We start from the raw sequence: 72,089 nt of genomic DNA, 5'->3' as shown, positions 1-72,089 counted from the left end.
TGTTTGTTTGTTTGTTTGTTTTTAGCACTTAGGGTCTTTATTGTGAAAGACAACTCACTTCTCACCAGTTAAAACCAAAACCAAAAGGGAATTCACCCAATGTCAGCATGCCACCCAGCTTGACATCAGCAGGCTATGATTCCATGAGTGTCTCCATCTTCAGGCCTCCCGGAAGCTCCAGGATTTACCCATTGGCTACAACTGTTTCAAGCCTCATATCCATTCTGATAAATTCTAATTAGACAACATGTCATTATATATGAAACAGTTACTGTGGCCAGGGAAATATGATGGACTGAGTGAGTGGCTTCCACCAGTTGGTGTCCACCCCTGGAGATAAGAGTGAGGTCAACACCAATCAACCCTTAGGAGGGACATGAGGGAATGAATGCTAGAGTAGCAACCAGTAGATGGCCTTTGCAAATTCCATTATCCAACTCAGTAGCTCCTACCAATGGTCCTTTACCTTGTTCCCAATATCTTGTCATTATAAACAATGCCGTAACAAACATCCTTACACATACATCTTTTCAGGTACAAGAATATCTGTAAAATAATTTCCTAGAAGTGGAACTTTGAGTCAAAAGTGCCCGCCCATACTTGTACCTTTGATAGACATTACTATATTGCCTTTCAAAGAAGCTACACTAATTCATTCCCACAACATCTATGAGATTGCTTGCTTCTACACATCATTGGCTGTGTGTCGTCAACTTTCTTAGATCTGTACTTTCAAAGTTCAGTTTAACAATACTGTGGTTGATGGATAGGAAGGGGAATGAGAATGGAGGTAAGAAAAGTAGCCATGTAGTTACAATAATGAAAGAGATGATAAGAACCTGAACCAAGGTAGCTGCCATGTGTTGAAAAGTAGAGGCAGAGTCAAGACATGCGTGTTCTCAGCACAATGTGGCAATGGAAAAGATAGCTATTTTTCTGAAAATTTGCATTGAAAAAGCTTAATTTTGATTTTTTTTTTTAAATAAAAGGAAGATAAAGAAAAGATTCTGCTAAAAAGACTTTTCCAGTTGGAAATAGAAAATAAACATGCAAAGACCTTAACACAGATCCTACACAGAGAAATTGAGTTAAACATGCTCAGATCTCAAAAAGAACCCTAGAAATGGAATAATGCGTTATCAGAGCACACATTAAATGTGTTATTAGAAGCACACTTTGTAAATTATAAACAGTCCACAGTGTAGGAGAACGTGGCAATAATGGTCTTATTAAAGCAGAATCAAGCACCGGACCCAAGGACCACTGTTCAACTGGTGAAAAATCCTTCCTCTCTGGATTCTTCCCCTTGGATCCTATAGATCAGAGTATTCTCCGTTCTGACACCAACTTTGCCACGTACACTGTAGACATCGTAGCAAATCCTAGCTAAGATAGTGTAAGACCCATCTCTGGCACATTTCTCTCATTTCAAAATGATATTCCTGATGACTTATAAAATCTTCTGGTGAAGATTTCTACAGTATACCTTATAAGGTATGTATAGGATGCATCCTGCTACTGAGCTACCTAAATCCCTCCACATTGCTCATATTTCTCGGAATGGCTGTAAACTGTTTCTCCATTGGCTGTAATGACAAAGGGAAAAGAAGTATTTCTTCTTCCAAATCTCCTGACGTTGTTTTCTCATCTGCACCAACCATTCCAAGATCCTTCTTTCCTATAAATTCTTAAAGGAGACAACAAAAAGGAGAAAAATTTTAAAATAGCTACAAAAGAGAAAAAAATCAAATATATTAATATTTCTGGGAGGTTTAATGTCCCCGTGGGAAGAAGGTCAGATAAACAAGGTGGGTGGAGTAGGAGGTGAGGCCCAGAGTAGAACAGTCCAGGCCACGTTATGCCGCCTCTAGTGGAAGCCCTTGAAGGAGGCAGTAAGAGGGTTACAGACCTGGAAATAGGAGCTGGAGAGGTTTATCAGGCATCCCGAAGTCATCTGGGCACCAGCAGAACCCACACTTTCAGAACACTGCTGCATACTGAGCCCAGCCGATCGCAGCCCCGCCTGCACCACAACCACGCCTGCACCACAACCACCTGCCCTCTGCTCAGCACAGTTTTCCAGCAAAGGGTCTGGGCAGAAGGCTTTGCACTTGTGGTATGTGCAATGCTTATTTCTTCAACCAGAAAAGTCTTTCTGAGCTTTGTTGAGGGCATCACATCTCCCTCCGTTGCACTTATTTTTCAATATAAATGTATAAATGGTACTTCTGTAACAGGATGCCAAGAAGCCCAGAGTCCAGAGAGTCTCCTGGGCCCTCAAACCCAGACGGGCCCAGGCCCTTCAGTTTAGCCTTGAGTCCTGGGGCCAGTCGTGTGCACTGATTGACCAAGGGCCAGTAGTCCATGGTGAAAGAAGGATCTCAAGGCAGAGTTAAGCTCTCCCTCAGAGACCTTGCTACAGCCACACTCAAAACCAGCTCTAGACAGCTGTGCACCTGGAGATCCTCTCCCTGACCAGGCGCCGCATCCCATTCCATTTCTGTCCCGCCATTCTTCGAGGCCAGGGGAAGACTTGCCTCTCTGTGAAGCCTCTCTTGACCACCCCCACCGGAGGCTCTCACTTCTATCACCCTTCAGTCACTGCTGTGACTGTTACTGTGGACATTGTCTCCTCAGCAAGAGCGTGAGGCACTCAGCTCCTTGGTCTCTTCTCGCATGAAGCATGGTGCTGGCATGTGGGAGATACCAGGGCTGTTGAATCAAGAGAGACTGTGCTGTTCCACCCTCCCCTAGACACCACAGTCCAATTCCAGAAAGAACTCAATGTTTCCCATAGCTGATCGCAGGTAGCTGAGTGCCCAGAGGATGGTAAAATAATTTCTAATAAGTAGGGACTTCCAGTAAGGATGGATTTACTGCAGTCCATATGGGGTCAAACTCTGAATATCAGCAAGTCCTGCCTCCTTAGTCTCCCCCGCTACTTTCACCCTCAGCCTTGTTCGTGCCTACCTACCTTATCACCAGCATCACCAAGACCTCACAGCCATGAGGTCCCTGAAGCCTGCCCTTTGTTCTGGGAAAGGGGCATATTTTTTTTTTTTGAGACGAAGTCTTGTCCTGTCACCCAAGCTGGAGTGCAGTGGTGTGATGTCAGCTCACTGCAATCTCAGCCTCCAGGGTTCAAGTAATTCTTCTGCCTCATCCTCCTGAGCTGAGATTACAGGCGCTCTCCATCATGCCCGGCTAATTTTTGTATTTTTAGTAGAAACGTGGGTTTTACCATGTTGGCCAGGCTGGTCTCGAACTCCTGATCTCAGGCAATCCACCCGCCTCGGCCTCCCAAAGTGTCGGGACTACAGGTGTGAGCCACCGCGCCAAGTCAATTCTTTTTTCCAAGTAAAGCCCTCATTAGAAAAACAAACATCTCGCCTGCTCATATTATAACCTTTCACAGCATAATTCAATGTATTTTTATGCTTTAAAAACCTCTTCCCACCACAGATAAAGAAGAGGTGGAGCAAAGGGAGTGAAGAGATGGATATTTCTGTTACAAACAGGCAAGTCAATCCCTCTCAGAAACCACTGAAGGGGCCTGAAAGGCCTGGAAGAGTGAATGGACCTCCCTAAAGGTACCAGGCCGCCCAGAAGGCAGTGGCCATAGGCCAGCCACTCACAAGGGCCTGGCACTATACAACTGGCCCTGAGCCCATGAGGGCAAGAACTGGAGGGATCCTCTTCCCCTTGGTATCAAGGTAGTAGCCAATTTGTAGGCAGCCACTTGGGCTCCGTTGGGCCACTGAGTACCTTGTCTCACTCATATGTTTTCCCTTTCCTTCCAAAGCTGTTTCCTCAGAGGGTTCAGTGAGGAAACCCCTGAATAAACAGAGAGCATGCAGTTGGCCCGAGGTTTTCTGAGGTACACCCCAGGGACGCAACCCTGGGCTGAGCCCACTTCCTGGACTCTTGCCAGCCCTCCTGCCAGTCACAACTGTTGTTTCCATGAAGTAGTTTCTTTCAACTCCACTTACTCCAGCCTCTGAAGGAAAAGCTTATGTCTCCAAACAGCAAGGCAGAGGAAATCTCTGAGGCAGATGTCTACCGAAGGCGCTGCAGCCCTCTGCCCTCTCTTCCAGAATGCCCTCACCAGCGACTGAACAATGGCTCCAATCATGCCAGCGAGCTCCGCAGACTCCAGGTTGGCTTCTTTTCAGTGTCTGTTTAGTTCAGGGGCCTCGTCTTGTGTGAGGGGTTTGGGGTAAGCTAGAGGCCATAGAGGCACAGACATGACGGTTATCTCTATCTTATAGATGGTAAAGCTAAGGCTCAGAGGCCATATAGCTGAGAATGGACAGAACCAGAAGTCCAGCCTAAGTTTGTCTGATTTGAAATCCCGGATTTTCACCGTGACCCTCTATCCACGGTGGACCGTTTGGATACATGAGGCCAGTGCCACAAACCAGGTCCACCATGTGGACAGGAAGGGCCCTGCCAAACTCAAGGACTGGCTCAAGAAATAAATGGGCTGCACCTCAGGAGGGGGACCAGGGAAAGTGGGTTTTGGCGGCAGCAGATGACCCCATTCTTTGCCAATATTATCATTGCTGTTTTGCTCTTGAGTTTCAGAAACGCAATAAATAGTAGACGATCTCCACCACTTGCTGGTGCAATCTTGAGCAATTTACCTACTCTCTGCATGCCTCATTTTTCCTCATCTGTAAAATGGAAATATTAAGAGCCCCTATCTTATAAGGTAGTTGTGAGGATCAAGTCAATTAATATGTGCAAACACCCAGAACAGTGCCTGGCACCTGGAAGCACTGTATATTGCTGAGGAGATCATCACCATCCCCATCTTTATCCACATTACCATCACCTTGGTCTAACACCTCCCTCACATCTCTCCAGGCATTATCAAGCCCTCTTGCTTATTGCTCCCAGAGCCGTTAATGACACCTTTAATAGAGTCCTCATCACTTTGTATCGACGCCCTGAATATGAGAAGGATCCTGATTTTCCATCTCTGTATCTCCAGTGCCTTCTATGGTGCCTAGCATATGGTGCCTAGGTATGCAATAAATGTGTTCAGTGCATGCAACTTGGTGCTTAATTCTAAAAATATGGCTTTCAGACAAGTCACAAAGCCTATCTGATTTTTTTTTTCTTTTTGGGATAGGGTCTCACTCTGTCGCACAGGCTAGAGTATGGTGGCGTGGTCACAGCTCGCTGCAGCCTCAAACTCCTGGGCTCAATCTATCATCTCGCCTCAGCCTCCTGAGCAGCTGGGACTATAGGAGCATACCACCACACCCAGCTTTTCCTTTTTCTTTTTTTTAAATAGAGATGAGTTCTCACTATGGTGCCCAGGCTGGTCTTGAACTCCTGGGCTCAAGCTTCAGCCTCCCAAAATTGTGAGCCACCACATTTTGCCAAGGTCATCTGACTTTTATAAGATTTAAAAATATGTCTCCCCAGATTATGCCATAGAGATCAAAAGTACACATGACAATATGTGACAATAAAATTGAAAGGTTTTTAAATTGTCAAGTAGGCCAGGCATGGTGGTTCATACCTGTAATCCCGGCACTTGGGAGGCCAAAGCAGATCACTTGAGCCCAGGAGTTTGAAATTAGCGTGGGAAACACAGTGAGACCCTGTATCTACAAAAAATTTAAAAATTAGCAGGGCATGGTGGTATGTACCTGTAGTCTCAGATACTTGGGAGGTTGAGGTGGAAGGATCTGTTTGAGCCCAGGAGTTCAAGGCTGCAGTATGCCAGGATCAGGCCACTGCACTCTAGCTAGGGCCACAGAGCAAGACTCTATCTCAAAAATAAATAGACAAATAAATAAGTAAAAATAAATAAATAATAAATTGTGAAGTGTTGAAGATATAAGAAATTTCCATTGTGATAATCATTATATCAAATAATACTAACAAACCCCATCTGAGGTCCTGAGTGTCCTGATGACCTAGAGATCCCCTCCCACTTCAGCATTTAAAGATTCAGAAGTAGATAATTCCTGAGAAATAGCCCCATGAATGTTGCCCTAAATAAAAAACTTTTCCAGGCTAGAGGCAGTGGCTCATGCCTATAATCCCAGCACTTTGGAAGGCCAAGGCAGGCGGATTGCTTGAGCTCAGGAGTTTGAGACCAGCCTGGGAAACATGGCAAAACCCTGTCTCTACAAAAAATGTAAAAATTAGCCAGGCATGGTAGGAGGATACTTGAGCCCAGGAAGGTAAGGCTGCCATGAACTATGATTGCGCCACTGCACTCCAGCTTAGGCAACAGAGCGACACCCTGTCTCAAAAGAAAAGGGAAAACAGGCAGGCACAGTGGCTCACGCCTGTAATCCCAGCATTTTGGGAGGCCGAGGCAGGTGGATCACGAGGTCAGGAGATTGAGATCATCCTGGCTAACACGGTGAAACCCTGTCTCTACTAAAAATCCCAAAAATTAGCTGGGTGTAGTGGTGGGCGCCTGTAGTCCCAACTACTCGGGAGGCTGAGGCAGGAGAATGGCTTGAACCCAGGAGGTGGAGGTTGCAGTGAGCCGAGATCGCACCACTGCACTCCAGCCTGGGTGTCAGAGCAAGGCTCTGTCTCAAACAAAAAAAAAAAAAAAAAAAAAAAAAAAGGAAAGCAACTCTTCTAAGGAATCACTATCATTTGGAATGTTTTAAAATGAGCTTTTGAAAGACAGACTCCACAAATCTATTGATGAACTATTAATTGAGCACCTATGTGTGTCTGGCACTGGATCTACAGATATGAGTTAACACCAGGTGCCTACCTCTAAGGACTCTGCTCTCTAGGAGGGGAAACAGACACCTGATCTGATCATTCTCATACAATATGGAGAGTGATAAAGACACACCCACTGTGTTCAGGCCGTGGAGGAGGGACCCAATTTGGAGGTCTGTGGATTTTGAAATGGAAGTAGAGATTGGCCTAGGACAAAGGGTGCATGTTGAAGTTCTTTTCTGGGCAGCTGTGGTTCAGAGACACCCAGGATTCCTAAGCACACTGCTGCACATTCTAAGAAGGCACAACTATTGCTATGGCAAGCCATGTTTAAGATGCCAGCAAGAGGAAGCCTTCCTCCCGGGCCTGCGCTGGAGCTGCTGGCCTGGGGCGGGTACTCCATCCCAATACCCAGCACATAGGCATCTTTGCTCAAACAAAGCCCATGCTGTCCCCGACTGCCACAGGATTCCCAGCAGCCCCAAAGCCCTCGCCACTGGGTCTATAAATAATAACTGAATGTTGTCCACCTCACCTTGAAAATGCTCACCACCACCCATGCCCTGAGGGAGGAGCATTATCCTGTTGCTTCTGATGATTTCCTTCCTTCAAGCCCAGGCTGGTGCACCCGCTGGTCATTATGGATGTGTGTCTGGTTTTCAAGAGGATGGCTATTCTTTGTACTTAGATCATTATTTTTAAATAAATGAGGTGCTGTGGCAAGTGAAACAATAGTGACTGTTCTGAATGATAACCCTTGGTTCACCTTGTGCAGCTGGGTATTCCACACTAGGAAGAAATGCGAGGGGGTCCATAAAGGGAACCCTAAGGTTTTGAGCCAAGAATCACTTCCCTTTTAAGGAAAGACTCTTTCAGTTCACAGGGCTGTAGGGATACGTTTTCCTCTCAGGGCTAGCTGCGGATTCCTATGCAGGTGGGACTTTTTGGAGGTAGCTCCTGTGATAAACTCTCTTCAGGAATTAATGCATTGTCCCAAATCAGGCTCCTCTGTTTTCAGCTAATCCCCTCAAGTAACCTTCACCTTCTGCCTTGGAGGCCTGAGGGACTTGAAAGGCCACTCCCTCATCTCCCCCAGCACCTGGCACTGCAGGTCGCAGGAAGGAACTCCAGGAAGAGGCTGGACTGGGGAGGAGGAGGAGAAGGAAGGCTTGGCAGATCTCTCTGGCGCTGGGCCAAACACACTAGATGCAGAGAGTAATAAGCCTCTTTTGTAAATGACATAGAGCCCAGAAAGAAATTCCGCAGCCTCGAGGTGCTTGAAGTGGAACAGGCAGAGGAAGGAAGTACCAGGAGGCAGTAGCTGATAAAATATAGCTCTGTGGAAGAGTCACCAGATTTGTCAAATGGAAAAAGTGAGAACTTCCAAAAAAAAAAAAAAAGAATTGCAGCTGGGTGTGATGGCTCACGCCTGTAATCCCAGCACTTTGGGAGGATTGCTTGAGGCCAGGCATTCAATACCAGCCTGGGCAACATAGTGAGATCCTGTCTGTAAAAAATTAAAATTAAAAAATTAGCAGGGTGTAGTGGTGTACACCTATAGTCCCAGGTACTCGGGAGGCCAAGACAGAAGGATCACTTGAGCCCAGGAGTCAGAGGCTGCAGTGAGTTCTGATCACATCGTTGCACTCCAGCCTGTGTGACAGTGCAAGACTCTCTCTTAAAAAAAAAAAAAAAAAATTGTTCTACAATTTTGAACATTTGGTCAGCATAGGTATTAGTGATTTTTGAAAATAATGGAATTTTAAAATAATAAAAACATACTGATTTCGCTCTCATTATAACATATTTACCATAAAAGTTTCAAAACTGTAGAAAAGTATAATGAAAAAATCAAAATAATCAACAATCTAGCCATCCAAGAGCAACCACAGTTAACATTTGGTATATCACCTCCTCGTTCATCTGAATGAGGTTTTTGTACAAAAGTCTTAGACTATGGTTGATCATAGTCACATATCTTGTCCATCTATCTCACAATATTGATTGATGGCCTACCATGTGCTACAGATACAGCAATGAACAAAGTTCCTGTCCTCAGAGAGCTGCACTCCTCATGGGAAGATAGAGGACAAATGAATAAACACGAGTGTATGTCATGTGCCAGGCAGCAATAAAGGGTATCGATAAAAATGAGGCAGGGTAAAAGGGCATGGAGCATGGGGTACAGCAGGTCAGGTGAGGCGAGGTTACTATCTTTATATGAACTAGTTAGGGACCATCTTGCTGATAAAGTGAGATGCAAACAGAGACTGAAGAAAGTGAAGGAGCAGCCATGCAGTATCTCAGGGCACTGTTTCGGACAGAGGGGACTAGCAAGAGCAAAGTCCCAGGGCTGCAAAGACTGGACATGTTGGAGAAACATTCAGGAGTCTAGGGTGGCTGGAGTGGAGTGAATAAGGGGCAATGTGGTCGGAAATGAGGTCAGAGTAGGGGGTTGGAGAGACTCAGCTCACAGAAGGCCTACAGGCCCCTGAATATTCTCCTTTGTTGCACTTATTATTATATTGTGAGCATTTCCCTACTTCAATACATTTTCTTCAACAGTGTACATTTTTAATGGTAGCATGAAATTCCACCATGTGGAATCGTAGCTAGTCATATACCTGGGAGGAAGAGAAGACCAGATTTGGTAGACAACTACCAATACTGGTTGTGCTGTGCCCCCCAAGTAAAAAATGTCATGAGAGCGCCAATTACTTAAAAAGGAATACGTCGAATCATACACTTACACGAGTTCCAAAACGCTGTTTCTCCTCCTTCAGGTCACTATTGCTCTTAAGGTCGTGATGCACCAGCATATGCGACTGACCATTTCCTTTACTCTTGGGAGGTGCTGGAAGATTCATAACGACCAAACCAAACTAACAAGAACAGCCACTGATCTTTGTATTTGAAGACAATGCTACTTTTGGTGCATTGCAGGCTGTGACTTTTTCCCAACACTGAAACAGGTATTCAAGTAAATCCTTTCTATCCAACCAGACTAGACCATCTGCCTCTCTGCCTACTTGGGTACATGCATCTGAACTACATTAGGTAAAATCAGCTTGTGGGGGAAATGGCAAGTTGTTCACAGATATTTATTCTCCCTTTCTGTGGAATAATCCATAACTTGGATCATTTAATTGGTACTGGCCATCCAGAACAAAAGTACACATCTCCCGTCTTCCTTTGCAGCGAGGCGTAGCCATATGACTAGGTTCTGGCTAACTGGGTGTGAGCAGAAGACATATGTGCACCTCCAAGGTGTGCCCTTAATACAAGGATCATGTCCTTCCCTTCCTCCTCTCCCCGTTCTTTTTGCCTAGAATGTGGATGTGATGGAGCAATTTGTGGGTAAGGCGACACCCCCCAGGATGGCAGAGTCACAGAGTACAAGGAGCCTAGGTCTCTGAAAACTCTAGCAAGCCAAGCTGCAGACTGCCTCAGACTTTGACATGAAAGAGAAATAAACCTCTATGTTGTATAGGCCAATTGTCTGTGACAGCACCTGGGTGTGGATCGGAATTAATGCCGAGTTTCAGAAACTCAGCCGGGGGCAGTGGCTCATGCCTGTAACCCCAGCACTTTGGGAGGCCGAGGCAGGCAAATCACCTGAGGTCAGGAGTTCAAGACCAGCCTGGCCAACATGGTGAAATCCCGTCTCTACTAAAAATACAAAAATTAGCTGGGCATGGTGGCGAGCACCTGTAATTCTAGCTACTCGAGAGGCTGAGGCAGGAGAATCGCTTGAACCCGTAAGGCAGAGGTTGCAGTAAGCCAAGATCACACCATTGCACTCCAGCCTGGGTAACAAAGTGAGACTCCATCTCAAATAAATAAATAAATAAATGAACAAATAAACAAAAGAGTTTCAGGAATTCTTTCCAGCCTCCTGCCACGTCAGCATCGGGCAGTCACGTGGGTACCCTGTCTTGCCTGTCCTGTGCACAGCTGCCCCACAGCAGTCACCACATGCAGCATTGAGGAATTCATTCCTTAGTCCCTCCTAACATCTGCTACTCATTCCCCAAATGTGTGTGAGCACCTGTCCTGTGCCCGGCAGGGGACACAGGCTTTGGGGGCCTAACAATGAAGAAGGCTTTTTCTGAAGAATACCAGTCAAGTTACAGAGTTTATAAGTACAAGATGGTGGAGAAATTCAGAGAGCTATGAAATTCTGCTGAAAGGAACTGATGGTAAGCTTGAGATGTAGCCATGTCTCTCAGGGTCTGTGAATGGACACACACAATGCCAGCTCCACAAGACGTGATGGTGGCTCTGGGAAAGGACTCCTAAGATGATAACGTCTTTTGCTACCTCCTGAATTGCTTTTCATATAAGGTTCTATAAAGTTCAAAAACCCTACCCAAATACAGTGATATAGACTTTTTACTAACATTGTAAAAGGTGATTGAAGCAAAAATGATTTTACTGACTCCCACACGTTTTTTACCTGCAATCCCTGTAACCTGAGGTGCCCACATACCTGGTCGCCATTACTGCTATTTCATAGAAATAGCTGGATGGTAGATGCAGCTGGGTCCAGTCCAGCTTCACCTCCCACAGCCCCTCACCCAACCTCGCTCCAATCAAACTCAACTCCTGCCTGTACCCTAAGCATGCCTTGTGCTTTCCAGCCTGTGTGCTTTTCTTTCTTTTTTCTTTTTCTTTTCTTTTCTTTTTTTCTTTTTTTTTTAGATGGAGTCTTGTTTTGTCACCCAGGCTGGAGTGCAGTGGTGTGATCTTGGCTCACTGTTACCTCCGCCTCCTGGGTTCAAGTGATTCTCCTGCCTCAGCCTCCCAAGTAGCTGGGACTACAGGCGGGTGCCACCACACCCAGCTAATTTTTATATTTTAGTAGAGACAGGGTTTCACCATGTTGGCCAGGCTGGTCTTGAACTCCTGACCTCAGGTGATCCACCCACCTTGGCCTCCCAAAGTACTGGGATTACATGTGTAATTACAGTGCCAGGAGTACTGCACCCAACCCAGCCTGTATGCTTTTGTTCAAACAGTTCCTTGCCCCAGGAAACTCTTCCCCCAGACTGCCTGATGGGCTCTCAAACATCACAAGAACTTTCTTCATCCCTTGAGCAGAACATGTCCTCACACACACATCCCAAACCCCATAGCTTCTTTTTCTCTCTCAAAGTCCGAAGTGCCTCTCCCTTACTCCTGACCAGATTCTAAGGTCCCTGGATCAGTGGCTGTGTCCCTGTGTTTTACTCACCTTGGCGTGCCTGCAGCACTTATCACAGAGCTTTGCATATGGGAGGTGCTTAATAAATACTTACTAGATTCGATTAGGTTTAATTATCTGTCCATGGCATGGTCACACAGTAAAAGGGCACAACAGGAGGAGCCACGGCATGGAGATGACTTGCTCACCTTGTCAGTATGGCATTGGTTTTCTTCTATGTAAAATGAAATACTAACGATAATTCCTGCTTTGTAAGGCTTTGGGGAAGAATATTATAAATGCCAGCTCTCCATACAACCTATAATTCACTAATCAGCTGTGTGATCTTGATAAAATGTCTTAACCTCTCTGGGCCTCATTCTTCTGGGGGAAAAAAAGAAAAATATTGGGTACTGGAACAGTTGGTAATCCGTTTTTTAAAAGTATAATTTTTGACCATAATGAGAATCAACTCCAGGCAGATTAAAGACCCAAATGTAAGAAGCAATACTTCAAATGCTTGGAAGAAAACAGAAAATATCTCTGTGACCTCAGTAGGCTAAGCTGCAATAACGGAGAGACCCCATAATCCATCAGCTGAAAAAACAAGGTTATGTCTCCGTCCCAGTTCAGCAAAAGCCTCCGGGCCAGCAGTTGCAGGTAGTGGCAGATCCAGGTGGCCAGGAGCTCTGAGCACCTCAGTGTGAGGTTTCCCAGGTTCTCTGGTTGCTGCCATTTCAGGCCACTGCAGGGAGAAAGAGTGGACATTTAGAAACAGATTTCCTCTGATACAAGTGAGGTAGACTTTGCACACATTACTTCCAGACATACTCCACAGCCACAGTCCACTTCACTTTACTATAAAAGAAAGAAGGGGTGAATTTGAGTGGACACCAGTAGTCTCTGCCATAGTAAACAACCCCTAAAGGAAAAGGCTGATATATGTAATTGCATCTCAACAAAGACAACAAAAAAGTAAAAAGGACAAGCATCAAACAGGAAAAAAATGTTGGCAACATACGTAACTGACAAAAAGTAGTGTCCAGGATCTATGAATAATTCTTTCAAAAGAATAAGAAAAAAATTGTAATAGAAAAATTTGCAAAATATATAAGCAAAAATTGCTCAGAAGAAGAAACCCGAATGGCCAAATGGGAGGAAAAAAATTGCTGAGTCTCATTAATAGTCAGGGAAAAGGAAATTAACACCATAAATAGATACCGTTTCATATCCATCAGCTTTGCATGAAATTTTTAGTTTAACATTACTAGAACGAAGAGCAATGGATTCCATCACTATTGGTAGTCGTACAAACGAGTGCAACCATTTTGGAAAACAAACTGACATGACTGAGTAAAACTGAAGCTGTGCATATCATATGATCCATCCATTCCATCTTTAGAACTATACCCTAGAAAAACTCTTGTACCAGGGTACAAGGAGAGTTTACAAGAACACTTGTAGTAATTATTGTGTGTAATTGCAAAAACAATTATATTCAACCTGAATGTCCATCAGCTGGAGAATGGATAAACAAATTATTATGTGTTCATACAATGAAATACTATATAGATGCTCCTCAACTTATGATGGGATTACATCTTAATAAACCCATGATTGGGTTGAAAATATTGTATATCTGGAGTGCATTTTCAACTTACAATATTCTCAATTTATGATGGGTTTGACTAGATGTAACTTCATTGTAAGTCGAGGAGCATAATGAATGTATATTGCCTTCATACCATCCTAAATTTAAAAATCCAAAGTCAAACCACTGTAAGTTGGGGACCAATTGTATAGTCATTAAAATAAATGAATTAGCTTGTAGTCCCAGCTACTTGGGAGGCTGAGGAAGAAGGATTGCTTGAGCTCAAGAGTTTGAGGTTGCATGAGCTATGATCACACTGCCGCACTCCAGCCTGGGTTACAGAATGAGACCTTGCCTTTGAAACATAAAAATGTAAATAAAAAAATACATTAGAGCTCTACAGATTAGCATAGATGGATATCACAGATATAGTTCTGAATAAAAAGAGAAGGTTGCAAAAGAATCATACAGGATGATGCCATACAGAAAGTTTCAAAATATGCCAAACACCACCACATATAAAGATACATAAACTTGTAGTGGAAGTATAAAAGAATGCATAGCAGCCTAAACTCAAAATTCAGAACATGGTTTCCTAAGGACAAAGGGATGGAGGAAGAGGGAGATGCAATCAGGGTAGGTATATGGGGGGGTCAACTGAATTGATACTCTTTTATTTCTTGAACTGGGTGGTGAGTATATATGTATCTATTTTATTTCTTTTACCCTTTTTATCTGTCTTAAAATATTATGTTCCATGATATACTTATGTTATGGAACATTATTCTGCCACAAAAAGAAGGAAATCCTATCATTTGTAACAACATGGATGAGCCTGGAAGGCATGATGCTAAATGAAATAAGTCAGAGAAAGACAAATACTGCATGATCTCATTTATATTTATAATCTAAAAGAGTCAAACTCATGGAGAACTCACAGACAGAAGGTACGGGGAATGGGGAGATGTTGGTCAAAAAGTACAAACTATCAGTTATAAGATGAATATGTTCTGCGGATCTCATGTACAGCACTGTGACTATAATTAATAATATTGTATTGTATACTTGAAATTTGCTAAGAGAGTTGCTCTTAAATGTTCTCAACACACACGCAAAAATAATAACTATGTGAATGATAGATGGGCTAAGTAACTTGACTATAGTAATCATTTCAAAATATATACACTTATCAAGTCATCACATTATATACCTTAGATAGACACAATTTTGTTTGTTAATTATATCTCAATAAAACTGGAAGAAAAAGAAAGAGAAGGGGTTGTGGTAGTCAGCCTCCAAGACAGTCCTGGTGATCCTGGCTTGGTGTTCGCACCCTGTGTAGTTCCCTCCCGCATCATACCAGGGCTGCCTCAACAACAGAAGGTTGCTTAAGTGATGGCATGTGACATCCAACACTGGGTCATAAAAGACATTGCAGCTTCTGGCTTGTTCTCTTGCATCACTTGCCCAAGGGAAAGCTGTCTGCCACACCAGAGGACACCCACAGCCCTATGAAGAGGCCCACATGGAGAGGAGCTGAAACTTCCCACCAACAGCCCATGCCAACTGGCCAGCTATATGAGTGAGCCACCTGGGAAATCAGAGCCCCCAGCCCCAGTCAAGCCTTCAGATGACTGCAGCCCAGCTAACACCTGACTGTAACCATATAAGAGACCTCGAGACAGGATTATCCAACCAAGTTGCTCTGAAATCCTGACCCAGAGAAACCAGGAGAGAAATAGTAAATGATTATTGTTGTTTTGAGCTACTGAAACTTGAAGTGATCTGTTATGCAGCTATGAATAACTAGTGCAGGGTTGTACTGGGTGACCACGAGGTTCCCTTTTAGTTCCAGCATTCTAGGCTTCTAGGCATCCTCTCACTCTTTATCCCATTCATTCATTCACTCAGTCATTCAACCATCATGCATGAGAAACTTCAAAAGCCTCACGATTACCTCTGACTTCCTTTAGGATATAAGTCCTTGGCTGGAAATGATCTAAATAGGCTAATAGTTCAGCAGTTTGGTACCTCTTAGTTTTAACTAGAAGAGATCCCTCTCACAAAAGAGATCTTCCACACTTAATTTCATACCACTGCAGAAAGTACCAGAACAGCCTCAAGAGGGAGAGAGAGCCTTGGGCCTTTTCGTGTATATTCCTAAGCACAGAATCTGGAATTTTATTTGATATGAAGCAGTAGAAAGCAAAGTCATATGTTTTAGCATATATGCTACCTAAAAAGATTTCTCCTACCTGCCAAAATTTTACCTGCTGCTAAATTTTTGATAACCACACCCACCAACCTCCCTCCCTCTCCATTTGAACTGTACCAGCTACTTCTGATTGTTTGCCAAATCAATAGAGTCAAGAAAACACAAAGACAGAGTTGTAGGTAAATATACTTAAGGATCAGCCTACCAGCAAACACACATCCTACGAAAGCATAACAAGAATAAAACTGAAAAGAGGCTTGGCCGGACCATGTCGGCTGTGGGCGAACTTGGGTACATGCCAACTCACACAACTGCCGTTAAACATGAATTACATTCCCAGGGATGAATCCTGACCTGATGCCATTGGGAAAGATGGTTGGCTTCTTTACAAAAAAAAAAAAAAAGCTTCATTGCTCAACTTCTCAGTTCTCTCTCTTTCCTTCCTTAAATTTCCCATGCAACTTTGCGTTTACCTAGTATCATGAACAGTCACTGACTTGGGATAAGAGGACCTGGGCTCAACACCTGGCAATTTGAAACTAAAGGGGTTTTATAATTTGGGTTTCTTTGGTAGACAGGAGCCCATACGAACTCAGGCAATTTTACTCGAAGGAAACTAAAATAACTCACAGAATGGAAGGAAGAGCTAAATAGCCAGGCTCTGGGCATTCTCTTTACACAACTCCAACATCTTTCTCCCCCAAGGCATCTCTTCATAAGATTCAAATCCCCAGCAAAAAGAATTCAGTGGCCTAGCCAGAACCATATGCCCAACGTTGGGGGTGGGGGAGGGAAGGGATCCGAGAGGTGGGACTGTCCTGTGACTGGCAGCCCCACCAGAACACAATGGGGGAAAAGTCAGGATCCAAAAGAAAGGGATACTGGGCTGGCAGAGTAAGAGGCGTTCATTCACTGTGCAGCCTCATCTGCTTGTCGTGAGGCTCAAATGAGATCATGCACCTACGATCCCATTTTAAATCCCTAGAAAGTGTAAAGTTTATTTTTACTTATTTGTTCACCTCTCTTTCTTGAATTAGGAGTTGAGCAAGAGCTTTTCCTTCTGACACTCCTATTCCCAAGAGGCCTGGAAAAAGCTCCTGTCAAGCTGCTTGTCGGCTGCTGCAAACTCACCTGCACCAGATCCTGAAGGTCCGGTGGGGGGAGTGGGGCGGCTGAGCTCCGGTCACAGCTGTCGGTCATGAAGAGAAACCAGCAAATCACTACTAGCACCCAGCTGTGTTGTTTGCACTAATGATCTTAGAACAAATGCATTATGCAACTGCTTGGCCCAAATGAGAGAAGTAGATCCAAAATGACCATTTGTGCCTCCCTGAGTGTTTTTGAGACCCCCTTTATGAAGCACCCATGCTATAATGCACAATGATGTAGCTCCCAGCCTCGGCTACAGTTCAGTAGCAGCTGTTTATGCTGCCAAGTCAAGTAAAATTAATCTGCTGCCAAGGCAATTACAAAGGAATCATAGCAAACCTAATATTGGGCCACAGAGTGCAGACCCTTCTTTTCCCTTTGTTTACCCCAAATGAGAGTTCCAGAACTTTGACAGACTGACTTCTCTCCCTTCTTCTCTCCCATTCTCCACCCTGCCTCTCCCACTCTCCTCTTTAAGGATTCTCAGTTTATAATGTCTTTGTCAGGTTCTCTCCCTCCTGTAGCATTTGGCTATTGGCTTCATTTCATCTAGATCACAAACAGAACTTCCGCAAATAGAGACGACAGGGAAACAGTGTGATGGAGACGAGTGGGCGAGTAGAAAATAGAAGGTTCTTTGGGAAGTCAAACATATGCTTCAGTAGCCTGTGAACCAGCTCTTGCTCCTTATCGTGGACATGATCCCTGGAAATTGTAAACAATATAAAGAAAACTGACCCGATGCGGACACAGCCCCACCTGGAAGTTCACAGGTGTATTCCCATGGTAATCTTCAACAGTTTCTGTTCAGCTACCCGCATCTCGTCCTCTGTGTCCTGGAACGGGATTTTTCTTTGTTCCCTGTTCTTGAAATGGTAATGAAGATTTTCCTTGTCATCTCTGAAACTTGCGATGTTGTCATGGGAGACAAATGCATCAGTGTTAGTAATCCTTAGATAAAAGGTGCTTTACAGTTATGAAAGAATTATCTTTAATTTTGTCTCTGGGGTATATGGTGAGGATTAATTAGTTAATCTCAGTAAAGTGCTATAATTGGTGGGAGGAATTATCAAAACCCTGGGGAAGGAGTAGCTTTGAGTGTAGTCACTTAGAAGTGTTCTGATGTTAATGACAGCTGAGGTAGCCATCCTTGTCTCTCAGATGTCACAGACCGGCTGGGTTTCCAGCAACATCCCAGACCATACACCACTCAACCAGGGTGAAAAGGATGAAAATAGCTCCAGGTAAGCAGAGAGGGAGGAGGGATGTCAATGTTCAAACGGGACCTGAATCAACCGCAGATTCTGTTGTCATTGGCCTCACCTGGGGACCCAAGGACATTTGTGTGAGATGGAGAGGGAGGGAAAGAATTCCCACACAGCTGCTGGGTGGGTGCTGACTAAGCACAGAGCTGCCCTGGGAGAACACGGGGTGCTGGCAAGGAAGGATCCCCGCCAGGCCAGGCAGCAGACAGACTTTACCTCTCCATCTCCATGTCCTCATGTGCAAAATAAAAAGAGGGAGCCAGACGTTTAGGTATTGTAGGAAGATGTAGTAACAGCAAATGCTTACATAGTGTTTACAACAGGGCAGCCACCATCTGGCTGAGTTTTTATTCACTCAATTATCATGACAGCCCTAGAGACGGTAGGTTATTTTCCCCACCTTGCGGAGTTGATAAAAGTAGTGTTTAAACCCAGATGGTCAGATCCTATAGCCCATGCTTTTAACCATTACATCCTGCTGCCTGCCTAAGTATAAAACCTCTACATGAGCCTCTCAGTTCATGAACAATCTGGGGTGGGGGAAGTATTTTTAAAGTGTCAAATGAAATTCTTGGAGGCTCTCCACAACTTAAGCCTGGGCTCATAGAAATAAATAGCTCTGTTGTTCTTTCAGGTGTCTGAAATCCATGATAGGATACAAAAATAACAAGATCGAGAGTACAACAGCTCTCTCCTCTGAGCTTTTAACAATCTTAAAGTGAGTCACATGTTGGCTTTTAAATCTAGATTGTATCCTTAAACTAAAAGAGTTGTTTAGACAATGGGGCTTTTGGCAGTCTCCTAGTGAAACCGGCCAATTACGTGAACCCCAAATGCCAAGCTTATCTGGTTTGCAAAAGCCATTTGGAGACTTAAGTGCACTGATTTGGGTAATTTTACAAGGGAATCTTTTTTTTTTTTTTTGAGACAGAGTCTTGCTCTGTCGCCCAGGCTGGAGTGCAGTGGTGCGATCTCAGCTCACTGCAAGCTCCGCCTCCTGGGTTTACACCATTCTCCTGCCTCAGCCTCCCGAGTAGCTGGGACTACAGGTGCCCGCCACCTCACCCGGCTAGTTTTTTTGTATTTTTTAGTAGAGACAGGGTTTCACCGTGTTAGCCAGGATGGTCTCGATCTCCTGACCTCGTGATCCGCCCGTCTCGGCCTCCCAAAGTGCTGGGATTACAGGCTTGAGCCACCGCGCCCGGCCTACAAGGGAATCTTAAGATGAATTGTAAGCATGAGAATTTCTATCCACTCTCGTCTGGTTCCCCATCCTAATATATCAATCAGTCAATGAACTGCTGACATTTGCATAATACACTGGATAGATCATGAGGACCAAGACTGTACCATAAACAGCAGTTTTTAAATTTCAGTACCTAATTTTTACTTGCTCTCTTTTTCCCAATTCAGTTTCTTCTAAAACAAACAATGAATTTAATACGCATACTCTTAGGTGAATTTTTTTAGTTCATAATGACTCAGAAATTCAACTGCTTAGATTTTCTGGGTCAGTGTTTTGCAAGCCTGTGATGTATATAAGAATTACCTGGGCACCCTTGTTAAACTGCAGATTCTGGTTCAGTAAGTCCAGGAGGAGGTGGGAGGCAGGGAGCCCAGTGTAGGGTGCTGAGATCCTACATTCCTAGTAACTCCCAGGTAATGCAGATGCTGCCAGTCCCCTAACACATTCTGCATGTCTAGCTCTTAGACCACACTGAATAGACAGGAAGAGACAGGGAGGCAGTGGCTTTAGTGACAAACCAACCTGACTAGGAGTCCTTTGTAATGTGATTTTAAGGGCTTAATTTGGGAAGCATCCCCAACTTACAAAAACGAACCCTGCCACCTAAAATTTTAGTCAGAAAAATTATCCCTTCATCTTCTCAAATAAGAACACCTCAAGAAGAGAGGCAACAATTGATTCCAGGATTTGGCCAGGACCAGAATTGAGAGCACTCCGCAGTGTTTGGGAACATCGTGGAGGGAACTGAGGGATGTGGAATAGGGGAGGGACCAAGAACATCTGGAATGAGGACTGAGCCTGGGGGCCAGAGGAGACTCACAGGTGTACTGAACCTTCCACAGGTGACAGGAGGACCCTGGCTGAAGGGCAGTCACACTGTGGGCTCACAGTCCTGCCCAATTTTCCTGCCTTTTGGAGGTTGTTGAACATGAAGCCTCAATCAGGCTTTCCTGATACAGAGGGAGAACTAAATTTAGAGCCAGGGAGACTGCATGAAGCTTCTGATAAGAAGGGAAAAGCAGCAGCAAGAGAATGAACGCCAGGGAGGACAAATGGCACAGCACGTAAGAGCACAGGCTCTGGATGCAAGCTGCCCAGGGCCATATCTGCCTCAGCCACCAGCAAGCACAGCACACATCTCTAAAAGGCTGGTTGTCAGCAAGTGGATAAAGAAAATATGGTACACATACACCAAGGAATACTACTCAGCCTTAAAACAGAACCAAATAATGGCATTTGCAGCAACCCGGATGGAGCTGGAGACTATTATTCTAAGTGAAGTAACTTAGGAATGGAAAACCAAACATCGTATGTTCTCACTTCTAAGTGGGAGCTAAGCTATGAGGATGTAAAGGCAAAAGAATGATAGAATGGACTTTGGGGACTCAGGGTGCGGGAGGGGAGTGAGGGATAAAGACTACATATTGGGTACTGTGTACACTGCTTGGGTGACGGGTGCACCAAAATCTCAGAAATCACCACTAAAGAATTTATCCATGTTACCCAAAACCACTTGTTCCCCAAAAGCTGTTGAAATAAAAAATAAATGAAAGTAAAGGGCTAGTTGTTTAGCCACTGTGTACCCTGCCTCCTCAGTGGTCAAAGGTAATGTGAAGAAAGAAACTGGTGGTATCTACTCTAATATCTACTCTCATTTTTTTGTCTTATGACAGAACTCAAATATTTGCCTGTGCTACATTGTGACTGGGAAACAATAAGACTGCATTTCCCAGCCTCTCTTTGCAGCTAGATATGAATATGTAACATGTGAGTTCTGACCAATGAAATGTAAGCAGAAGTATTGGGATTTCTAGGAATAAAAGAAGATGGCCCTTTTACCCTCCCTTCCTGCTTTCTGCTACCTGAAACAGAGATGTGATGACTGCAGCTACTGCTGCTCTCTTGGACCAAGAAGTAACCTTGAAGTTACGTGCCAAGGATGGTGAAGGAGAAAGGTGACGTCTTGATGACACTGTGGAGCCATTGAAACAACAGTGGCCTGGCCCACCTCCAGACGTTTTGTTTTTCAAATAGGAGAAAAACTCTATTTTTTTTTCTTTTTAAATAAAAAATCTGGGGGGGGGGGGGGGGGGAAGAAACCCTTAGTCTTATCTAAGCCACTATTGTTCAGAGCATTCTGTGTAAGCAGCTGCACCAAATACTACCTGATACATGGGTATAATGTGAAGTAACTGCTTCTTTTTTTTTTTTTAAATAAGAACTAAGTGAAAGAATGTATGTAAAACTCCCAGTGCCCTTCCTTCCAAACACACAGTAAGTCTCAGTATTGTTCATCCTTACTTTTAAGTGATGGAGAGGGTCAGAGCTTAGAATGACAACTTTGAGAGCTGAAAGGGAACTTCGTTGCCAGCAATTCTCACCCCTCAATTTTAAAAACGAGATGCCTGAGTGCTGGAGAGGCCAGGGGCTTGCACAGGGCACCCCGCCTGGTAGAGGCAGTTCAGGTCTCCTCATGTCTGTTCCAGGCCCTTTCTCAAAGCAGAGAGTATGGAGCGGCTGACACGAGAGGGAATCGATGAAGTCAAGAGGCAACCCCTAAATAATAGGACATCTCCCACACAAAAGCCCTGAGGGAGAGCAAATGTTTAATTCTGAGGTTCCTCATTCAAACAAAATCCATCTGAATTTGATTATTTACTAAACTATCAGGAAGCAGGGAGTCGGAAGGAGGCAAGGCATAAAGAGATCAGGCTTGGCTTTACAACCAGTTTTGCAGTATTTGTGTCTGGAAGCCTGCTGGGTAAGTCAGCCATTGCACTGCTGTGGATGGAGGCCTGGGGAACTGGGAACAGAGAAAACAGCCTTTGCCGATGGTATTTCCTTGGTTGGCCCCTGCTCAGGACTCAGGAATAAATGCTTTCTGGACCCTCTGAAAAGTCCCCTTAGGGGCTGACTCCAGAGGCCTGTGGTTGTTCGCATGCCTTCCCAACCATGGCCCAAGAGAATCGCTTCCCTGCCTTAGAACTAAACAAGAAGTCATCCTGTGTCCGATGGAGGCCTCTCAGGGGAAAGGGCTTAGAGCAGACTCCTTGGGTTTGTAACAAGACCACAGATGGGGGAGTTATCTTGAGGACTTGAGGGAGAGCTGCTTCTAATCTGCTCAGCAGAGCAGTCTCCGTCCCAATTTTCACACGTGCAATAAAATGTTGGCTCCAGTAGCTCAAGAAAGCTCCATGATAAGTCACCCGAGAAGCCTCTCAGGCAGGGGTGGCAAATGGGTTTCATTTCATGTGCCACCTGCTCAGCACTGGTGGCCTGGAACACTGTGTTGAGAAGGATCCTGTAGCTTAGTAGGAAGGAGTTCTGCAGCATATTAGCAATGTCTGCAAGGAGCCAGGCAAGAGATAGATCATGGGTCCACACATTGACCATCTTTAGCCTGGGTAAGGCAGATGTACAAGAGCCATGTTAGATCATCAGCTTCAAACTAGACCAAAATCGATCTGTCTTACGTGCACTTTTCAAAGACCATACTGTGGCTTGTGAATACATCCCTACTCCCTTCTCACAGATGTTGCTTATGGAAAGAATACATTTTAAATTGAATTCATTTTTACTATTTTTGCACTTGGAACCATTTAATCTGCAGAATCTGCTGAATGGGACATTATCAGGTATTTACTCTGAACAATTCAAGATTAAATAAAATATAAAATGCACACACTATTACACTTTGGTTCAAGAGCCAGCACTGCAGTGTGGTAGGTCCCTCTCCTATGTCCTACAGATACAACTCCTCTCCTCTGGGAATCCTCACTCTCCACTATCAAGGGTGGGCCCCTAGCAGGTGCTCACACAAGATCCAGGCCCCTGGGTTTGTTGCTTGGTGCTGAAATGGATAGATATCTGCCTCAAGCTGAGTCAATCTGATTCATCATCCTGGGAAGGTAGAACTTGAGCTGGAAGTTGAAGAGGTTGGGAGTGGAGTCTTAATAACAGCAAAGAACTAGAGCAAGTGTCTCAAACTCAGCAGCCTATGGGAGTCAGCTAGGCAAGCAGGCCAGGCATAATAAAACAACAACAAAAAACAAAACAAAACAAAACAAAAAAACAGCACCACTGTGACTAAAAAAAAAAATGTTGACTAACAGTAAGTCTCAGCGTTGTGGGGAGGTAATAAGGAGTGGTGGGGACTATGTCCAATTTGAAAGACATGCTCAGGCCAAAGAAGCTGCTACTCAGCTCCTGCAGATTGTTGCCATGCAGGAAAGGAATCTGTGTTGCCATGTTGTCTGACTTTTTCCTTTTTTCAAGAGAAACCAGAAATCTAGATATTCATATGAAGGTCTCTGACTTTTAAAAGTGATCAACTAAATTTCAAAACTGTACAGGCCAAATAAATTATGTCCCTTGGTAAAATATTGCCTAAGGGCCAATGATTTACAATCTATGCTTTTGAGATAAGACATTTGTATCAATCAGAGTCCTATCAGGAAACAAATTGCTTGCTCAGAGAGGAGTGTTTTGTTTAGTTTTTTAGAGATGAGGTCTCACTTTGTTGCCAAGCCTGGGGTGCAGTGGTATGATCATCGCTCACAGGACAGAGGGGTTTTATAAAGGGGTGATTTACAGAAGTGCAATGCCAGTCTGGGACTACAGTAAAGTTAGCGGTGCAATTGCCTTGAGGTAAAAAATTTTAAGGGGACACCAAAAATTTTAGTAATCAAGATAAATAATATTTCAATGTAATAATTTTTTAAAGTGAAAATTACTATAAAAAAATCTATGATTAACAAAATATCAACATTTTAAATAAAGGATTAGTATTACTGATTGTACTTGTCCATTCTCACATTGCTATAAAGAAATACTTGAGACTGGATAATTTATAAAGAAAAGAGGTTTAATTGGCTCACGTTCTGTGGGCTGTACAGGAAGCATGAGGCTGGCCTCTGCTCAACTTCTGGGGAGGCCTCAGGAAACTTTCAGCCATGGTGGAAGGTGAAGAGAGAGCGATGCCCTTCACAGGACCAGTGCAGGAGGAAGAGAGAGGGGAGGTGCCATACACTTTTAAACAACCACATCTCATAACTCACCCACTCACCCTCACAAGAACAGCACTGAGGGGACGGTGCTAACCCATTCACGAGAACTCTGCCCTCATGACCCAATCACCTCCCACCAGGCCCCTCCTCCAACACTCGGGATTACAATTGAACATGAGATTTGGGTAGGGACACTGATCCAAACCATACCACTGATATTTCCTTTTGCCTCAAGCTCCAACATAGCCCAGCATAGAACTAGTCAAGGTGTAGAGAAACCACAAGGGATAGTACAGAACCCTGGGGGTGGGAAAAGCAGAGCTGTTACCACATCTAGGACCAAAGGAATAAAACACAGGAGTGGTTACTAGAGCTTGGAAGGAGAAAGTCATGCCCAGAAGGCCATCTGCAGACAACCTGTGACTACTGGCCAAGGGACTTGATTAGCCCAAGGCATTACCCAAGGTACAGCCAAGGTAGGATATGAACTGCTGGCCTCACTCCCCTTGCTTCCTCTGATCTCCTGACAAAATACATCACTGCCCAAACACAACCAAAAGTTAAAGGGCACAGGAGCCTATTGCTACGGTTCATAACACCCATCAATACAGTCCATAGAAGCACAGAGCAGGAGAGAAAGAGAGTGAAGCTGGAGGGACAAATGGAAGAGACCTGACAAATGCCCAAAATTCCTGCCCTGGTCCTCAGCCTCCTGGGGGCCTGGGACTTTAGTGATTCCTGGGATTCAGTGAGATTTCCTGGTATCCTCCCAATGTAGTCCTTTTTCTGCTTAAGCTAACTGGAGTTGATTTCTGATATTTGCCACTCAAAAACTCTTACCTAACACACACAGCCTGAGTGGCTAGTCTGTGGACCAGTCAAACCCCAGGTGAATTCCCCTAGTATTCACCAGACCTGACCAGTCCCTGCTCACAAACAGAGACAATGAATCATGCAGGCCACCAACATTTAGTGACTGAGTGACATAGCATTTCTTAACTGAATTAGTTAAGAAATCCATTGAAAACATGATTACTTATGGTTGTTATCAATAATAACATAATAAAGCTGGATCCAACAAAAAAGTTTAAATGTATTAAAATGACCCTGCCGCTAAATTTAGGTATTAGGTTACCATTTGAATGGTTTAAAAAAAAAAAAAAAATCCATTTCATGGATTTTTTCCTCTGGGGAAGATACCATTGAATCCATTCTATTCAGCATCCATAGAATGTTTGTTTTCTTTTTAACAGATAAGCTCTCACTGTGTTGCCCAGGCTGCTCTTGGACTCCTGGGCTCATGAGATCCTCCCACCTCAGCCTCCCAAGTAACTGGGACTACAGATGCCAAAACTGTACCCAGCTCAGCATCTATAGAACTTTGACCAAGATATTTATTTAGATTCTTAAAAATAGTTTAAAAGTAGGAGATAATATGAGAAAGGCAGAAAATTTACAATGATTACTCAAAAAAGGAAAAAACAGTCAACCTCTGTAAGAACAAAATTTACTCTGAAAGTGAGTTTCACCAAAAGCCTTGCTTAGGCACTATTACGGGCTGAATTATGCCCTCCAAAGATTCATACATTGGAGTCTTAAACCCTAGTACCTCAAAATGTGACCTTTTTGAAGACAGGGTCGTCACAAGTGAGCCCAAATCCAATATGACTGGTGTCCTTATAAGAAGACGAAATTTGGACACTGATGCATGCAGAAGAAAAGGGAAATGAAAAGAAAGGGAAAGATGGTAATCTTCAAGCCAAGGAGAAAGGCCTAGAACACACCCTTCTTTCATGGGCCTTTAAAGGAACCAACCCTATTGACACATTGATCTTGGATGCCTAGTCTTCAAAACTGTGCAGAAACAAATTTATATTATTTAAGCCACCTAGTCTGTGGTACTTTGTTATGGGAGCCCCAGTAAACTGATACCAGTGTCATAACAACAATAATAGCAAATACATATTGACATTGCTAAATGGACTCCCCTGTCCATTAAAGGTGTCCATTTCCAGCTGCTCTAAAATAAAGGCGTTGTGATTTATTTTGTGGGGTACTATGCCAGCACAACCCAGCACATAATTTAAAATCCTGCTTATCCTCTTTGCACAACAGTTTGGACAAAACAAAGCTGGAATGAGTAGGGTCATGGACTTCTGTACCCTATCAGCTAACATATAGCCAATAAAGGAAAAATAGAGACTGGCTGCCCAGGCACTGCTTTAAATGCTTTATATATATTAATTCATTTGATATTCATAACTTCTATGGAAGATAAGCACTATATATATCATCTCCATTTCATAGCTGAAGAAAGTGAAGAAAAAGGTTAAATAACTCACCTAACGTCACACATGAAATAAGAGAATGTGGATGATAAATCTCAATCTGAATCCAAATTCTATACCCCAAATCTGTGCTTGTAACTGCTATACCTTACTGCCTCTTGGGTGTAGATCTTTTCTGTAGAGGATGATTTTTTTCTCCCACCCCTAAGCTGTTTATCAGCCAGACAAAATGGAAAGTCAGGTTTCATGGGTGCATCCATACTCAAGTGTCCAAGCCCCTTTGATGAATCTGATACCCTCAGAGACATTGAAACCTGGTCTTATTTTTAAAATCATGGTGTTGGCTGGGTGCGGTGGCTCACGCCTGTAATCTCAGCACTTTAGCAAGCTGAGGCGGGCGGATCACCAGGTCAGGAGATTGAGACCATCCTGGCCAACATGGTGAAACCCCGTCTCTACTGAAATATGAAAAGTTAGCCAGGCGTGTTGGTGCGCACCTGTAGTCCCAGCTACTCGGGAGGCTGAGGCAGGGGAATTGCTTGAACCCAGAAGGTGGAGGTTGCAGTGAGCCGAGATTGCGCCACTGCACTCCAGCCTGGCGACAGAGCAAGACTCTGTCTCAAAAAAAAAAAAAAAAAAAAGGTGTTACTGTAAGACACGAGTGATTGAATCAACATTATCCCTCAGTGTAGGCACAAAATTGAGTCCAACATAATTAGATGGAGTTATACAGGTGTCATGCTGGTACCCTCGACCATCACAGTGCTGTTGGTCATACCCATTTATCCAGAGATGACTCCCAGGATGACTCAGTGGCAGGCAGCCCTAGCACTGCCTTTGAAACCCCTTTCCTGCTGCTTGCCAGTACCAACACCCATCATCACCACCACCATTTGGCACAATGCCCAGAGGAGCTAGGGGACGGGACAAAATAGTACCTGTCTCATAATGTTGTGAGACTTAGTGGGTTCTCAGTGTAAGCATTAGTCCTTTTCACCTTTACAACTAAGTGATAAAGCCTTGCTCAATGCAGATGAAAGTGTTGGTTATAAACTTGTGTTTGGGAATTACATTTTAATTTATTAAATTAAACCTCCTCTCATGACTTTTGCAGAGCTAATGACAAATTGGCCTGTGTACACACAGATTGGAAAGATACAGACTTTGCCCTGTCTGTGCAGTCAGCACGCAGATGAGAAGAGGACGCTTGCTGCAGAAACACCTTCAGCTCAGCAGCTGCCTATAAGGGAAGAAAACTCAGGATGTATAAAAACAGAGAAGTGATATTCTCCCTGCAAAATCAGCATTCTAAAATGATGATCCTGTCTCATCCTAGTCCTGCTTTGGCCAGACTCCCCTGTCCATTAAAAGTGTCCATTTCCAGCTGCTCTAAAATAAAAGGGTTGTGATTTGTTTTGCTGGGCACTGTGTCAGCACAGCCCAGTGCATGATTTAAAATCCTGGTTTTCCTCTTTGCACAAAAGAGTTTGGACAAAACAAAGCTGGGATGAGCAAGGTCATGGACTTCTGTACCCTACTGGACAACATATAGGCGATAAAGGCAAAATAGGGACTGGCTGTCAAAAAAGCTTTGTGGACCATGGGAAGTGATGTTGCCAAGGTGATGATTTAGAACCAGACCGGAGAAGCCGGTGCTAACAAGGACAGGAGACCCAAGGAACATTTCCTGAAAGGGACAAGAGAAACTCAGAGGGAATTCACCAGCAGTTGGTAGGATTTCCACGTTTTGTCTGAAATATGTATTTCTAGCCTTCCTTATGTTGGAAAATTGTGTTCAGAACTCTGAACTCTGAACACAGTAGACTTATCACATCCTGACTGTCAGAGATAATTTAAAATCAGATGAGAGGGAAGGAAGGAAAATTGAGAGTCATGATTGTCATCCAATCCAAGCCCGGTGAAAAGCATTTGATAATGGTCTATTTATAGAGACATGTAGGATGGTCATTAGGAACAGAGCCCAGGGATCAGGCCCCAGCTCTGATGGATTTTGTGAGAGACACTCACCAGTTTAGGAAAATCATTTAATCTATTGGTACTTCAGATTGGATCACCAACAAAAACGAGTAAGACCCATGGACTTTTATATCAGAGGGAAAAATCAGGAAGAGTTCATACATTTAGTTTGAAATAGTCATTATTTCTTTTTGATTTAAAAACTAAACCACATTGTCAGGGAACAATAAATCAGTCTATTTATTTATTTATGCCTAATTCATGTTGCTTACTGAGGATCAGTAGGTGTTCTGATTTCTGAGCTAATACTCCATCTGAATGAAAATTTGGATTTTGCTCATGGAAAGTCAACTCCTGGCAGGCCTGTACTGAACTCACCTCTGTGCCCCTCAAGTCATTTGCTCACTTCCCTTGTTATAGAAACAATGGAAGTTATTTATTAGCAAGTGAGAAAAGTTCCGAAATATAAGTTGTGTACTGTGGTTGCTATTAAGCCATGAACAATTCATCCTTTAGAAAGTGGAGGAAGGACATGGAAGAAAGGGAGAGCCAAGAGATCAGCCAAGAAGCACAGTCACTGCTCCAGTGTAAAATTGGGATCTAAAGAGTTTCTGAGAGTTCATTAGAATCACAGCACAGAATCTCAGGAGCTAAATGCACACCTATGGTTTGTATCACCAAAATGCCAAAAATCTGCATGGCGCAAGCTGACTGAATATACAATTTAATATGACTCTCACTCCACCTTGGGAAGTCAACAGATAAGGTACTGACAGTTATGTCCATTTCATGGAAGGGGAACAGATGCTCATAGAAAACAGAAAGTATCCAGGGGAGCTCTATTTCCAGGGGATGATGCTTCCTATAAGGTTTCCTGGCCACTAAGTAGTGGAGCCAAGACCTAATCCAGGCCCTCTGATTGTTAGCCCTGTTCCATCAAACTGCAGGACATCACCACCACCACGCCCACCTTCCAAAATGAAAGTCTCTTTTCAAACATAAAAGTCACAATATGAGCTATGGCAGCCATTGAGAGGCACATCCTTTCCTCTGTGAAATTTCACTCAGACACAGCCCTATAACATCACAAAATTTAGGAATGAAAACAATCTCTAGTCTAATATACTTGTTTTATGAACAGATAAGGAAACTGAGGCACAGAGGGGCTAAGTAACTTGTCTCAAAATCACACAGCTGCATTACTTGTTGTGTTGGTTAACTGAAATGTTAAGATCAGTTCAGTCATTCCACAGTTTACAAGAAATAATTAGAAGGCATCCCATTTACAGAATATAAACCTGATCAGCCGGGTGCGGTGGCTCATGCCTGTAATTCCAGCACTTTGGGAGGCCGAGGCGGGCAGATCACTTGAGGTCGGGATTTCCAGACCAGCATGGCCAATATGGTGAAACCCCATCTCTACTGAAACACAAAAATTAACCAGCCATTGTGTCAGAGGGGCAGCTGAGGCATGAGAATCGCTTGAACCTGGGAGGAGGAGGTTGCAGTGAACCAAGATCATGCCACTGTGCTCCAGTCTGGGTGAAGAGTGAGACAAGAGAGAGTGAGAGAGCAAGCGAGAGAAAGAGAGAGAGTGAGGAAGGAAGGAAGGAAGGAAGGAAGGAAGGAAGGAAGGAAGGAAGGAAGGAAGGAACGAAGGAAGGAAGGAAGGAAGGAAGGAAGGAAGGAAGGAAGGAAGGAAGGAAGGAAGGAAGGGAGGGAGGGAGGGAAGGGAGGGAGGGAGGAAGGGAGGGAGGGAGGGAGGGAAGGAGGGAGGGAAGGAAGGAAGGAAACAATAGTGCAAAACAAGTTAAGTAATTTGCAGAGATGGAAAGGAAGGAAGGAAAGAAACAATAGTGCAAAACAAGTAATTTGCAGAGATTGAAAGGAAGGAAGGAAAGAAACAATAGTGCAAAACAAGTTAAGTAATTTGCAGAGATCACAGAAGAAGTGGAGGGGCAGCAGGATTTGAAACCAGGCTGATCTGACTCCAAATTCCCGGACCTCACCCAACACCAACAGCATGTTGTGGCAGCAGCCTTTTGTGCCCCTGTGGAAGCGCAGGATAGGGGCATTGCACAGGTTGCATGGTTTGGAAGGGAGAACTTCTTGCCCACACATAAGCACCTTGGACTCAGCTAAATCCAGAGAATTCTTAGTCTCGCCTAATCCAAAACTGCTAGATTTCAAATCCCAAAGGACTCATTTTGCCTCTCAGCAGCCCCAGCACAGGGACCTAGCCCTGACAGTTTGCACTGAGGATTCCAGATTCCAGAGTGGAGCCCAGCTGCGCAAAGCCACTGAAGCTGTGACTGGCAGCAGCGCTCACTGACATTCTCAAAGGCCTCTGTGCTCCCAGGCCTGGAAGAGCATTATTTTAGGGATAATGGCTGACAGCTGCTGCAGCCTCGTGGCTACCCAGCCCCTGTCTACCACATCCTTAGGAATCTTGGTGGTTCCAGGCTTTCTGGCCCAGAGCAACCAGCTACTGGAATCCTGGAATTACTTCATTAAACTGGTTTCAAGTTACATGCTTTCTTTTATAGGACTGGGGGGAAATGAAACCTGCCAGCCTATTGTCTGTCTGTACATAACCACTTCTTCCTTGGTGAAATTTCTCCCAGCTCCTGTGTCCCCATCCTGAGTGCAGTAGGGAAGTAGCAAAATAATTTGGTTTTGCCAAATAAAGTTTAAAATGTTGGCCAAGGCCAGTGTCGTGCCCCTGTTACCTCAGCAACCAAGCCGAGGCAGGAGGATCGCTTGCGGCCAGGAGTTTGAAGCCAGTCTAGACAATGGAGCAGGACCCTGTCTCTACAAAATATTTATTAAAAAATTAGTGGGCATGGTGGCAGGCACTGTAGTCCTAGCTACTCAGGAGGCTGGTGTAGGAGAATCACTTGAGCCCACAAGTTCAAGGCTACAGTGAGCTATGATTGTACCACTGCACTCCGGCGTGGGGAACAAAGTGAGATGCCATCCCATAAATAAAACAGTCTCTACTTTCTGAGTATCTTGTTCCCCACTGCACTCTTGCAGGCTGAGTGTTTTATCAAGTTCCACAGTGCCTTTGCATTTCTTATGCATATCTACAGGACAAGACACTATAAGACAGTGCTTTCTGTTTTCAGTTTTTGTCATTATCATTAGCTTTCCAATGGTCAACTGCCAAATAGGCCAGTAAATTTGATTTACAAAAGGGAAAAAGGAGAAACACATACATACACAAACACCTTCATTTGGCCTGAAGTAGGTTTGCCCTCTTTCTCTCTCCTTTTTTAAACTCAGACGTGCACAGGTAGAATGGCTGAAATGACTCTATAGAAGAATGTGTTCTCTCCATGCTAAACGCCTCAGATCTCAGCTCATCTTGCAGAGCTGGACAGGATCTTTGGACAGGTTAATATAGTGGTTGGGAAAATCTCCCCCTGGGGAAATTCCTCAGTCCTCTGACAGCCAGCATCTGTGCAGGCGAGGGCACATACCCCTTTGGGGCAGTCTTGGAGTGTATTCCTCCCTTGGTGGATTCACAGAGCGCAAGGGGTACCACAGAAGGGACTAAAGGCTCCTGTCACTCTCCCATAAAGCCCCTCCACTGATGCAGCACGGGGCATGACATCATTAGGGGAGAAGGTGGGAATGGGATGATTTGGATTCAGGTGACTGGAGTCAAATCCCACCTCCACTGCTCACTCGGTAGGCAACATTAGTATATCCCTGAACCTCTCTGTGCCTCAGTTTACACATCTGTAAAACAGGAATAATAATACTTGCTGCACAATATGGCTACGGTTTTATAAATGACACAGCACTATTATCCATAATAGTAGTAACCTTAAGGAGATGCTGAAGACTCTTTTCAGATTTGTCCCAGTGCTTATATCTACTACATTTAAGGGGATTAGGTTTGAAGATAAATTTCATTATCCTTGTCATCACCGATGCCTTCATGAGTCAAGCACCAGAAGTAGACTCGGCACCAGAAGAAACATGGTCATCAAAATTATCCCTGAAAGGCCAGTTGGTCAAGATATTTCAGACATCAAAAATACGCCCTCCGGCCCTACCCGCAAGGCCTGAGCTGCATCACATTCCTTCACTTAGACCCGCCTGCAGACCACACAGTATCTCAGGGCAATTTCGAACTCTCTCGACCGACTGCCTCTCACTATCTGGGTTGCACACTCAGGCAGCCTGATTCCTGTCTGGTGAACCACATAGAAACCAAGGGAATGAGAACTAATGTAATTGGTTGAAGTCATTTCCAGAAATACGCTACTGGGGACATATCGAGAAGGTATCTGGGTTCTAAACAGGAAATCATAATAATCAGACTAATGCAGCATCCAAATTACTTCAAGGAAAACAACTGTTACAAAATCAAATTACAGACACACCAAGCTCCTCATCAGAAATAGAAAGAGGCTTCCTTTTTCATTACACCTCTTTTTTCCAGCAAATTCTTGCACATTCTAGAATGAATCTTAACTATTCACAATCCCTATCATTGTTCCTGAAATAACACCCTCATAAATTATGCCTACTCTGAAATACAGTTTAACCCATTTTATAGTTAACAGCAGCCTTAACATACAGTCCCAAGTGAACCATGTAGAGAGCCTCAGAATACAAACGTAAAGTGACGGCAAAGGAAGAAAATATATATGCCTTCTAACTGACTCAGAAACGGGCTTCCCACACCCCCTGCAGTCATGAGCCACGCAATGACATCAGGCAACAACAGACTGCATGTATGACAGTGATGCCATAAGATTAGAATAGAGCTGAAAAATTCCTTTCCCCTGATGACATACTGATGACCCTGACCCTGATGATTAGGCCCGGGCTAATGTGTGTGTAGTTGTCTTAGTTTTTAACAAAAAAGTTTAAAAGTAAAAATAATAATAATAAAATTTAATGGAAAACATGTATAGAATAAGAACATAAAGAAAATATTTTTGCATAGCTGTACAATGCATTTGTGTTTTAAGCTAAGTGTTATTCCAAAAGAAGTTTAAAACATTAAAAAGTTTATAAAGTAAAAAGTAAGCTAAGGTTAATTTATTATTGAAGAAAGAAGAGTTTTAAAATAAATTTAGACCAGGCACGGTGGCTCACACCTGTAATCCCAGCACTTTGGGAGGCTAAGGCAGGCGGATCACTTGAGGTCAAGAGTTTGAGACCAGCCTGGCCAACATGGTGAAACCCCGTCTCTACTAAAAATACAAAACTTAGCCAGGCATGGTGGTGGGCAACTGTAATCCCAGCTACTGGGGAGGCTGAGGCAGGATAATCACTTGAACCCAGGAGGCAGAGGTTGCAGTGAGCCAAGATCATGCCACTGCACTCTAGCCTGAACGACAGAGTGAGACTGTCTCAAAAAAAATAAAATGAATTTTGTGTAGCCTGAGTGTGCAGTGTTTACAAAGTCTGTACATTACTGTACAGTAATGGAGAGTCATGTCCCAGGCCCTCAAGTTCACTCACCACTTACTGACTCACCCAGAGCAACTTCCAGTCCTATAAGCTCCACTCATGGTAAGTGTCCTTATAAGTATATCATTTTTTATCGTTTATACCATAACCTTTTCTATGTTTAGATACACAGATACTGATCATTGTGTTACAACTGCCTACAGTATATTTAGTACAGTAATAAGCTGTAGAGTTTTATAGCCTGGGAGCAATAGGCTATACCACATAGCCTAGGTGTGTAGTAGGCTGTACCATCTAGAGCTATGCAAGTACACTCTATGATGTTTGCACAACAGTGAAATCGCCTGACAATGCACTTCGTAGAACATATCTACATTGTTAAGTGACACACAACTGCATTTCAGCACTCTATGCCCTAGTTATTTATATACATATTAATAGCTTCGAGGGAATGGGGAGTCATTTAGCATTAACGAGCAATAAAAAGTGGAACTTTTTCTTGTTTCAGAAAGTGACAGTAAGCAATCTAGAAAATGTGGACAAGATGGAGGAAAGCAAAGAGTGAAGGGAAGAAGGGGGAGTAGAAAGGAAAACCATGATGGCATTCCTCATGTCCTGAATCTGATGAGCTCAGACTGTCCGGCACATGCCCTTCAGATAGGTGATAGGGCAGTGTTGGGCTGATTCTGGGAAAACTCTCCTCTACCTACAGAGCTTGGGTGTCTTTAATACAGTGTAGTATTAAAGTGTCCATTAAAAATGGACATTTTGTTCTTTTTTTCTTCTGTTTCTTAGCGATGGGCTTGCCTTGTTAGTGGTTGGCTGGAAACGAGTACATTATCATCGACCACTGACAAAGCAACAGGACATCTTCTGTCCCTGGGCACATGCTGGTTACCCATCAATCACTTTCTATTGACCTTGAGCTAAGATCCATAAATTCAAAAACTGCAATTTAAAATTTTTATAGGCAAACTAATGGAATATCAACTTCTACAAGGCTGATTCTTCAATAACCCACTTGAAGGACATAGTCCCCTGTCAGGGATGGAGTTCTGTTTGCTGATTTTTCACCAAGAGAAGGGAGGAAGGAACACTTAGTGAGCCTCCAGTGTGTGCCAGGTACCGTATGGGGTGCTTTACATATATGATACCAAATCTAAGTTGCCACCAACTGTAACATGCCCAGCAAGAAAGCAAACCTACTGCCGATTAATTGAAAGATGCCATCCAGGGTGTATTTACTGGGAATCTAAGAGAGCTTCAGCCTCAGGGCCCCTCATTTGCGTGGGCCCTTCCAATGTTCTGGGAGAGAGGCCAGCAGTGTGTTCACGTGGCCATATATTTTTGTAAAATTTGCAAAAGATATTTTAACTGCAATCGGTTAGACCACTGTCTCTTTCCACTCTGACTTCCCCTCTGTCACACTTCCCCTTACATGGGTGGCACTGGAGGGGCCATGGGCAACTCGGGGATCCTATTAAAGGGGAAGTTGAGCTGGGGATACATTTAGTCTGGGTTTAGTGGGATGTTTGTATGTGGTCTCTGCAGCTGACTTACCGCTGGGTGTGCTGGGATAGAAATGGCTTCACGCTTCTCTCCTCCACCACACCAGTTCTCCTGGTAGTGAGATGCTCCGGTGCAGGGCTCCAGGTTGTATCCAACATAAACACATCCCACCACGCTCACCAGCAGCATATGGCCTGGGTAGCAGAAAATAAACAAGGTGTGAAGTGTGTGAGCCAGAAGTTGGTCTGTGGAAAATTTTCCCAAACCTCATACTTCGTATAGGAAAGAAACTTCATAGAGTTTTTCCCCAAATTTGACAAAAAACTCTCAAGATTTATATGACATTACCAAAAATAGTTGTTAAGCTGGAAAACACACATTTCATTGCTTATAGTAAAAAATAAATCTCCATCAACCATCAAGAAGGAAGACTGAACCGTCTATTCTCTCTATAGAAAACAGACGTAATGAATTCATTGTCATACAGCCCACTCCCCTCCAAAAATGCAGGGCAAACAAGTATAACAGAAGTGGGCCAGAAAGTTAATTTTTACAAATATTATGGTATTTTTATGGTATTTTATGTTGTTTGTGATTTATATCAGCTTTTTTGAAATTGTGGTTTGTTGTGATTTTCCCATTTAAACAAATATTCATGTTCTTACCTAATTTTGCACGTATTATTTTCTCTTTTTTAAAAAGGTCCCTGAATAATATAAAGTTCAGGCCCCATAAAACTGGGGTTGTCTAGACTCCTGAATACCATCCCAATTTCAGATAACTTTCTAATGTATGGGTGGAAATATGAACCTTAGACCTAATTAAATACATAGCAGGTATTATTTCCTTAATTCCACATAACAACACTGGGAGGCAGGTGTGTCATTTTACAGATGAGGAAACTGGGCTCAGGAAGTTGAGAAATTTTCCCAAAATTATTGCCATGGCTACACTGGCAATATTCAAAACTTAAAGCCACAAAGTGAGGCCTGTACTTTTTGCAGAGCCCTGAAGTTCCTCTGTCTCCACTGAATTAGTAAAATGCAGAATCAGGATTAGAACCAGACTTTTTACCTGAAACCTGGAAGCCTTACCACAACCTCTTTGGAAAAGAACATCAACTACCTCCTTATAGAAATTTATATTTCCTGTTAATGCTCCAAAAAGGTATTTCATTTTCTTCCTTATGTGTAATTTTGCAATTAAATGACTATCTTCTGTTCAGGAGTTTTAGGGATTTTACAAAGGACCCATCCCCAAACTCTGCTGCCAATTGCTATCCCCTATGCCCAGACCAATCAGAAAGGACGTTGCCATTAGACATCCTTTGAGTTAAAACATAAAAGCTCCTTCCTCTCAAAATGCATATGTATACTTAGAAGTAGAAACTCAATGAGGAAGCTATTCTTCATCATTAAGAACTTAACAGGAATGTATATTTCAAAAGCACTAACACCGCAGGATTCCTGGCGGGAAGGCATCGTAGTGGTGCTGGCAGGGTCTGTTTTCTTGTGGAGGTGGGCCAGACATAGAGGGTCCCAGGCAGCCAGAAGGCAGCAGTGCTGTGGCCATTTCCACTTCCATTCTACCCAGCACACTATAGTTATTAAAAACTAATCAGACCAGCGCGGTGGCTCAGGCCTATAATCCCAGCACTTTGGGAGGCTGAGGTAGGTAGATCGCTTGAGCTCAGGCATCTGAGACCAACCTGGACAGCATGGCGAAACTTGTCTCTGCAAAAACTACAAAAAGTAGCTGGGCTTGGTGGCACATGCCTGAAGTCCCAGCTAGTCAGGAGGCTGAGGTGGGAGGATCACTTGAGCCCACGGGGCCAAAGCTGCAGTGAGCCAAGACTGTACCACTGCACTCCAGCATGGGTGACAGAACCAGACCCTGTTTAAAAAAAAAAACACTGATCGGTTAGTTCTTGGTACAAAACTTCTCCTGGCCATTAAGCTGGCACCACTGAATCCAGTATTTCAGGAGAGTACATACAAGCAGTCCCAGTGGGGACTTTCCATCCTTGCAGATATCATCACTGACACCAGCCTGAGCTCCCTGTCTCCCTTTGCCATGATTTATGGGGAGAAAACTGAGGTTTAAGGCAGAAGTTTAATTGGGGGTCCTTGAAACTCCTTGAAATTTGTTGCAGGAGTAAGATGAGACTGCAATTTTTAAGGGAGAGAGTCAAATACTAAAGGGATTTATGAGCTCCCCAAAAGTTTAAGAACCACTGTTTTAGAAGAAAAGCACTGAAATAAAACTAGTACAAGTCTCAGAGGGATGCTGATACCCAAAACACAGTCAAGTGATGTCAGGTGGCACATGTGTAGGTATGTGGATAAGAAAAAGTTGGCTACATTTAACTGGTGTGCAATGTTTTTAACTTGCTAGATAATCAGTTAAGAAGTTCTGGTTTTTATTAAATCATTAAAATAATTAGTTAAGATTTTCTCTCTCGACATGCCTATATTATATACCTAATACTAGAAGATTCATCAGGCTTCCATTTTTAACTTACTAGATCATTTTATTTTTAATAATGCAACTGAATGAGAATCATATTTTTGGCTCCAAGTCAGCCTATAAACAGAAAATATTGAGCTGCATAGAAATCATCTTACCACAGTTTCATTTTGACCTTCTATTCCACAGCCATTTGTTTAATACATTTTTCTCTGTGTTTAGAAGTGCATTATTTATTATCTGAATTAAGCTATAATTTGTTTCTGTTACAAAACAATGCTCTGCCAACTCAACCAGCTTCCTGCATCGATGAAAATCATGATCTCATTAGGAGGTGCTTTAAGAAAAAATGCAGCTTTTTCTTTTTTATCTTTTTTTTTTTTTTTGAGAAGGAATTTTGCTCCTGTTGCCCAGGCTGGAGGGCGATAGTGCAATCTCAGCTCACCACAACCTCTGCCTCCCAGCTCTGCCTCCCGGGTTCAAGCAATTCTCTTGCCTCAGTCTCCCGAGTAGCTGGGATTACAGGCATGTACCACCACACCCAGCTAATTTTGTATTTTTAGTAGAGAGAGGGTTTCTCCATGTTGGTCAGGCTGGTCTCAAACTCTTGACTTCAGGTGATCTGTCCACCTCGGCCTCCCAAAGTGCTGGGATTACAGGCATGAGCTACTGTGCCCGGCAAGCTTTTTCTTAAGAAAGCAGCTTCTCTGCCCAACCTTCATCTTGCTTCCTTAACTAACCATCTTCCTCTGGACATGCCAAAATGTTCCCATCTCATACTTCTGTCCTGTTGGACCTTCCAATGCTTGGTCCACCACCCCACAAACAAACCTAATTTGGGCACCTGAGTCAGGGCTTTCCAGTTTGTGTCTTTGAGAGAAAGGATCTACCCTAAGCTTGAGAGAAACTGTAACCTGGAACAATGCACCCTTTAATAGGGATGTTTGTCCGGCGTTGGTTGCACATTCATCCAAACCCACTGCACAGCTCCCTTGAGCACCACCTCTTCAGAGTGTTTGTTAGACTTGTTGCAAATAAATGGACAAAGTTTCCAGGAGGTAGCATTTTTTAATTTCCCAAATGGTTGGGTTTGGGGTTTGGCTATTTGAGGCTTGTTTATTCTTTTTTATTTCTACAAAGATGATTGACCCTCTCTGCCCCCTCCAGCCCTCGTGACCACAGCAGACCATGTGATGATGTGAAAGCAGTTAAGCCCAAAATCCTTGACATCATTCCCATATTTGGGGACTTTGCCACCCTAGGGGTTCTTACCTCCCCACAGCTGAAGCCAGAAAACTGACTTTCCCTGATTCCCTTGCAGCTAGACCTCACCATGTGATCCAAGCTCTGCCAATCAGATAGTCTTGCAAACAGCTTCATTTGGAATTGAGCCCATGAGCAAGCCAACTGTGCAGAATCCATTTGCTAGAAAGGGTGGCAGTGGTGGTATCCAGCTCCTAGGGGCAACAGTGGCATGAGCTGTGCTGAGGGGGTCTAGACTTGGAGACAGCTGCAGAGACCCTTTCTGATTCACTCCCAGGGTGTGGTTGGTTTGAGCCTTGTTCTGATCTCCTGGCCTACAAGCCTGACTTTCTGGCCCTCTGGAGATTTTGAAAGTATCTTCATATCCTCTAATAAACTCCTTTTTCTGCTGAAACGACTGCAAATGGGTTTTGGTTTTGGTAATAGATCCTTGATGGATACAATGCCCACGAAGACCTACATGGTCTCCAGTCAGCCTGCTTCTCCTGTTGGACCTGTTAATGTTCTTGCCTTCTCACTGGGCCCTCGTCTCCTCCCCCAAGGAGTTAAGCTCTCTCCTGCCTCAGCCTTCGCAGGTGCTGTTTCTCAGCTGGGAATGCTCTGCTCCTGCTCTAACCTTGGCTCCCTCCTGAACTCCAAACACACCTCAAAACTGACTAGGTTAAGTCTTCCCAATACACCCTCCTAGCATCCTAGACTTGTCCTGCATGGTACTCATCACAGTTGAAATTAAATACTGAGTTGGTTAGTGTTTTTCTCTCCGAAGAGACTGTAATAATCAAAATAATAACATTTATGCACTCTTTCCAAATGCCAGGAAGACTTCTAAGCACTTTACATGGATCACCTCATTCCATCTTCACTAAAACACCGAGGAAAGTATCATTATAAAACCCATTTTACACATGGAGAAACTTAGACTCTGAGCACTTAAGAAACAAATCCTAGGTCACACAAAAAGTATGGACTGGAGCCAACATCGGAATCCAGAAAATCTCACATTGGATCACACTACTAATCCTATCTGTCATCTCTACAGTGGGTGCCTGCATCCCAGAACTTGTGCAAAATAAGCCATTAGAGGGTAAGAAGAAAATATTAGAAATTTATAGACATTTGCATTTGTATCTCCTCTGGATTAATTTATTTTGCCTGTCCATTTTGTAATGTACACAAATCATTTTACTTGATGTGCATAATATAGCAATATATTACATAATTTATAAATAAAAAACAGAGTAGTTCAGCTCAATGTTTTTCCTATAGGGATGTAAAATGACTAAGCATTTGGAGACTACTGCTCTCAACTATGAGCTCTGTGAAAGCAGGACTGTCACTCACAGCACCTCAGCAGCTAGTACAGAAGCCTGACACATAGCTAGTACCTGATAAATGTGTGTTGACTGAATAGTGTCCCTTCTAACACTGGGAATACCAACACTAAGAGAAATAATGCTTCAATGTCCACTACTTAAGTTCGATCAGGTTCCCAACATTTCTGTGTCTGTGATGACTTCCTTTCTTGCTTCTTCTCAAATTCTGAATCTGAGACAGGATGTTTTCATCCATGCTTGTGGACTCCCCGCTCCCAGCAGAGAGTAATGTTCATTTGAGCAAGAGGCAGCAGCAGCCCCTGGGCAGCCTGTGGTTCCTGGATTATTTTGCACTGACCCACTGTCATTGGCAGTGAAGCATAGGTAGGGGATCGCTGGTGCAAGGTGCAGCTCAGGGATGTGCAAAGCCACTTGTGGAAACTCTGCCCACCCCTGTTCCTCTTTCTGCCTCTGTTGACCTGCCAAACTAATTTGAGCTCCTCCTTTCTCTGCAGATACAAAGATTCCTGAAGGCTTGGGAGGGAGCAAGGACATGGCTGAGCAGGGGAGAAAGGGAAGGGGACAACAGGACTTTTATGAGAGTGAAAAGGAAGGACAATTTGAGAACATGACCTGTCTTCCTTCTCCGACATGGAGGTTGGTGAAAGAGAAACATCACTGAACAAATTCTTGCTAGGTTAAAAACAAATTAAAATCACCATCTAATGTGGGTAAAGAGATGCAACTAGCTAACTACGTGGGTGTGGAGTTCCCACAGGGCCCTTGAAAGCACTGCTTTGGACAGGGCTCCTACCCCATAAAGGTTATTTTTCAGTCATTTTTAGAATTTGCATCAGTTCAACTGTTTTTAGATAGGTTTGTGGGTTGTTTGTTCTTTAAAACTCTACACAAAGCAGCCTGTGGAAATGTCAGAGGCATGTGAACCAGAACAACTCCATCTTGAATAGGAGCTGGGTAAAATGAGGCTGACACCTACTGGGCTGCATTCCCAGATGGCTAAGGCCTTCTAAGTCACAGGATGAGATAGGAGGTCAGCACAAAATACAGGTTATAAAGACCTTGCTGATAAAACAGGTTGCAGTTAAGGAGCCAGCCAAAACCCACCAAAACCAAAATGGCAAGGAGAGTGACCTCTGGGCGTCCTCACTGCTACACTCCCACCAGTGCCATGACAGTTTACAAATGCCATGGCAACATCAGGAAATTATCCTAGCCGGGCGTGGTGGCTCATGCCTGTAATCCCAGTACTTTGGGAGGCCAAGGTGGGTGGATCACCTAAGGTTAGGAGTTCAAGACCAGCCTGGCCAACATGGTGAAACCCCGTCTCTACTAAAAATATAAAAATTAGCTGGGCATGGTGGTACGAGCCTATAATCACAGCTACTGGGGAGGCTGAGGCAGGAGAATCGCTTGAACCCGGAAGGCGGAGGTTGCAGTGAACCAAGATTGCGCCACTGCACTCCAGCCTGGTGGACAAGAACGAAAATCCATCTCAAAAAAAAAAAAAAAAAAAAAGAGAGAGGAAGTTATCCTATATGGTCTTAATAGGGGAGGCATGAATAATCCACCTCTTGTTTAGCATATCATCAAGAAACAACCATAAAATTGGGCAACCAGCAGCCCTCGAGGCTGGTATGTCTATGGAATAGCCATTCTTTTATTCTTTTACTTTCTTAATAGACTTGCTTTCACTTTGCACTGCAGACTCACCCTGAATTCTTTCTTGCATGAGATCCGAGAACCCTCTCTTGGGGTCTGGATCGGGAACCTTTTCCTGTAACAGAAACATCAGACCTAACCACCAAAGAACATTCCGGTTAGAGGTCTACAGGTCAGGGAGTTGAGCCATGTGAAGACACCAGCAGCTGTATTTGCAAGCACAGGTGTGGCCCTTTGCAGGGCAGCCACAGAAGGTCAGCCTGACCTGTGGAAACCATTCCTGAGGCTAATAGAGACCCATGAACCAGTCTCTCCCACTGACATACTCACTGTCAGTCTTGCTTGTTAGACCTCCACCACCTTAAACAATGCCCATGTGGGTGGCATGGGGGATGCAAACAGCAGATGGGCTCAGTCTATTGTGCTGTATTATCTAGACAGGAAGTGGCAATTAACTGCTGCAGAGTGGGCCTGGGTGTTGATAAAGGCCCCTCCTACAGCTGCATCCTTTCTGTGTTCAAAAACAAATGAACTACCCCATCCAAGTCTTCTCTGAGGAGACAGCTCTGAAGCTGGCCTCCTCCAAGGGGCCACCTGCCAGACTCTTCAGAGGCACAGTTCTCATTTATTTAAGGCATATGAAATTTGATGGAAACATTCAATACATATTTAAATTTTTATTTTTAATTGACAAGTTATATATATATATATTCATGGGGTACAATGCAATGTTTTGATATACGTATACATTATGGAAGAAGTAAATCAAATTAACAGCATATCCATCACCTCATCTGCTTAGCATTTTTTTATGGTGGGAACATTTAAAATCTACTCTCAGCAATTTTGAAAATTACAATTCATTATTATTAACTATAGTTACCATGCTTAATACATTTTTAAAGCTAAAGATATCTTGAAATCATTGTTAAAGTGACCATACTGTCCAAAGCAATCTACAGATTCAATGCAATCTCTATCAAATTACCAGCATCATTTTTCACAGAATTAGAAAAAAGAATCCTCAAATTCATATGGAACCAAAAAAGAACTCAAATAGCTCCTAAGCAATCCTAAGAAAACAGTAAAGCTGGAGGCATCAAATTACCTGATTTCAAATTATACTACAAGGCTATAGTAACCAAAACAGCATGGTGCTGGTATAAAAATAGACACATAGATCAATGGAACAGAATAGAGAACCCAGAAATAAAGCCACATACCTACAACCAAATGATCTTTGACAAAATCAACAAAAATATACACTGGAGAAAGGACACCCTATTCAATAGATGGTGCTGGGACGATTGGATAGCTGTGTGCAGAAGAATGAAACTGGACCCATACCTCTCACCATAGACAAAAATTAACTCAAGAAGAACATAAGACCCAAAACTAAAATTTCTAGACAAAAGTTTAGGAAAAACGCTTCTGGACATTGGCTCTAGGCAAAGAATTTATGACTAAGTCCTCAACAGCAAACACAACAAAAACAAAAATAGACAAATGAGACTTAATTAAACTAAAAAGCTTCTGCACAGCAAAAGAAGCAATCAGCAGAATAAACAGACAACCTACAAAATGGGAAAAAATATTTGCAAACTATGCATCCAACAAAGGGCTAATATCTAGAATCTACAAGGAACTCAACAAGAAAAAACAAATAGCAACACTAAAAGGTGGGCAGAGGACATGAACAGACTTTTTTCAAAAGAAGGCATATAAGCAGCCAACAAATGTGAAAAAACGCTCAACATCGCTAATCATCAGAGAAATGCAAATTAAAACCACAATAAGATACCATATTACACCAGTCAGAATGACTATCATTAAGAAGTTGAAAAAACAACAGATGTTGGTAAAGATGCAGAGAAAAAGGAACTTTTACTCTTTTTGTGGGAATGTAAATTAGTACAACCTTTATGAAAAACAGTATGGAGACTTCTCAAAGAACTAAAAATAGAATCACTATTCTATCCAGCAATCCCAATACTGGGTATATACCCAAAAGGGGAAAAAATCATTATATCAAAAAGATTCTGCACTTGTATGTTTATCACAGCCCTATTCACAATAGTAAAGATATGAAATCAATCTAAGTATCCATCAATGGAGGACTAAATTTTTTAAATGTGGTATGTACTCATATTCTCACTTATAAGTGGGAGCTAAACAATGAGAACATATGGACACAGGGAGGGGAACACCACACACTGGGGCCTATCAGGGGCTGGGGGAGAGAGAGCATCAGGATAAATAGCTAGTGCAGGCAGGGTGCTTAATACCTAGGTGATGGGTTGATAGGTGCAGCAAACCACCATGGCACACGTTTACCTATGTAACAAACTTGCACATCCTGCACATGTATCCCAGAACTTAAAATTAAAATAAAATAAAATAAATTTTAAGTGTTATATATATAGTATTATATATACACCATTATATATAACATGTATATAACATATATATGTTACATATGTATATATGTATTATATATGTGTATATATGTATATTACATGTCATATATTATATGTATATATGTTATACATGTCATACACATTATATGTATATACATATATAACATATACACACATATAACATATAAACATATATGTAACATATATAACATATATATTTGTGCTATGGAATACTTACTCGGCCATAAAAAAGAAAGAAATCACATACTTTGCAGCAACATAGATGGGATTGGAGGCCATTATCCGAAGTAAAATAACTGAGAAACAGAAGGCAAATACTGCATATTTTCACTTGTAAGTGGGAGCTAAACGATGGATATACATGGACATGCGGAGTAGAATAATAGACACCGGAGACTCCAAAAGGCAGGAGGGCAGGAGAAATGTAAGAAATCTGCACATGTAAGAAATCTGGCCAGGTGCAGTGGCTCACATCTGTAATCTCAGCACTTTGGGAGGCCAAGGCGGGCAGATCACAAGGTCAGGAGATCGAGGTCATCCTGGCTAACACAGTGAAACCCCGTCTCTACTAAAAATACAAAAATTAGCTGGGCATGGTGGCACATGCCTATAGTCCCAGGTACTCTGGAGGCTGAGGCAGGAGAATCACTTGAACCCATGCAGCAGAGGTGGCAGTGAGCCGAGATCATGCCACTGCACTCCAGCCTGGGCAACAGAGTGAGACTCTGTCTCAGGGGGAAAAAAAAAGAAATCTGCCATTATACTCACTAAATCTATAAAAATTAAAAATAAATTTTAAGTCTCTTTGTAGGTCTCTAAGGACTTGCTTTATGAATCTAGGTGCTCCTGTATTGGGTGCATATATATTTAGGATAGTTAGCTCTTCTTGTTGAATTGATCCCTTTACCATTATGTAATGGCCTTCTTTGTCTCTTTTGATCTGTGTTGGTTTAAAGTCTGTTTTATCAGAGACTAGGATTGCAACCGCTGCTCTTTTTTGCTTTCCATTTGTTTGGTAGATCTTCCTCCATCCCTTTATTTTGAGCCTGTGTGTGTCTCTGCACTTGAGATGGGTCTCCTGAATATAGCACACTGATCGGTCTTGACTCTTTATCCAGGTTGCCAGTATATGTCTTTTAATTGGGGCATTTAGCCTGTTTACATTTAAGGTTAATATTATGTTTGAATTTGATCCCCACCAAGCTACCAATGACTTTCTTCACTGAACTGAAAAAACTACTTTAAAGTTCATGTGGAGCCAAAAAAGAGCCCGCATTGCCAAGACAATCCTAGGCAAAAAGAACAAAGCCGGAGGCATCATGCTACCTGACTTCAAACTATACTACAAGGCTACAGTAACCAAAACAGCATGGTACTTGTACCAAAACAGATATATAGACCAATAGACCAGAACAGAGGCCTCAGAAATAACACCACACATCTACAACCATCTGATCATTGACAAACCTGACAAGAACAACAATGGGAAAAGATTCCCAATTTAATAAATGGTGCTGGGAAAACTGGCTAGCCATATGTAGAAAGCTGAAACTGGGTCCTTTCCTTACACTTTATACAAAAATTAATTCAAGATGGATTAAAGACTTAAATGTTAGACCTAAAACCATAAAAACCCTGGAAGAAAACCTAGGCAATACCATTCAGGACATAAGCATGGGCAAAGGCTTCATGACTAAAACACCAAAAGCAATGGCAACAAAAGCCAAAATAGACAAATGGGATCTAATTAAACTAAAGAGCTTCTGCACAGCAAAAGAAACTAACATTAGAGTGAACAGGCAACCTACAGAATGCGAGAAAATTTTTGCAATCTACCCATCTGACAAAGGGCTAATATCCAGAATCTACAAAAAACTTAAACAAATTTACAATAAAAAAAAAACCTCTTCAAAAAGTGGGCAAAGGATATGAACAGACACTTCTCAAAAGAAGACATTTATGCAACCAACAGACACATGAAAAAATGCTCATCATCACTGGTCATCAGAGAAATGTGCATCAAAACTGCAATGAGATACCATCTCACACCAGTTAGAATGGCAATCATTAAAAAGTCAGGAAACAACAGATGCTGGAGAGGATATGGAGAAATCAGAACACTTTTACACTGCTGGTGGGAGTGTAAATTAGTTCAACCATTGGGGAAGACAGTGTGGCGATTCCTCAAGGATCTAGAGCTAGAAATACCATTTGACCCAGTGATCCCATTACTGGGTATATACCCAAAGGATTATAAATCATGCTACTATAAGGACACATGCACACATATGTTTATTGTGGCACTATTCACAATAGCAAAGACTTGGAACCAACCCAGATGTCCATCAATGATAGACTGGATTAAGAAAATGTGGCACAACCATCCTGGCTAACATAGTGAAACCCTGTCTCTACTAAAAAATACAAAAAATAAGCCGGGCATGGTGGCGGGTACCTATAGTCCCAGCTTCTCGGGAGGCTGAGGCAGGAGAATGGCGTGAACCCGGTAGGTGGAGCTTGCAGTGAGCCGAGATCGTGCCACTGCACTCTGGTCTGGGCGACAGAGCGAGACCCTGTCTCAAAAAAAAAAAGAAAAAGAAAATGTGGCACATATACACCATGGAATACTATGCAGCCATAAAAAAGGACGAGTTCATGTCCTTTGTAGGGACGTGGATGAAGCTGGAAACCATCATTCTCCGCAAACTATCATAAGGACAGAAAATCAAACACCACGTGTTCTCACTCATAGGTGGGAATTGAACAATGAGAACACTCGGACACAGGGCGGGGAACATCACACACCAGGGCCTGTTGTGGGGTAGGGGGCTGGGGGAGGGAAAGCATTAGGAGAAATACCTAATGTAAATAACTAGTTAATGGGTGCAGAAAACCAACATGGCACATGTATACCTATGTAACAAACCTGCACGTTGTGCACATGTACCCTAGAACTTAAAGTATAATTTTAAAAATATATAATAAAAATAAATAAACATGACACCTGGTTGAACCAATCTGTGGGCCCTACGTAAATCAGACACTGCCTCCTCAACCCTGCCTATAAAATCTGCTGCGGTTTGCCACTTCTCCTTATCAGACGGCTCTCTTTTACAAGAAAGAGAGCTGCTCTCCTCTCTCCTTTCTTCTGCCTATTAAACTTTCTACTCCTTAACTCACTCCATGTGTGTATGTCTGTGTTATTAACCTTCTCTGCACGAGATGATGAACCCCAGGTATTTACCCCAGACAATGATGCCGCTTCAGTGAGGGCTCATGAATGGATTAGTGCCCTATAAAGGGCTGAATGGAACTAGTTTAGACCACTTTTTGCTCTTCCACTCTTCTACCAAGTGAGGACTCAGCAAGAAGATCTTCACCAGACACCAAATTCACTGCTGTTCTGATCTTGGACTTCCCAGTCTCCAGAAATGTGAGAAATAAATTTCTGTTCTTTATAAATTGCCCAGTCTCAGGCATTTTGTTACAGCAGTGCAAATGGACTAAGACAGTCATCAATTCAGCAATCTTTTAGTTATTGCTTGCTATATGCCAGGGAGTATGCTAATTTAGAAAATCTACAAATGAGTATGCTATGAAGTTTGAACTAAAATATTAGCCATCTAATCTTCACACCAAAAATTATTTAACACCCAAAATGATAGAAAATAAGTATTCCCATTGTTGTCTCACTTGTAATTCTTAATCAAGTGCATTCACCTGAGTCATATTGGGAGATTGTTGTTGTTGTTGTTGTTATTGTTGAGACATGGTCTCATCTGTCACCCATGCTGGTATGCAGTGATGCTATCTCAGCTCACTGCAACCCTTTTGCCTCCCAGGCTCAAGTGATCCTCCTATCTCAGCTTCCCGAGTAGCTGGGACTATAGGCATGCACTACCACACCAAGCTAATTTTTTGTATTTTTAGCAGAGACAGGGTTTCATCATGTTGCCCAGGCTGGTCTTGAACTCCTGGGCTCAAGTAATCCTCCCACCTTGGCCTCCCAAAATTGCTAGGATTATACATATGAGGCACCTCACCCGGCCTTTGGGACCTTTTTAAAAGTACAGATCCCAAGGTAGCACCCCAGACCCATGAAATCAAGATTTCTAAGAATGGGTCCCAGAAAATGTGTCCTTTGAAGATGCACCCAGGTCATTACAAATTTTCTCTCTCATTCAGAGCCACTGATCTGGATGATCTAAATAGTAGCTGAATGGTTGAGATCCACAGTACCTAGTTGCTAATAGCTGACTAAAAACAAAATTTCTGTATTATTTTAAAATAGTTGCCATTGGATGTGGCCACATTTATTGAGCAGGGGCCCTGTGGTTGGTGGGGTGACATTTCAGCTAAAGGGGGATCCAAAGCTTGACAAACACCATGACCCAAGATGTCCAGAGTAAAAAAGGACAAAGGTCTCAGAGAGGACAAGAGGGAAGTAAGATAAGGAGACTACATAAAATGCTTAAGTAGGTGCCCCAGAAATAAGATCCATCCCAGGCACCCAGGGAGTGGCATGGGGAACCACAGACTGTGTCCAAACCTTACTCCCTAGAAAGAATATCTGCATTCCAGCACTGGTTCAAGTACCAGACCCAATCAATAGCAGGCCCTGACAGCTTACAGATAGGCAAAATAGGGGCCAACGTTCCCTACATTTAAAAACTGGGGCAAAAACACTCATGGGGAATTCTATTAGTGTCATTTATATAGAGTTTCATTTTACTGAGAAAAGGGTGAGTAATAGTGAATGCTTATAAAGTGTCTACTATGGACACCGTTCTAGGTGCTGTAAATGATAGAACCCAATGCTACTATTAGATACCTACTATTACTAGAACCCTGCAAGTGAGGGGAGCTGGGTCATAATTAAAGCAGCTCCAGAAAGGTTAAAATCCATTGCTTTCATCAATAAGACCCTCTGTGTTTCTGCCGTAGTGGCATGACCCTGACCTTCAGTAAATCGACTTTCAGGCATTCTAGACATGCTGTAGGCCCATACTACACATGCTTGTGTTGATGTTAACAAAGGAGAAGCATTCCCCTTAAGCATGACTATGAGTGATTATTAATAAAGGACTCTAAAGCAACGTGTTCAATAAGAATATAACATAAGCCACATAAGTAATTTTTACATTTTCTAGTAGCCATATTAAAATAACTTAAGGGGTGAAATTAATCTTAGTATATTTTAACCCAATATTTCTAAAATATTATGTTAACAAATCCACATGAAAAAATTATTGATGAGACATTTTACGTTCTTTTTTTCATGGTAAGTCTTTGAAATCCAGTATGTATATTATACTCACAATGCACATCAATTTGGAGTGCTCAATAGCTACATGTGGCTGATGGCTTCCATAATGGATGGTGCAACTCCAGAGAAAGGGGAACATTAGCTGCTGGAATCCTCTCTCAATGCTGACTTGGGAGAATATAAGCTTTTTTCTCTTCTTCTTTTTTTTTTTTTTAAATAAAAACCACTTTTTCTTATAGAATGTCTTCTTGTCCAACCTCCATAATTATTTGGGATCTTTTTGTTTACATTTGAGCAGTCTCTATGCACAGAAACTTTTTTTTAATTGGCTGAATCTAGTCCCATCAGAACTCAAGGACTTTCTTGCTTGAGTCTTCCAGAATTTGGTGACTAAGAGCCTGCCAACTTTTCCAGGGCCTTTGGGGTAACTGATTTGCTTCATAGCCTCTAATAGGTCCAGCAATTTAACCTGTGAAGAGGCCCAACTTTTCAGAACTTGAGTTTATACTAATGCCACCCCTTTTGTATATACCAAAGCCTCATGGCCTCTTTGGCTCCAGGCTTGTCTTTCTCTAGAATTTTTCTCAGTCTCTCCTGACATACAAAGACCAGAGTCCAACCCAGCCGTCCAACTGCAGATGGTGCACAAGTTAATGCAGAGATGATGTTTGGGGTCTATACCTATATTTGTCATGCCTACCTTTTCCTTGCACTCCCTTGCACTTCCCTTTTTCTCAATTGTTATTATACCTTAGTAAAGAAATTACATTCAAAAAGTTCCCAGAATCCTTCTCCATTGACCTTTTTAGTTTTAAAGCAAACAAAAAACCTCTTTGAGAAAGTAGATCAGAATTTCAAAACCTCAAGCTTCAACAAGGAGTGGCCAGTCTGACACTTACTCCCATGTATGAACTTGTCTAATATGTTTTTATATCCTGAGACATCATTTGGGTGACTAATATCCCCTGGGATAGGCCAGACATTTGGTTTCTTCGAACCCCACCCAAATTCTCAAGTGGGTCTCAAAAACATGCTGTAGAAAAGCCTGTGCTGATTGCTTTTAATATTCCAGAACCTTTAAAGCTAAAGACAGGTGACCAGAAAGTATTTTCCTCCTTCTGCACTAGCTCACCTTGACCTAGAGGCCTTGGAAAGACAATGGATACGGAACTTGATGTATTGGTCATGGGCAGCTGTGGTCCATGGAGAAGGAAGAAAGCCCTACCTACTAGTGAATATCTTAGCCAAGGAGGGATGTAACTGTCAGGATTTTGAGAAGGACTTGAAAAGAAGGGGTGGATACATGACAAGAGGGAGATATGGACGTGCGTGAGGCAGGCATGGTTGGCTGGCGAACCAAAAAACAATCTCTCCAGAGAGTCAGATTTACACCATCGAAAAGTACAGAAAGCAGGCCCTAGGCCCCCTTTCAGGATGCCCGTTTTCTTGTTGCCTAGACAGTCATCCCTCACTATCTGATTGTTTCCTGGACCCACAACCTCGGATACCAAAATTCAAGGATGCTCAAGTTCCCTCTATAATATGGTGTAGTATTTGCATATAACCTATATACATCCTCTGATATCCTTTAAATCATCTCTAGATTACTTATAATACCTATTACAATGTCAATGCTCTGTATATAGTTGTAGTATATTGTTTGGGAAATAATGACAAGGAAAAAAGTCTGTGCATGTTCAGTACAGACACAATTCCCTTTTTCAAATATTTTCAATCCTCAGTTGGTTGAATCCAGGGACGCAAAACCTGAGGATATGGAAGGCCAGCTACACTCATTTTGGCTCCCTGCAGGCTGCCCTTTCTTGTTCAAGTCTTTAAAATGCTAAGTATGGAAAAGCTGAGACAAGCTGGGGAGCGAGAGGGGGCAATCGATTATTCTTTGTCAGGTTTCTTCTCTTAAACAATGCTGAGGGCCACTGAGGTCTCAGCAATTTGACATATCTTCCTGCTCCCAGGGCTTGGCCTTCCTTCACTCCCTGCCCCACCATGGGACTCAAGACTTTAATTTTAGGGAAGGTGAAGATTTTGCATCTGTCTGGAAAGCAAGTCAGGCGGTTTTTTCCCTGCTCCTTTTAAATCCTGGGATTTTCCATCATTAGCCAGCACATGAATTCTTAGAGTTTCTTGCTAATCCCTGTCTAGATGGTTCTAGACACACACACAACCACAGTAAAGATCTAGGTTGAAGTAAGCAGCCAGCAATATCTTATTCACAAGAGAAATTCTTAAATATTTTGTTCAAAGAGGAGGACATTTTCTGGGTTTTTTGTTTTGTTTTTTTAATGATACACAGAAAAGGCAAGCACTTCTCTGCAGTTAAGGAGGGAGCCAGCATCACCTGTGGTGCCTGTGGCTGCCCCTTCCCTAAGCTGCCCTGTGAGGAGTGACCATTCTGCTCCATCTGACTCAAGACTGAGGGGATTATTTCAGCAGCTTGGGTGTCTCAGAGTCTATCACCCAAGAGGGGCTCCTGAGGAGGTTAGTGGTGTAAGAAGACAGATCACTATTGTCAAAATCCTAGAGCCTCTACATTCTTGTCAAGTGCTTCTGCCTTTTACCTTTCAGAGCACTATCAGCTGTTAGTAGCAGGGACCTGATGATTTTTAAACAATTTATTTTTTGGCATACTTAATTGCTGACCTAAGGAGACTGTTGACAGTTCATGATTCTGTGATTTTAAAACTCCCATACAGGAGACTCCCTTCAATCCAAGGTTTATAGCAATATTTAGAAATAGGCCACCGACTGATAAAAGGATTTTACAAGGTGGTTATCCATGCCACATTTACCCACACTATTCAGCCAGGAAAAGGAATGAAGTGCTGATACATGCAACAACATAGATGAAGCTTGAAAACATTGTGTTTTCAAGTCACAGAAGGCCACATATTGTATGATTCTGTGAAATGTCCAAATCAGCAAATCCATAGAGATAGAAGCAGATTCCCGGTTAACAAGGACTGAGGGAAGAGAGAAATCAGAGTGACTGCTAATGGATACAGGGTTTCCTTTTGGGGTGATGAAAATATTTTGGAACTAGATCACAGTGATGGTTGCACAACCCTGAGAATGTACTAAATGTCTCTGATTGTAAATTTTATGTCATATGAATTTTATCATATTTTTAAAGAGAGCCTGAGGTGTTTTTTTGGAAAAAAAAGGAAACTATCCTAACCCTCACTTTTAGCAAAGGCTGTCATTCCTGAGTTCAGCTTATAATCTTGAGCTTCGTTAAATGCTTCTCAGAGTTAACTGACCACCAGTTTTCCCCAATCAACCCCATAAGGGTTATGTTTGATTAGGTAATATCATGTACATTGCCCTTGGTTGATATTAGTCAGCAAAAGCCTGCTGTCTCAATACAAGCCCATGAAGGCTTCTCACAAAGGGGATGGAAGCAATCACATGCGATGTTCATCAAGCCAGGGAAAACTGCAAGGTTCATTCCACCCTGGGAATTGCCCATCACTGGACCACAGCGTCTGTGCTTTTCATTGCACGGCTCCTTTTGCTAAACGTGGAGATGGTTATGGCTGGTATATACATAAATGTGTTTCAGGACAGAACACAAAAACCTGTTAATGCTGTCACCATTGACAAAGGAACTTCTCTTGTTACTTTGTACTTTTAAAAATCATTTAAATGTTCTTATCATGTACTTATATGAATTTTATAGTATATCATTCTACATTTATATTTGCATGTAAATAATACATATATAATATAAAAAATGCCAGCTAGGTCACTTGACTGTCTCAACTGAGTCTCATGAATTTAACATTAGAAAACAGTCTGTTGAATCCAAATTGAGAGACATGCTGTAAAGCAACTCACTTGGACACTTCAAAAATGACAGTGACTTCAAGAACGAAAAAGAATGTCAAGAAATGTTCCAGATTAAAGGAAGCTAAAGAGACCTAAAAATAACTGCAATGCATGACCCTTGATTGGATCCTGGATCAGAAATTGTGTTAAAATTCCATAAAAGACATTATTGGGACAATTGGGAAATTTCAATGTGTGCCATATATTGGATAATGGCATTCTATCAATCATCAATGTTATATCGTAAGAGATGACAAGATAATTACTTGCTTTTAGGAGATATATGCTGAAGGGGTAAAGTTTTAGCATGTCTACAACTAACTCTTGCGTATAAGTGTGGAAGGTGGGGGAGAGAGTTAAAGCAAATTTTTTTTTTTTTTTTTAAGACAGAGTCTCGCTCTGTCACCCAGGCTAGAGTGCAGTAGTGTGATCTCGGCTCACTGCAACTTCCACCTCCCGGGTTCCAGTGATTTTCTTTCCTCAGTCTCCCAAGTAGCTGGGATTGCAGGCGCACACCACCACGCCTGAGTAATTTTTGTATTTTTAGTAGTGACAGGGTTTCACCATGTTGGCCAGGCTGGTCTCGAACTCCTGACCTCAAGTGATCCACCCACCTCGGCCTCTCAAAGTGCTGGGACCACAGGCGTAAGCCACTGTGCCTGGCTGATATGGACTTTTTAAAAATTTCTACCTAATAACTGTCCTTAAAAAGAAAAGAGACACTTTGGGAGGCCAAGGTGGGCAGATCACGAGGTCAGGAGATCGAGACCATCCTGGCTAACACAGTGAAACCCCATCTCTACTAAAAATACAAAAAGAAATGAGCCGAGCATGGTGGCAGGCACCTAGTCCCTGCTACTGGGGAGGCTGAGGCAGGAGAATGGCATGAATCCAGGAGGTGGAGCTTGCAGTGAGCCGAGATCGTGCCACCGCACTCCAGCCTGGGTGACAGAGCGAGACTCTGGTCTCAAAAAAAAGAAAAAAAATTATGATTTTTATTATACTAGCTGCAGCAACAACAAACAGAAGCAGTGAAATTCAAATTCTGAGCCACCAAGCAGAATTTTCAGTATAGTTTTCCTTATCCTTAATTTAATTACAAAACCAGCATTCCCAGCAGACAGGGATTTGCTCTTCCCAGGGGCCTCCCCACAGCCAACCCTGTTTGTCTGCCGAGAGAAGCTGCCAGCTGCCTCCACCCTCTCTGAGCCAATCTGTGTCCCGGGAAAAGCAAGTCACTTGGAGAGGCAGCTTTTCCAGTACAGTTGTATTTTATAAGGTCTACCAGATTTCCATTCCTCCCACCCCATTTATCCTTCACTTTTTTATACACACACCCTTTTTACTATACATAACTCATGATTCAGGGGGTTCATCTGACATGTGGCAAATCCAGACCCTTGCAGTAATTTATCTCATTAACATACTTCTCTGGCTCATGGAACAACCTGTTAGAAATTTTTGTTTCCAAATAGGCAGATCTGGCTTTCTTAACCTCTTTAAGCCTCAGTTTCTCCATCTCTAGTATGGGGTGATAATAGTGATACTCACTCTATAGGGCTATTTGCAGAGTTAATAAGATTGTGCATGCACAGTGGCCAGAACATAGAAAGGCACTATTTAAGCACTATTTTAGGACTGACATAAATGAGAGTGCAATTACCATTAAAAAAAAAATCTTGTTTTGAAGGAATCTGACTCTAATGTATGAAAATCAAAGATCACTTTAAGAAGTCATCTTAATCATAGAAAAAGGATTCAGTGAAGAATTTAATTTTTTCTGAACGATTCACTATGAACAAAATCATTGAAAAGTGATACTTTTAAAGGGCAAACTTATTACACAATGACACTTCCAAGATTTATTATTCCTAGTATTTAACTACTTATCTCTTCAATTTTCACACAAAGCTAATCATTAATATTATCGTGTTCTAGAAGTAATTATTTTAAAAGCTTTTGCTGTAATAGCTGAAGCCTCTCTGGCTATTCCTGGTACCAAAGAAGGTAAAAGTGTTTATTTTTTTAGGACTGACATGAAAGAGATTGATTTCTGATGCCAAGAAATCACTTAGCATTCATGTGACTCCAACTTCACAGCATCTTGGAATATGTTTATCCTTAATCAAAATTCTTCCTAGAGGCAAAATGCCAACAATTTCACTTCTTTTGTACCTTCCCTCAGAAAACCCGGAGAGAGGTTGGAAACAAGGTCATGACCGAATGCTCCTCAGCCGTGCAGGCCAACGCTTTGGGGTGTCATCAGCTGCCCACTGTGAGCAGGTCACCACTTTGAGTCCAGTTCTCCCTGGCACCTCTTGCCTAATGGATAATATTATACCTCATTTTCCGGCAGAGAAACCGAGCTGCAGAAGTTGAATGAAGGTCTCTAAGGATGCTCTTGGGTCCATCATTCATTATGAATATGAAATATGAAAGGTCAGTAACCTATCTACCTACTTTCAAAACAACCTCTTTACCAAATTTCGACTTGATGGTATTTTTTACAATCAGATCTAAGTCCAGCACAAATGAAAATACAGAAATTTTTATTTTTAAATTGTTATCTAATGGACATTTATTTAGGGGAAGAAAATTTCTATAAGAGTTATTGTGAGCTTAACCATGGAATAGTGGTAGTCACTATTTTAAGCACTTTACAAATATTAACTAATACAATCCTTAAAATGATCTTATATTATTATCCCCATTTACAGATGAGGAAATTATGGCATGAAGGGTTAAGTAACTTGCCAGAGATCATGGAAAGATCCCTAAAACATATCGTTAAGCAAATCGCAGAATAACATATATGATCCCATTTCTAAAAAAAATTTAATATGGGGGTGTGCGTGTGTCTTGTAAATATATAGAGCTTGAACAGATACACTTCAATGACCATCAGTGATTGCTTTTGGAGAAGGGAGTGGTGGGGTGAAGGAGGTTAAGAGGGCTTTCAATTTACCTCTTTTTATCTATCATTTGATTTTTTTTTTTTTTTTTTTTTGAGACAGGGTCTCCTCTGTTGCCCAGGCTGCAGTGCAGTGGCGCAATCGTGGCTCACTGCAATATCCACCTCCTGGGCAGCTCAAGCAATCCTTCCACCTCAGCCTCCTGAGTAGCTGGGACTACAGGCGTGCACTATCACACCCAGCTAATTTTTTGTATTTTTTGTAGAAATCAGGGTGTGGCCATGTTGCCCAGGCTGGTCTTTAACTCCTGAGCTCAGGAGATCTGCCTGCCTCAGCCTCCCAAAGTGCTGGGACTACAGGCATGAGCCACTGTGCCTAGCCTGAATATTTCATATTGAGAATATTTCAGACATTACATGCATAATTTTTTACTTTAGAAAACTCAAAGGACCAGTTCTAACAAAATAGCCACAGAAATGAGCTTCCCCTTCCTTTGAAGGCACACAGTACCCTATTTGTGATTTGTTGTTTCAGGAACCTCCATCAAAATGTTCATTCAAACAAGCATTGCTCGCACACCTACCAGGTATTGTGCTAGGGACTGTTGTATATGCACCTCACCAAATCTTCATAATTCCCCACAAGGGACGGATTCAAAATTTTATTTCAAATTTTAGAAGAGTATTTTGGGGTATGTGGGTTATAAAAATGGAATAAATTACGTAGCACTTTCTGTAGCACTTTTCTCTTATACATCTATTAGCATTTCTTTCTTCCTTCTAAGAATATGGTGAGGTAGGAAGCTCAAGAGATTACTACTCCCAGTTAATATATGCGGGAACTAAAGCTAAAAAGAATAAATAACTCACCCAAAATCACAAGCAAATTAGGAATGCGAACTAGAAATAAGAACCCCTCATCCCCTAATGTTCTTGCCAGCAGGGCTTGGCTCAACCAGCCCAATCAGTCCTGTCATCTTCATGCCAACAGCTGATCGCAAAGTGATTGGATGTTAGGCCCCTGTAGTGGTCATCTCATCCAGCGGCCCTCATTCCTGGCTACACAGTGGAATCACCTAGAGAGCTTTTAAAATTTATCAATGCCTGGGTCTCATCCCAGAACAATTAAATCAGAATCCATATGGGTAGGATGCAGACACCTGTATTTGGTAAAAGGTCTTCAGTGACTAATTTATAGGCAAAGTTGAGAACTAACATATCAGCTTTTAGGATGGCAAATAGGTATCATTTCAGATGCTATCTCCAATTAATTAAGAATAGAAAGAGAAGGCCGTCTAAGAAGGACCAGGAGCTGCTGTGTGGGCTCAGAAGGCAGTGAACATTGTTGCCTCAGGAACTGCAGAGGCGGGTGGCGCAGGAGCCGTGTGCCGGCCAATCCTGATCTAGCCCAACTCCCTTACTTTAAAGACAAGGAACCCAAGGCCAGAGAGTTTATGTGATTTACCATGGTAACAAAACAAGCTAGTGGCAGATCAAAGTCTAAACTATGTCTCCTAAGGTCTAGATCAGTCCTCCATTTGTTCATATAACTGAGTGGCTCCCAACCCAATTCACGACCCCGGGAAGATGTAAGACCACCCTGTGATTGATCTGCTCTTGTCACCATGCACCAGCAGATTCAGAGGGCTACACCCAGCACCACTCACATCACCAGGGTGTGGAGAGGCTCCTGAACCAGGTGCCACTCACAGCAGCCCAGGGGCCACTGGACGTGTCCAATACCAACTGCTCTCCCCTCCTGCCACCATTTAGATTGTCCTTAAAAAGCCAGAGAAACAGCTATTGCTGGGCCTGGAGTTGGGGGCTGTGGCCACAGCTTCCATTTATTAATAAACCACGGGAGAGGCTCCCCAGGAATGTGCCTGGCAATGGGCCCCAGGCTGCCTCCTGCCATGCCCCAGGCACATCACATCACTCTGGCATCTAAATCACTGCCCGTCCTAGAAGGCTGTAGGGTGACTAACGTGTGTGTGTGTGAGTGACTCAAGGGTCTGTCATAAAGGACCCATGAGTCACCCACTTCCTGACCAACACACTATGGCGACAGCTTCAGAATGCACAAAAGCACAGGAAAAGAGCCTGTGGACCAGGAATGGTTTTGTGTTTTCAGGAAACTGGTTACTTTTAATATAAATACACATACACAGAGAGCACCCAAGATAAAAGTCAACAAGCTTAGTGTCTCCTCATTGAGACAATGCTCTGGTCATAATGGTTTCTGAAAAATTTTTTATTATGGCAAAATATACACAACACTCAATTTACTATTTTAACCGTTTTTAAGTGTATAGTTCAGTAGCATTAAGTCCATTCACATTGCTGTGAAAACATCACCACGATCCATCTTCAGAAATTTTTCATCTTCCCAAACTCAAAGTTCATATTCATTAAATAATGGCTCCCCATTCCCCTCTCCCCCAGCCCCTGGTAACCACTATTCTACTTTGTTTCTTTGAATTTGACTGCTGTATCTATCTGTAATGTTTTATTTCATTAATCTTTTAGGGTTTTAAAATTTTCAGTGTTATCTCTTTTTCTAAGGACAAACACGGATCATCCTTTGTCTTCTTGTACATTTCTTTTAGAATTCCCTAAATATAAATAGAAGCGACTCTCTGGAGTTTTTATTCTCATGGGGTGGCTATAGATGGAGAAGCAGAGATGACCAGGGGCTGTTTCAATTGAGCAAAGAAGTTTGCCTTGGAGCACCAAACCCAACACACCTTGGTCGCTCACACAAAGAGCTCCCATTTGCCACAATCCAGTGCTCTCCCTGGGTGGGTAGTGGTGGCTGTGAAAGGCAGTCCGCTTATGAGCCAAATTGTGCATCTGGGGCTCCCGCCCTCAGCAGCTTTCCTGGGAAACTAATGAAAGAGGAGAGGGGAGAATGCTGGACTCTGGGCACTGGTGTGGTTGGCCCGCGTTTCTGCGGTTGTTCATACTGTGTCTCCAAGTGCATGCGCGGACCAGCTCCAGCTCTGTGTGCCTCAGCAGGAAGCGGGAGACTGGCAGCCCATGAGGACTGCAGCTACTCCCACTCACTGTCCCCATCGGTGACCTCACAAAGCACACTTCCTGTGCCTGCCCACTGCTCTCAGGGGCAGTGTGGACAACCCCTCAGTGTATAGGCTCGAGAGAATCAGAAAGAGGTCCGCTGCTGAGCAGCACTGTTGGGAACTTAGCCTAAGCAAAGTCCTTAGCCTGGGGTCCATGGACGCCCCACCCAGTGGCGACCATGACCACAGAAAGCCAACAGTCTCAGGATTAGTGAATATTCTGAGCTCAGACTATGAATCCACTGACCTGGGTGTTTAAGGAATATGAAGATATAAATGGAGTGAGCCCTTCCTTCAAAGGCTCACAGCCTGGTTAGGAAGCTAGGACTCAGAGCCTAGGTCTCCAGCTAGGTGAAACTGTGTGCCGGATACCGTGTTCATACACTGTGTTCATACATGGTGAAGAAGGTGCTAGCAAAGTTGCCTAGCTTCAGGAGGAAGCTGAGTCCTGAGACTCTCAGGGGCAGCTTCCTTTAAAAAAGGTGCGACCTTTTTGGAGTACAGTTGTACATCTGACAGGTTTTTAAAATTTCTGATTTTTAATCTCTTTGAAACAGGCCTCAACCATATGTTCCCAAGCCCCTGGGTTGCTGACTGGCAAGAGGAGAGAAGCCACTCCACCAAGCTGAAACAGCACCTGTCCCTCACGGTGGGGAGCCGAGGTAGCCCAGCAACCAGTCAATTTTTGCAGGACCAGAGCACCATCAGAGGCCCTGCTTGCTGATTTACTTCCATACCTCATTGATCTCCACCCACAGAACAATACGCAGAAGCATTTTCAAACGGTTCACACCAAATGCCCTCAGTAACATTCCAAAGCAGCTAGAGAGGAAATTAATGGTTTCCTTCAGAGGCTTTTATTTATACAAATGCAAAAACTCCTACTTATACCTTCCCAGATTTGTAGACCTCCTGTTGCTGTTGTTTTTTCCTCTTGTTGCTTGGAGTGAAGAAGTGGGAATGATGCAAAAATGAAACCACTTTAGTAATACAGGAGAGTGACCATTTGGTGTCAAATTGTGGACTATGGTGAGTACATGCATGGAGTCAGGAGACACAGAACTGCCAGTGACCCTAGTGCAAACATGATCAAATCCCACACACACACCTTTCCCATCCATAAACCTTTGAATGCCTTCCCATTGCTTTAGGAAAAAGATTGAATTCTTAATGGGGTTGCCTGTCTCTCTCTGGTGCTTCTCTAGCCTCATTTTGCAGCCACTTTGCCCCCTTTCCAGTCACGCCCCCTTTGTCTTTCAGTTTGGTGATTGTATCATGTTCCCTCTAGTCTCAGTACATTTACACACGCATTCCTCCTGCCTAGAATACTGTTCCTGCTCAGCCCTTCATCTAGTTTAACCCCTAACACTCTTCAACCCCCAACGTGAATATCACTTGCTCAAAGCAACAGTCTGGGTCTTTCTGTCTCCCTGCCATTCTCTTCTAGCCTCATTACTCCCCTCTTTAGTCGTGTGCTGAATGGGGCTAACACTTCTCCTATCACTCTCTAGATTTTCTGCAAATATTAAGTGAGATATTTATGGGATGGCAGATGCAGAATGTATGTCTGTCTATTCCAACTTTCTAGTGTACCTTCCTGTACTGAAGAGACTAGCAAGCTAAAACCTAGTTTCCATACTCCCTTGCAACTATATCTCCTTGGTGATTTGGGTTCTACCAATCAAATGTCCTTGAACAGGGCTGGAATGTAGATAGCTGAGAAGGGAAAGGGGCAGGGATGAAGTATACATTCTGCTAGTATAGATCAGAGCTGTAGTCACATGGCCATGGAGCCAACAGCACTGATCTCCAACTCGAAACATAGGTCATGCATTCTTGGACTCAACATTTCTGGCAGTGGCTTCCTGATTGTGGCAGAGGCAGATGCTGTCATGGCAGGCCAGTTCTGGAACACAGCTGTGGGAATCATCCTGGAGGCCCGTCCTGAAGCCTGCTCCTCCAGCCCTTCCAGCCATGTTGTAAGTACCTAATTCCTTATATCAGTCCTTTTCTGCTTAAACTACTTAAGTGATCTCCATTTCTGCATTTAACACTGCCCAGTAAATATGAGAAAGTACTTCTAGAACTACAAACTGCTATGGAAATGTGACTTACGGTTACTCATCAAGGGCCCAGAGCTTCCAGCCAATGAGGGGCCATGAAAAGAATCATCAGTCATGGAGTTTCAGGAAGAGCAGACAAGTGGCCATACTCTATGAACAGTCTCCGCAGAGGCAACAGCCTTTTTATTGTTGTTGTTGTTGAGACAGAGTCTCACTCTGTCACCAGGCTGGGTGCAGTGGCGTGTTCTCAGCTCACTGCAGCCTCCACCACCCAGGTTCAAGCAATTCTCCTGCCTCAGCCTCCCGAGTAGCTGGGACTACAGGCGTGTGCCACCACATCTGGCTAATTTTTTTGTATTTTTAGTAGAGACGGGGTTTCACCGTGTTGGCTAGGATGGTCTTGATCTCCTGACCTCGTGATCCACCCACCTCGGCCTCCCAAAGTGCTGGGATTACAGGCGTGAGCCACCGCACCTGGCCAACAGCCATGTTTAAAAGAAGAGCTTTTGATAAATTAAATTTAACAGAGTTTTTGGAAGCAAAGAATGATTCATGAATTGGGCAGCACTCAACTAGAAGAGATTCAGAGAAATTCACTCTGCAGTGTGGGCAGTATTTATAAACAGAACAGGAAGTAAAGGACAGAAAGAGCTTTATTGGTTACATCTCAACATTTGTCTTATTTGGACATGGTCTGATCAGTCAGCTTCCTGTGATTGGCTAAAGCATGGCTGTTTGTGATTGGCTGAGACTCCGTTATGCTCCTATTAGATTTCCAATTTGTTTACTTACTAAACTAGGTTGCAGTTTGTTAATTAGAGACTCAAAGTACAGACTCAGCCTCAAGCCAATAGCCTCCTGCTTATTTCATTTAATACCATTTTAATCCAGAATCTGCACTTGAAAAATGTGTCTCAGTATCATTTTAGAATGCAGCTCGCCTTCTATATCCTTGGTTTTCCCTACTTGGAAAACACACACAGCCTGGAGTTTGCCACCTGTGGCATTTGAGGAGGGTTTTCTAGAGTTAAGCACCCCTAATACATATCCAGGAAGGGCCGAGACATTCCTTTATCAGGTAGGAATCTCGTGAGTCATTCCAAATGGCCTGTAGGTACCTTTCTCACTTTGACAAGTATATCCTGTATCCTGGATAGTTGCTCATTCTGCAGTCATTCTCAGCTCCAGGATGGAGTGAGAGAAAGGACGTAGGCTTTGTTGTTGCTCACTCCAACATTTTTCACTGCTCAGCACAGACCATCTCAATGCCCGCTAAAGCTAGAGCTGGCTGAAGCTATTGGGGTGAGTCCCAACAGGATGACAGCGTGGAGGTCTTGCTTCTTCAGCACATTTTTTTCTCCAGCTGTCTACAAACTCTGGCTCAGCTAGCTGCAGAGAACTCAGCTGGAATGCCCCGGGTGTGGCATTTGTGAGGTTGAATGGAAAACCTGAAGCTCCGAGGAAGTGGGGGTGAGACCCAAAACATCACCTAAAGCAGCCTTGGGGCCTCTGATTATTTCCCCGGCTCATTTTACCACCCCTTAAAGGCTTGTGGTGATCACCTGCCAGGAGGAAAGAGTGTCAGCTAAAGGAGCTGGAGGGGAGGTAGAAGATGAATAAGAGATTAAACCCACAGAAGCTGGAGACTCAACTTAAGAGAAGTGGCCGGGGGAGAGAGAGAAAATCACCACCAGATAAAACTGGGTTTCTTGCTGGCCTTTGTGAAAATGAATTTGCATCCCTTCTGGGTGGGAAATGTACCCTCTGATGTACCCGGGAGCTCCCCTGTGTTCTGGGTGGGACTGGGTGCTCTGGGAGCTGTGTTTTGGCCATCCTTCCCCAGAAAAAACTCAGGGTCCAACTGCCCAGGGAAAGGGTGGCTGAGTTGTAGGAGTCCTCACATTGATCCTGTTTGCATCCAGAGCAGCTCCAGCCATATTTGTTTTACATGCTGGACTTCTTGATTTCAGTTGAAGAAAGTAATATATTAAACTAAAAACAACAACAACTGGAAAACTACCAGGGGGTTCCAGGCTTCCTGATCCCCAGCCTAGTGCTTCCTCCTTCTATCGACTTTGTAAGTGTCAGGCCTCTGAGCCCAAGCTAAGCCATCATATCCCCAGTGACCTGCACATATACATCCAGATGGCTGAAGCAACTGAAGAGCCACAGAAGTGAAAATAGCCTTAACTGACAACATTCCACCATTGTGATTTGTTTCTGCCCCACCCTAACTGATCAATGTACTTTGTAATCTCCCCCACGTTCTTTATAATTCTCCCCACCCTTGAGAATGTACTTTGTGAGATCCACCCCCTGCCCCCAAAACATTGCTCTTAACTTCACCGCCTATCCCAAAACCTGTAAGAACCAATGATAATCCCACCACCCTTTGCTTACTCTCTTTTCGGACTCAGCCCGCCTGTACCCAGGTGAAATAAACAGCCATGTTGCTCACACAAAGCCTATTTGGTGATCTCTTCACACAGACACGTGAAACAGTAAGGTTATTGCAAGGTGTCTGTAAGGTCAAGGGGCAAAGCCTATAGCCCGTGTAGCCAATGCCTGCCCCCAGCATATCATTACCAATAGGTCTCCCAGGAAAGAGTCCACCCGAAGAGAAAGAGAGTCAGGCATATATAACCTGGATCAGGGACTGAGACCTGGAATCAGAGGATATAGTGCCCTGGACTCCCAGCTGCATTCTAGGAACACCAAATAAGATGGAAAGAGTGATTGGCCTAAAAATTTGTAAGCCATTGGGAGCCAAGTCTCACTGCTCTGGATCCATGAAACAAAGAACAAAACAGAGGTGAAGATCAGGGGTTCCCCTGACCCAGCTGAGAGGTCAACTTGGGTCAGCCTACCGAGGGATTGCTGCAGCGTGAGCAGAACAGGCAAAGCAGCCTCAGCTCAGTGCGGCCCTGGTGGAACTGGGCTTGACAGCCATCTGGGCAGCAAGTTCCCAGAGCTCTGGGAGCAGGGGGGCCTCAGCAGGAGTCCCCACCAGCCAGAGTCAGGGCAGGAGGAAGGGGAACCTGCGCAGGCCACACACGAGCCACCCCAGGGACTCTCGGAAACAAGGGTGACCTCAAGGGAGGTACAGGGACCTGCCTCAGCAGGAGCAAGCCTAAGAAATAAAATACGCATTGTTCCCTTTCCACAAAAGCCCCATGGCTGTGGCCTGGCAATCGCAGGCTACAAACACAAGGTACAAGTGATGGCTTAAGAAAAGAATGTGAGAAATGATTCAAGGTTCATGCTGTGACAGCTTATATAGAGTCAGGTACCATCCTAATATGAAGGAAGAGAAGAGCACTTTCCACTGGAGTAGTTACAGAAGCTGCTCAGAGGACGTCAACCCTGGCTGGGCCTCGCAGGGTGGATAGAATTGAAAAGCTCCCAAGCAAAGCAAATGGCAGAAAGCACAAAGGCAGAAAAGTGGGAGGCACTTTAGGAAGAGTTGGAAGCCCGGCCAGAAAATGTAACCAAGAGTTTACAAGTAGAGATGACAGACCCTGGGCAAAGAGCAGTTTCAGAGGCAGGACAATGCACCAGGATTCCTAGCTGATACATTTTGGATCTCTGTTCCCTGCAAATCTCATGTTGACAGGTAATCCACAATGTTGGAGGTGGGGCCTGGTGGGAGGTGTTTGGGTCATGGGGGCAGATCCTTCACAGGCGCTCGGTGCCCTCCCTGCGGTAATGAGATTGGTTGTTTAAAAGAGGCTAGCACCTCCTCCCTGCCTCTCTCGCTTCCTTTCTTGCCATGTGACAGGCCTGTTCCGCTTCCCTTCCACCATGACTAACCGCTCCCTGCGCCTCACCAGAGGCCAAGCAGATGCTGGTGCCTTGTTTGTACAGCCCTCAGAACTGTGAGTCACATAAACTGCTTTTCTTTATCAGTTACCCAGAGTCCGGTCTTCCTTTAGAGCAATGCAAATGGACCAACACACTGGTGCTGAATCCTCTTAACCTCTTTGCACTTCCATTCCTTGTAAAGCAAAATGAGAACAATGACAATTTCCATTTACCTCTAAATAAATTTTTAAATAAAACTTACATGTTGATGTTTTGGAAAATGGCCTAGGAAGGAAAAGGGAGGATCTACAGTTGGTTTTCTGGAACAGCACTAAACATTTCTAGGCAACAGGCACAGATGGACCCTTTTACAACTCTGTGGGAAGTTAGGGGCTCTGATCATGAAAAAACAACTCCAGATATTAACATAAATCCCAAATGTTATGTGCAATTTTCAAGGATTCTTAAGATCTTCATGCCTGGGTAGAAAAACTCCTATCTTAGGGAAACTAGCAATCTTTTATAATTTTTTTTTTCTTTGCCATTTTACTTGACAGTGCTCTGGACTGAATAATCAGAAGTATCCTAGGTTATTTTTATCACCAAGCAGGAAAATGAGGTGGCTGAGAACACACACTTTGAAGTCCAGCAGGCTGTGTTTCCCTTTCCAATTCTGCCACATGCTGTGCAACTTCAGGAGAGAGATCCAAAATGATCTAAGGCAACCTGCCATTCAACATGTGTTCTGGGTACCAGTGGCCTGCCATTCTCAAAGGTGGGTGCGAGCTTTCTGTCTCTTCCCACAATAACCTGCACAAACAGTGTTATGTTTCTACAAAAGCAACTCTCAGAGAGACACACAACATTCTTTGCAAACTGCACAGAAGCAGTCATATACTCTGTTCCTGTAAAGGTGGATGATGTCTCTAGGTACACCTACAATATTTTTGCAATGAAACTTCAGTCAAGGCAAACTCAACAATGTTCTGAATCTGGGATCAGCCAGTCTTCTTGTGGACTCGGCACAGTCTTCCATTAATATGCGGACAGCATCTTCCTGTGTCTTCACATGGTCTTTCCTCTGTGTGTGCCTGTGTCCTTATCTCCTCTTCTTAAAAGGACACCAGTCATACTGGACTAGGGGTCACTCAATGACCTCATTTAACCTTAGTTACCTCTTTAAAGACCTATCTTCAAATACAGTCTTATTCTGAAGAACTAGGGGTCAGAACTTCAACATATGAATTTTGGGAAGTACACACTTCAGTCCATAACTCCCAACAGAAACAAGTTAAACGAATGATGGCACATTCATGGAATGGAATACCATGTAGCTGTTAAAAAAAAACAAACTATAAATCCTGGATTTATCTCCTATATAAAGTAGTAAAAACAAAAATGTCAGTATAAAATGATGTACACAGCATGCTGTCATTTGCATTTAAAAGGAGAAGAAAAAGGACATACATGCTGGTTGATACATGAACTATCTTTGGAAGTCAAGTGGAAAAAAAAAAAGTTGTCTCCAAAGAAAGATCCTGATGGGCTGGGACGTAGGAGTGAAAAAGTCATTTAATATTCATGATAAACACATATAAATATTAAATGCTGTACCAAGGATATATGACCTATTTTTTAGCATGAAATATTAAAAATTAAAATGCTATGAAAGTTGAGGTTTTAGAAGGGTGCACCAGCACACTGAGGTTTGCTCTGCAAAGCTGAAGCATATTAAAGGGTTTTGCTTTATCCTCAAGGATTTCCCCAACCCTTGGGCTGTTTCTTCACAAATGCCTCTTCACAAATGTCTCTCTCCGTGGCAGCTGGCCAGTGATGTTCTCTCTAGCTCTCATTCAGTCTCATTCTCTCTCTCTCTTCCTGTCACATGCACACTCAAATGCAACTGAAGAAGTGGAATTTTCCAGAATTCTGGAGAACTTTGAGTGGCTGTACCTTGAAAGGATTCCTCAATACACCCTGTCAGGTTATCTCCCACTGCCAAGTTGAAGGAAGAGGGGAGGTGTCGGAAAAGAGAAACCATCACTCCAAATAGAATGGAAATGGAAGCACTGCAAAGTAAATAGCCGAAAATTTCACAAATGTCATTCACTATTCACAAAGACTGTTTTTAGACAACATAATAATCCACTACAACACTTATTCTGTCTGCGGGATTATTACAGCACAATTTTACCTTTCCATCTTCCATGGCATAGTGAGATTTCTTTAGTAGTCATTCTTTGTATTTTCCAAGTTTTCGGGTCACACTAATCCAAATGATGACTTGGGGAGATGGGAGGGGGGTTGTTGTTGTAGTCATTCTTTGTATTTTCCAAGTTTTCGGGTCAGACTAATCCAAATGATGACTTGGGGAGATGGGAGGACTCTCAGGCCTTCAGCATTCCCAAGCAATCTCAAATTACTGTGTCTAACCAGCCTTTTCCTTGGCATGACCCGGGATCTCAGGTCTGGAACATCTCCCCCTTCCCTTCCCTTCCCCTGCCTTAAAGTTCTAGTTCTTCTATGAAGCCTTACTTGACCACAGCAAATTACATTGTTCTTTCCCTTAAAAAAAAAAAAATCCCTATGATATTTACAGATTTTACCAGTTCAATTCAAGAAGTACTATTCAGACCCCTACTATGGGTCACATTGTTGGGGTGGAAAGAACAGAGATCCACTGAACTTGATTGTTGGGGCAGAGGCGTGAAGGGAAGAAGGGGCAGAGTTGCTCTAAGAATAAGTAAGTAGTAAGGAAGAAGACAGGGATGTCACAGGATCTGGCAACTAAACCATGGCACAGCCAATCCTCATGGGAACTAGAGCTTCAGCATGTTCTGTATCTAGGTGCCCTTAGAGTCATTAGTAGCAGAAAGTCTCAAGCTTCCCTCTGGTCTCCGCCACTAAATAGAGCTGTTCCCCTCCATGTTTCTGCTGCTTTCTCCATCTCTGTGAGCTGGCCTCCCCTGCTCACTCATAGCTTTGCAGGCTTTTAACTTCAGCAATTTATCCATGATTTAGCAGGCTAGGGTCCTGGAACTACCACCTAGCATCTTTCCACCTTTTCCCCCTGCTCCAACTAGTAACTTCTTACAGTGTTTTGGACTTCAAATTCCCAAGTAACAGGTGATAGATCCAGCTAAACTTTTTGAGCAGGCTGTATAGGTCATAGTCAGCCAATGACTTGATTGAGCTTAGGTCAAATGTTTACCTCTGAGAGCTGGGCACAGTGGCTCCCACCTGTAATACCAACTACTTGGGAGGCTGAGGTGTGAAAAATCACTTGAGGCCAGGAGTTCAAGCCCAGCCTAGGCAATACAGTGAGATCCCACCTCTAAAAAACAAAAAAACTAATGTTCACCTCTGGCCTTTCATTAGCTTGGGGATATTTTTCTGCTTCCCCTTCCCTTTTCTGGGCTACTATGAGTTTACTCAGTGCCTTTGCACAAATTTAAAAAGAGTATACCCTGTGGGTACTTGGCTTAGCAAACCAACTTTGAAGAAATTGAAAAGAAATTGCCTTTCCTTTGGGCTGAGACAGCCTCATGCCATTGCAGAGCCCAGTAAGTGGAATCAGGCTGGATTGCACTTTGTACTCACTACCTCAGCCTGGGCCTCTGTGCAGTACACAAACTGCCCAACCTGCCATGCAGCCTTCGCTCCCATCCAGCAAGGTCTCTGCAACAAGATTCTAAGCAAGGACCATAAGAAGTACTTGTAGTCACTTTTAAGTTTCCTTGTGATTTAAAGTATTTGAAAGCAGCATTTCCCAGCCCTGCCCCTTTGGTACCAGATTGTGATCTGGCAAATTTTCCTTATAATAAATAGCTCTTCAAACTTGCCTCTTAAGAACTGATAGGTGGGTCATGGTGGCCCATGCCTGTAGTTCCAGCTACTTGGGAGGCTGAGGTGGGAGGATCACTTGAGCCCAGGAGGTCACAGCTGCAGTGAGCCATGATCACACCACTGCACTCCAGCCTGGGCAACAGATTAAGGCTCTGACTCCAAAAAAAAAAAAAAAAAGAGTTGAAAAAAAAATACATAAAACCAGTCTCTCTCACAGACATTCACCTCCAGGTCCTTGTCCCAGATTCTAGTGAAGAAAAAGCATGGAATCTTCTCTTTCCAAAGTTGTCAGCTCTGAGATGCCAGCATCTTCATACCCCTTGGCTTGAGCATGGCCTGTTCTCAGACACATGCCATACCTACTCCATATCTCTTTCAAGCCAGTTTTCAAAGCAGCCTCCTTTTTGCCTTTGTTCTCTGTCCTTTGGGGATGTTCTCTCTTTGAAAAATTGATTTATATTATTACCGGACATAACTGAAGAATTTTCTACCTTTGAGATCCAACAGTCATCTTATCTAAAGGGATTTATTCATGTTGCATATTGATGTGGAGTCTGCATATTAAAACCCTTCAGGCAAAGTCCTTGCTTTTGCAAATGCTCCACCATGTTTAAAATTATGGTGTAAATAATTACAAGTTTCATTTTACTGATATTATTAATCATAAATTTCTGGTATGAATTAGACTCTCAAATGCCTGAGGAAGTTTTGAATGGAAAAAAGAAAGATTAGAGGGAAACTTCAAAGAAGATAGAATACTGGAATCAGTAAACTCTGAAATCGGAGCAAAAGAAAAAAAGGTTCTCCTCAGTTGCATTAAAAGCATAGAGAATATTTGGACCCCAGTTAATTTCATTACATTGTCACCTCACATCTGGCACAAATAAAAGAAACTCATCCCAGGTCCTGCCAGATATCAAATTAATTAGTTTCATTTTTCAGTGTTCCCTTCTAATCTTTGTCTATATGTATATAAAATGAGTTCATAGTTTTAGTCACAGATCTTGGCTAACTTCACTAGATTTCAAACTCTCTGTTATGAAGTTGAATTCAAATCAGTAAGTATGAATGGGGGATTCACTATCGTGTAAATTTCAGCCACGGATACGGCTACCAGGCAAGTTGTGCCCTGTAGTGTTTATTATCTCTTACACAGTGTACCAGAGACCAAAAGCAAGCTAGAATATAGAGGAGGCAGCTGGGAGGAAAGAAGACCAGCACTAAGAGTCAAGAGGTGTAGGTTCTGATTCTGACACTAACCAGCCAGGATCTTAGGCAACTTTGCCTCTCTGGATGCCTCAGTTTCTTCATCTGTAAAATGAAAGGATTGGATTTAATCAATAGTTTTTAAACTCTACTCTTCAGAGGGCTGCAAGAAGATACTGGAGCAGGAGGTGTGGTACTAACGGACTGATCTCTGCTCACATCCCTGCAATCAAGGCAATTCCTTCTTGGTCTCTTTTTCATGTCAGGCATCTGAGTCCAAAGAGTCTAACAACAGGGGACATCATTTGCATTCAGGGCTCAATCGAAGCCAAGACAGAGTATCCTGGTTACCAACAATACCGGCTGCCAGAGTTCAGAGGAGGGGCTGTCAGGGAAAGCAGGAACATAAAGAGAAAGCTTCGTGGAGGAGGCAAGGCTTGGGCAGACCTCAAGAGGAGACAGTATTTGGAATGACAGATGGAGGAGGAAAATGAGGAGAGTATTTCAGGAAAGGCACAGTGATGTGTTCAGGCTCCCAGAAGCCAGGACCCACTTGGTTTGGGGTTGGGCCCAGGGTGCAGAGGAGAAGGTTGTAGAGTACGATGGAAATAAGGGCCTGTGTCCTTAAAGGCAGGCAGACAAATATGGGGTTGATGGGCACACACAAGATCTCCTGAAGATTTCTCAGCAAGGGAATGACATGCTGAAATTGGTGTTTAAGGAAGATGAGTCTGTCAGGTTTTCACAGCGCAAATATTTCTTGATGCTTATGAGGTGCCTGTAAGCAACTGAGAATACAAAGCTGGAAAATGCAGCAACTGCCCTTGAGGAGTCTGGCAGAGGGGAATGCAGAATGGGATGAAATAGAGGAGAGAAAGCATTGGGCTGGATTCAGAAAGTGGCAGAGAGAAGTGGGGAGAAAGGAAAGATGACAGAAACATTGCTAAGTAAAAACTAACAGGACTTGGTGGCTGGCTGAATACAATAACTCAAGTAGGGGAACAAATAACAATGACTACACATACCTCGCTTTAGTTCCTGCTCCTTCCTGGGCCCACAGCAAGGACACTTCTTCCAGCCTCCCATGAGGTTGGATGTACCATATAATTGAGTTCTGAGCAAAGATTGTGAACAGAAGTAATGTGCTCCCCATCCACGCCGGGTCCATGACACCCTCCCACACATGCTTCTCTGCTCTCCTCCCCCATTCTCCTGATGAAGAGGTTGCTGAGGCTGAAGAGGAGGCCATATCCACAAGACTGAAGGAGCCTGGGTTCCTGAATGGCTACGTGGAGGCCTGCCCACAAAACAGGAACACCACTGAAGCTTTCCATGGCTTACTGTGGT

The 72,089-nt window shown here is 43.2% G+C and overlaps 2 long non-coding RNA genes across 4 annotated transcripts; both read left to right on the top strand.

Moving 5' to 3' along the window:
• The first annotated feature begins 15,043 nt into the window (after positions 1-15,043).
• Positions 15,044-27,833, top strand: LOC103876317. 3 transcript variants are annotated; one of them, XR_001893381.3, is made up of 5 exons: positions 15,044-15,219; positions 16,731-16,842; positions 17,349-17,717; positions 18,004-18,086; positions 27,762-27,833. It is a non-coding gene; the product is annotated as an uncharacterized LOC103876317 (long non-coding RNA). The 3 variants fall into 3 exon arrangements; XR_001893376.3 differs by lacking the exon at positions 27,762-27,833 and adding an exon at positions 21,027-21,111; XR_635505.4 differs by lacking the exons at positions 18,004-18,086; positions 27,762-27,833 and having other exon boundaries at positions 17,349-17,819.
• A 31,518-nt stretch (positions 27,834-59,351) lies between these two features.
• LOC116269160 lies at positions 59,352-61,939 on the top strand. Its single transcript, XR_004176557.1, has 3 exons — positions 59,352-60,488; positions 60,726-60,855; positions 61,652-61,939. It is a non-coding gene; the product is annotated as an uncharacterized LOC116269160 (long non-coding RNA).
• Positions 61,940-72,089: the final 10,150 nt, after the last annotated feature.

Source organism: Papio anubis, chromosome 10 (genome assembly GCF_008728515.1).
Source record: "Papio anubis isolate 15944 chromosome 10, Panubis1.0, whole genome shotgun sequence".
NCBI classification, from domain to species: domain Eukaryota; kingdom Metazoa; phylum Chordata; class Mammalia; order Primates; family Cercopithecidae; genus Papio; species Papio anubis.
This window is presented reverse-complemented; position numbering and strand designations above follow the sequence as displayed.